Here is a 72,089-nt window from a genome sequence, read left to right on the forward strand (position 1 = left end):
TCCGCACCATGGCGTCGTCAGAGCTTTGATCGCGTCTTGGATATCGGAAAAAATGTTAATATCTCCCTCGCTTCCACGTTCCCTAAGAATTTTTGCATGCTTGCAGAATTGGAGTTATAAAAATTTTGTAGATTATCAATTTATTACCAGGTGAAAGTCGCGAGTCGTTTCGTCAGTAGTCAGTAGAGTTGTCTGAATCTGATTTTGACTTCATTTCTGTTTAGGTACTGTATAATATTTAATGACTTTATTATTTATAGTAAATATTTGTGCATCAAAGATTCTATTTGTGTTCATTACTTGGACAGCTTTATCTGTGTTCATTTCGATGACCTATGTATTGAACCAGGCCAGCGTTGAGTTAAGTAGCTGATTTAGTTTATTTGTGGCAACATTCATGTTGTGGTTAGATGTCTTTTAAACGGTGCCATCAGCAAATGAGTTGATTGTGCTTTTGGTTAAGTGGAAGTGTAAATAAGCAAAATTGTTGTTATTGGCCACCTAAAGGAGAGAACTCACTATTAAAACAGCCACTCCAGTGGCATAATTGGTCCAAATTTTTTGAAAATTGTCGAGGGAAAGCAATTTCTTTGGACTATGTCTCTCATCGGCGTATACTGAATGATTATTTTCTGCCAATAATGAGAAATTAGTGAACATTAATCCTTCATAACGCATACCTGGTTTCAGCAAGATGCCGCACAGTAGTCTCAAACGGGGTTGCGAGGGACATATCTAATTTCCGCCTCTTAGAGAAGAGCTACGGATATGTTTGATATATCATTTGAAAGGTAATTAAATGTACTTTTATGGAAAATTATAGAATTTTTTGTTTCTAATAAAGAAACAGTTAAAAAATTCTCCCAAAGTGACGATTTATTAGCCCTTTTTTCTTTTTTTAAGAAAAGTATTAGTGAAATGGAAGTTCTGGAAAAAAATGATGACTTTTTCTTAAAGTTCAGTTAAAAAGCTTTAATTTGATAGTTTTTTCATGTCTGTAGGTGCTACAGACCCAAAGTTATGATACTTTAAAGATGTCGATTTTTTCATTTTTAATTTGTTTTTCGTTATTATCCAAAACTGAACCACAACGCTTAATATGCGATCAAAATATCAACAAAATTCTTATAAATACTTCAAAATTTTTGTTATGACTAATCTTCTAAATCCCCTATATTGCTGGTACTACTGAAAAAAATATTAAAAATATACATAAAATTGAATTTTCTCTCAAAACTATCTTATATAATTCTTTAGAAGTTATAATCTTTGAAAAAATTACATTCTTAAGCTTAGGTATGTTACCTTAAAATGTACTCCTCCAGATCATTAGGGATTTCCATTAACTTCTGAAATTTTAATCGATTATTGAAGAACGTTAGCGATATTTTTGGGTCAGAATAGTATATTGCGTAATTAAAGACATCGGTAATTCTGTTTACGCAGCTGCTTTGTCGAGCATGATCTCGCATGTTTCTACGGTTGTGTTTATGCCACGCCTCGCTTGAATCCTCCGAATAATATGAAATAGGAAGACTAAATTGACGGGCAATTTCACATCCATGCCTTAAAAGTTTATGTACTGTTGGACTTAGTCTGGCCTATGGATATATTGTGTAGTGGTCTTCATACGTTTTAAAACAAAGTTTTTCTAATTTATCCAAGTCAATTTTTTTTTTGGTTTTAAAGCACAGTAAAATACTTGTTAATTTTTTGACATATTCTCCACCGAGCTCCAAACATTTCCCAAATTTTTCGGGTTGTCTTAGACATTTTCGAGCAACATTTCCTGTATTGCTTGTACCGTGACCTTGCAGACACAGATCGATTTTTACTCCGAAATTATCGAAAAGAGTACTTTGAATTTTTTGTTTTCTTAAATTAAATTCATCTATTAAAGTTAAAATGTAAATAAAATTATATTTCCAAGGAATGTAAAGCTCTTTAAAACAAAAGACTGAAAAAAGAAGTGAAACTCAAAAACAAAAGAATGGAAACTCTTTATACTTTTAAGTCAGTAAAGAACAGTAGTGGCAACGCGCACCGAGTATAAGGTAGTTTAAAATAAAAATGAAAGTGTCAACTTGAAAAGCACAGTCAAGATAGTTAAATAGTTATCAAGAGAGATTTCTTCGTTAAAACGCTAGAATCAGCAATTAGTATACGGTTTTTTTTCTTTGTGTGGTTTATTAGTTTTTCATATATTTATTATTCTACCACTTGGTTAGAATTTCGGTGAGTTTTTTTATAGTACTTACAAAAACAATATTAGCTGCGTTCTATGATTACCGAGTTTGTTGAAGAACTCTCTGTGAGTTAGTCAAATACATGCGAATCAACAACACACCTTGGCTCAACACGTTCTTTTCACAAGTTTGTGTTGTTGCTTTGCATGTATTTGGCTATCTAAACGAGTGTTCTTTTGCAACTCAACAAAAGAATTTAACTATTGTTTAAATAAAGCACACCAGAACTTAATTAATTAATTTGAATTGAAATTTTTAATTCAGAAATAAAACATTTGTTATGGGTGGCGAAAGGAAAAGGATAAAGCGTTGTTCAAGTGGAAGGCCTTGTAAATTAAAAAGGAATGCTTCTATTAGTAACAATATGAAAGGCCGAACTCGTAAAACTGTTTCCTGTCAAGATGTTACAGAAAAAACATTTAGAAGAAGAGCAATTGAAAAAGCAAATAATTGCAAATAATTGTTAGAATTAGCACTAAAATATGCTAAAAAAGCAGCAAATGCACCTTTTGCTGCTGATCAAAGTATTGAACCTACTTGTGACACATTGCAACATACAAAGGATTCAGGACTAGCATTTTATTTAGAAAATAATTTTACTAAATATCAATACTGCGGATTAAGAGCAGATGCAATGCTACGCAATTGTTTTATTTATCCACCTTATAAGGTTATCGATCATGCAAAAAAGGATTGCTTGGTAGAGTTTTCAGTAATATCAAATAAAGAGATACAAGTATCCTTGCAAACAATTTTAAATAAAACTCGCGAACGTTTATGCGATGTAATCACATATGATTGGAACGAAAACAGTTTAGAAATGGAAGTATCTATCGGATTTGATAGCTCTTCTGGCCATTTGAGTCCACACCAAAACTCTGAAAATGGAGATGTCGATTTTACTTGTGCCCAGCAGTCATTGTTCACAAGCTGTTTTAATATAATTCAAGTTAAAAGTAGTTCAGACGAAAATTGTACGTGGATCAATCCTACACCTCAAAGTGTTCGATTTACTAGACCTTTACGAATGTGTTTTGAAAAAGAGGATGATGCAGCTATACATAAAGAATATGAGCGCTTACGAAATGAAATTAAGAACTTAAAAATACACAAATTTAAATTGAATAATAGAAAGCGCGTTTGTGTAAAATACCAAGTTCATTTAACATTATTTGATGGCAAATGCGTGAACAGTATTGTGGATAATCCAGCCTCCTCCAGATGTCCAATATGTTTGTGTACAGCACACCAATTTGAAAATCTTCAAAACGATTTTACTCCAAACGAAACATCCTTATCTTTCGGCCTAGGCTTGCTACATGCCGAAATCAAATTATTTGAATTTTTAAAAAACTTAAGTTATCGCATGCCATTTAAACAGTGGGATATTACTTCTAATTTACGAGGTTAGTGTTAATACTAAGATAAATTAATTTTCACACTATTCGTGAATGAATTAAATAATGAATTACAAACTCGATATTGATTATGATATAAATATTCTATCTATAAATGGTATAAAACGCGTATAAATATTTACTTCTTATACAATATTATATGAAATATAATTTTATTTACATTTTAACTTTAATAGATGAATTTAATTTAAGAAAACAAAAAATTCAAAGTACTCTTTTCGATAATTTCGGAGTAAAAATCGATCTGTGTCTGCAAGGTCACGGTACAAGCAATACAGGAAATGTTGCTCGAAAATGTCTAAGACAACCCGAAAAATTTGGGAAATGTTTGGAGCTCGGTGGAGAATATGTCAAAAAATTAACAAGTATTTTACTGTGCTTTAAAACCAAAAAAAAAAATTGACTTGGATAAATTAGAAAAACTTTGTTTTAAAACGTATGAAGACCACTACACAATATATCCATGGGCCAGACTAAGTCCAACAGTACATAAACTTTTAAGGCATGGATGTGAAATTGCCCGTCAATTTAGTCTTCCTATTTCATATTATTCGGAGGATTCAAGCGAGGCGTGGTATAAACACAACCGTAGAAACATGCGAGATCATGCTCGACAAAGCAGCTGCGTAAACAGAATTACCGATGTCTTTAATTACGCAATATACTATTCTGACCCAAAAATATCGCTAACGTTCTTCAATAATCGATTAAAATTTCAGAAGTTAATGGAAATCCCTAATGATCTGGAGGAGTACATTTTAAGGTAACATACCTAAGCTTAAGAATGTAATTTTTTCAAAGATTATAACTTCTAAAGAATTATATAAGATAGTTTTGAGAGAAAATTCAATTTTATGTATATTTTTAATATTTTTTTCAGTAGTACCAGCAATATAGGGGATTTAGAAGATTAGTCATAACAAAAATTTTGAAGTATTTATAAGAATTTTGTTGATATTTTGATCGCATATTAAGCGTTGTGGTTCAGTTTTGGATAATAACGAAAAACAAATTAAAAATGAAAAAATCGACATCTTTAAAGTATCATAACTTTGGGTCTGTAGCACCTACAGACATGAAAAAACTATCAAATTAAAGCTTTTTAACTGAACTTTAAGAAAAAGTCATCATTTTTTCCCAGAACTTCCATTTCACTAATACTTTTCTTAAAAAAAGAAAAAAAGGGCTAATAAATCGTCACTTTGGGAGAATTTTTTAACTGTTTCTTTATTAGAAACAAAAAATTCTATAATTTTCCATAAAAGTACATTTAATTACCTTTCAAATGATATATCAAACATATCCGTAGCTCTTCTCTAAGAGGCGGAAATTAGATATGTCCCTCGCAACCCCGTTTGAGACTACTGTGTGCCGCACACGGCCAGAAAGACTGTAGCAATACTGCATGATTTCTTTCCTAACAAACTGATAAGCCGTTTCGGTGACATATCCTGGCCTCTCCGGCCGCCCGATCTTATTATGGACTATGAAGACTATGAAGTAAACCCAGCGACCATTTCAGCACTAAAAGAAAATATCGCTCGCGCGGTTAATGACTCCCTGTCATTACTTCTCCAGCGAGTGACACGAGGTATGGAGACCAAATTCCATGAGCGATTTCATGTAGAAACAGTTGCAAAAAAGTAGCTAAAAATTTTTTATTTTCCAAAAAACAAAAAGTGCGAAACAGGTTTTTTACTCAAAAATTCATTACTCAAAAACAACTCATTTTAGCTACTGGGCATTCAGCTTAATTGAAGTTTGAGGTGTCCTCTTGATTTGAAAATAGTTATAAAAATAAAAAAAATATACTTTTTGAAATATTGAATTTCAAAAAATTTCAATTTTTTTTCTTTTTTGCTAAATAAAAAATGTTCAACTACTTTTTTGCAATTGTTTCTACATGAAGTCGCTCGTGTAACTAATTACGATAATTTTGAACACAGAATTATTAAAATCGGTTCATTTTTGACTAAGTTATGGGCATTTAAGACAAATTTTTTCTTATATAATTAAAAAAAATCGAGTTTGAGCCGAAAAACAAAATTGCCGATAACTCTTGAAAAAAATTTTTTTCGGGCGATCAAAAAAATACGTGTCTCATTATTTTGACCAGAGATCAACATATTTGAGTTACATCGAAATCGAAGAACATGACCCGGGCTAGAATTGAAATGGAAAGCATCTAAAGCATTGGGACTTGACTATGTGCGGAATATTCTCTTTGAAGAGAGAATTTCTCGACAGAAATTGTTTAGACGGTTGTAGAGTCAATAAAGAGTGATCTCTGTTAATATGCCAAGGCTTCTTCTATTCGCCACTTCTCTGCTCGCTATCTCTCGGCTATCTTGATGAAAAAATTCGCATGTGAAAGCAACAACATAATTATTGAGCAAGATTTGTCACTACTTCATAAATCTGGTATAACTCACTATTTTACCAACAAATGTAATTTTAGGTAGCACTGAAATAGCTGCCAATATATATTTATTTAAACCAGTTGCTTCATTTATTCCCCACTTTATACCTACAACTCAAAAACCCTCTTAGAATGCCACAAGGCACTCAATAATCTAGCATCCAAAAACAATGTTTCATTAATTTGGGTACCGGGACATGAGCGATATGACGACAACGAAAAGGCAGACTTTCAAGCCAAAAAAGGGGCAGATGAAAACTTCATCGGACCTAGTCCTATGTTCGGATTCAACAAAAAATATCTAAAACAAAAACTCTATTAAATCAGCATTGGAACAATGTAGAGGGTCTTCCAAAAAGTTCCTAAGTTTCAACGCTAAAAGAGCATGGCCCTCATGGCATTCGCACTCTCACAGGCGCCCTCACGGGTCACTTCACCTGCAACAAACACTTACATAAATTAGGCATAACTAACACCAGCACCTGCAGATTCTGCTGCGAAGATGAGGAGTCTATAGAACATCTCATTATCGAATGTCCGGGGTTGACGCATAGAAGGAAAAGGTTTTTAAACAAGTTCATGCTTACAGATGAAGACCTTCAATCACTCCCTCAGAAGGAGCTGGTACAATTCATAAGCATACTTAACAGTCAATAGACAGCATAGGGTGCACAATAGATCAATATGGTCGCAGTGCTAAAGGGCCACACCTTAACCCTTTACACATTAACCATTAACCATTATTCCCCACTTGCTAACGATTGGCGAAAAGAGGAGGCCTACAAAGGTTTTAGGTAACTAAAACTGACTATAGATTTTGTAGATCTATGCTTTGGATTTCAACGGCAAGAACTAAACCTTTTAAGGCGATATTATGAAAATAAGCAAAAAATACGATTTACAAGTTTCTCAATTCAGCTCATCTTATCAGCTCGTAAATAATTAATAGAAAATTCCCTTAAAATATTATTTGCATTCATTCACTCATTTCATTAAATGTGGCTAAGAATTCTGCTGTCTTTCATTTCAAAATCATGTAATATGTTTTCTTGCTGTTAATTCAATTTGTTTTCTTGTTGTCATATTGGCCCTGACAGCTGTCAAAACTTCTAAAGTTAATACCAGGCCACCCAATAACTTAGCCCATTTGCGGGAATTAGTCTAGAATATGCCAAACATATTCCAACCTCTATAATAGACTAAGAAAAAGTTCGTTTATCGAGTGAGTGCCAAGGCCTTTAGTGTGACGCTTGGTTCGTGAGTCGTGTTGGCAATGCCATTTCTGCTGTCATAAATCTGTCACCAAGCATTGCCATTAGTTGGCTTAACGCTTAGTAATTTTAATGTTTTTTCTGCAGCTTATTTAATTTTATTATATTTTTATCGTGCCTCTATTCCGCTGGTTGGCGTGTTGGTCGTAATTAGTTTTGTGTGTGCATGCAAATAAAAAATATAGAATGTCTCAATTACAACAACAAAAGCATGCATATATTTATTCAGCTGTCCGTCACAATTTGCCATAATAGAAAATTTTCACATGCCATGAGTAAAGTGTATTAATTTTCGTGCGTTGCATTGTTCGAATGAATAAATTTATTTTGTTTTAGTTGTTTTTCGTTTTGGGTTTTGCAAAAATTAGTTCCCTTCCTTTAATTTATATACTTACACATGCATGTCATAGTTAGTGCGGTTGCGCTCTTTCTATTGTTGTTGTCGTTGTTGACGTGCGCGTAAATAACAAATAATTCATATTCAAAATTTTTTCCTTCTTTACTGCAACTTTGTTAACACCTTGCACGCAACTGACGGAAATTCTTGAGCAGCAACAAATCTGTAGTGGTATGAATCGAGCCGTGGAGGCAGCGCAAGTCACGGCGAAAAGCCAACTCACTTCGCCTGTCAGACAGTCTGCTAGGCAAGCGGCTGTAGTTAGCTTCGTATGCCCCTAACTAACTAGCTCAGGAGTAAGTATGTCTAAAATGTCTGTCTGTACTTACATATATTTGTATGTTTGTATGCACTATGAATGCATGCATGCATGCCACTGAGCTGGTTTACTTTCAGCCAACCTTCTTGCCTATCTTTGCATAACAACGCTCCACCTCTTCTATGTTTTTGTTGTTACCTTCTGTTATTATTTTATTTGTATTATTATTGCATTATACCTCTTTTTTCACTATGCATTGCATTTTTAATTTATTGCTACCTTTATCCACCTTCAACTCATTGTGTGCAACTGCAACTGCATTGTGCTTAAAATTTATTATTATTTATCGTCGGTTTTCGTGTTTGGCGCAGGCGGAAAATATATGGGCGCATGCACACGTATACAAAACTAATATGCACACACATACACACACGCACACTGCAGCGCACTGCCGCCATACAAACATCTATAAACAACGCCATAAATAATTTTGAATGTATGTACATAATTTAAAGTTTTCACCAAATGCAAGCGTTTGTATGCTATCGTTTTTAAATTATGAGCCTCTGTTTAAAAATGAAAAAATAAAATTATGAAGTATGCAATAAACATAAAATAGAATAAAAGGAAATTAAAACGATCGTGCCACACAAATGTAATTAAAAATGTAAATATTTTGTTTGAAAACTCAAATTCCATGAAATTTTTTATTACACACCTGTATATACATATATATACTAAATATACATGTCTACATATATACATGTATACTATTTAGTTGAAACCAAATATTGTAATGCTCAAGCCCATTTTAACTTCTCATAAATCCGCGGCACAATAAAGCGAGTATAAATCGTGCGAATGCTGGAATAAAGTTGTAATTTTTTTTAATTTAATTTAATTTTTTTTAAGATTTATTTGTGAAAACCATCATCATTACTGTTTAAAATGAATTTGATTGCATTCATTATTTTATTCATTCAAATTATAAAACATACTTTGTTTAGGTTTGTTACTCAGATGGGTCAACACTCGAAATTCTAGCCGACATGATAGCTTCGTCAGATGACACTCAGGTGCGAAATAAATAGTATTCGGGCTATATCGTCATTATCATCATTCACAACGTTACAACGCGTGATGCTTTAAGGGGACAGATACCTGTAAACGGCCATATTTTCCCTGATTTTCGTTAAAATTATTTAAAATGAAGAAGTCAATATATTTTTTTCCAAATTGGCATCCAGTTTATTTATACATTTTTTTTTATTTTAATCATTTAAAAAAGCGGATGTATACTCAGTGCAGGAAGGTCGCACCGGGGCTTCACAATCGGCGGGCATTGTAGAATACAAAAAACCAAACATTTTTTTTGTTTATTAATGTCATAATTAAAAAAAATGGAATTTTGGTGCAAATTTTCCTACTATTTTTGGTTCGAAAAAATTATTTTTTCGAAAAATTTTCGAAAACGTGTAAATTGACATAGAATATATATATATATACACTTCGCCTGAAGTAGAAACAGGTTGACCTAAAATGCCAATAAAAACTGAAAGCGGCGATTTGTTGTCCATTAATAGTACATTAAAAATCCGCTTGAATTAAAATCCTAGCTGATCCTTTTTTCGAGATAAGTGGATTTTAGCATTTTCGAAAATTTTTTCATAATTAAGCGATATCTTTCCTCACCATCTAACGATATAATATCCTGGCGCGTTTTTTTTTTCATGTGGTATCCCCTGTAGGCCTAATCCACTTCAAAATTACTAACTTCTCACTATAAAATTGATGTAGGAATGAAATTAATAATAACTTGGGCATGTTTCTATAAATGCTGTGAAGAAAAAGTAACAACCGCTTTTTTTAAACGGCTGGAATATGAAGAATCATTTATTAAATTTATTTTGAATCTTTCCCGAAATTTTAAAAATTCTCTGTGAACAGATTCACCAGCCTGTTCTGACCACAAACCCAGACTATCGTTGTTTAATAATGACATGCCCTCTTTCAAGTGATCAAAAATAATATGCAGTTTTAGAGTCTGAGATGTTCCTGTACTTTCTAGATCTTTGCGAAGTTGTTTTAAGTTCTCATCTAAATCGGTAATATTTGCACGTTGCGTGGAGAAGGATTTGTAAATCCTTGTAAAAGATGAAGTTCAGACAAAACACATTTCTGAAGAACGGACATGTTGATGTCATCTTCTTCTTCATCAATAAGGACATCTTCATTCTCCGATTCTTTTTCATAAAAAGAGAGAGGCATATTTATTGTACTGTGGCACTCCTTAGCATACTTTTTATCTTTGCCAAAACATTTAAATGTATTGTAATCATCATTTAAATTTTTGAATGTTTTCAAAATTTTATTATCTAAGTCAAATTCCATCAATTCTTCTTTATCGGCACCACCACGCAATTTTCCACAACTTTGCAGTTCACTCAAAGTGATGAAACAGTAAGGGCAAGGATACGTTGCTGAAGCAGTTGGTAGTTTTTCTACTAAACTCAAGGCGTTTTCACGAGCACGAGATGAAGCAGGACCTGCGCCACATGAATGACGCACACCTTTGCCTTTTTTTAAAACATTTACTGCAAATGTTCATGGACGCTCTCTTTTCAGCAGTACTATGTCCACTTGTAGAGCGAAGTTGAGCATTTGAAGCAGCTTCATAAAGACCACAACTTTCATCTATTATAGTATGAAAAGTGCGTACATGACCATTGCCCTTAAATATTTTAGAGTGACCTTTGTATCGTGCCGTTAGACATATAAAACAATTACAATTTAGAATTGGAGTCGTCAAAATTATCGTTGACATGCTTTTTAATTAAACCAGCAAGATTTTCAGTAATTCTATCTGTGGCCCATATATATATATATATTTAATTGGCACGTACAACCTTTTTGGGTGTTTGCCCGAGCTCCTCCTCCTATTTGTGGTGTGCGTCTTGATGTTGTTCCACAAATGGAGGGACCTACAGTTTCAAGCCGACTCCGAACGGCAGATATTTTTATGAGGAGCTTTTTCATGGCAGAAATACACCCGGCGGTTTGCCATTGCCTGCAGAGCGCCGACCGCTATTAGAAAAAAGTTTTTCTTAATTTTGGTGTTTCACCTAGATTGGAACCTACGTTCTCTCTGTGAATTCCGAATGGTAGTCACGCACCAACCCATTCGGCTACGGCGGCCGCCATAGAAAGTAATATCATAAAAAAGATGTATGGAACATTTTAGGGAGATCGGTCAATAACTTTTCGAGTTATCGTGTGCGCCAATTCGAAAAATATAGTTTTGAGAAAAACGCGTCTAAAGCTTGAATACAACGTAACTATACCTCTCCCAGCGCTCGAGCGCAAAGAATAGAGTAGTCACGGTTGACGATCTATAATATTATATAAGAAATACTTAAATTTACGTTCTAAAATTTTTTTGACATATTCGTAAGATTTATGAAAAAAAAAACTTTTCGAAATTTTACAGGTATCTGTCCCCTTAAGAGGTTGGGGGTAGTCAGAATTTTCAAAAAATTAGATTTTTTTGCATTGATGAAAAATTAGATTTCATTGCATTGTGTGGATGTTTGAAATCAATCCGACAAATACTTTTCGAGTTATTCAACAATTAAGAAAGGGCGCTCGGGCGCTCCGGAGCGTTCGAGAACAAGTAGCTAGCAGCAGCTGCAAGCAACCGACTTCCCGGGATTTATTATCATGAATGTCAACTTTGATATATGTATATATAAGTATACCTAAATATATGTATATATTCCCTATATATACCCTACTATATATATTTACAAGATCTCAGCAATGCAAATTTACTTTCAAGATGTGTAGATGGATTCAATCAAAATAATAATGAAAGCTTTAATCAACTAGAATGGAAAATATGCCAAAAAACGGTAAATACTAGTTATAATTACTATAGTACAAATTGCTGCATAAATAGCTACTTGTACATTCAATGAAGGTATAAATTCATTATTGGTTATAGGGAAAATACAATGGGACTTAATTGTGGGCCTAATGATCATCGGTATGCTGAAAAAATGGATGCCGCACGTATGAAAGTGACAGATAAGGTCGCTAACAATAACACTTGAGAAGGTAGAATGCTACGTAGGCAACATCAAATCGATGCTTGGAAGCTTCTATGACGGCTGAAGAACTATTATATGGCCCAGGAATAGATGACACAGTGTAAGTAATTAAATAATTCGTATAACCCTACATAAATCTATAGTTTTTTTTTCGAAAATCTGAAAAATATTTGCTGAGACCACCAAATTGTTAATTTTGAAAAGAAAAAAAAACAGCTTAGATCAGTCACAAGATTATCTATTAATAAAACTAATTTCTCTTGTCTGATTGATTTTAGATGAATCTCTATAGCGGTCGTAGTTACAAATTTGTTTCGTAGTTACAAGTTCCCAAATCTTTGAGCTCATTTTCTACCTCGGTCTGCTTTCGACCTGCATCCCCATTAGCTTCCCTGTATGTCACGGTGGCCTTCTCAACAAAATAAAAGAGCTTTTACCAACTCATATTTCGATATTTAAAATTCTGATCGCTTCTTTCGAATTAAATACGACGACTCGAAAGAAATAAAACCTGGTGTCCCACCGGGTAGCGTTTTGGGGCCCATCCTTTACCTAATTTTCACAAGCGATGTGCCTACCCATCAGAACTGCGTCACAGCAACGTTTACAAACGACACCGCTATCTTGTCAGTTGGAAATACACATATTGAGTCGATTACGAATCTTCAAAAACATTTAAACAGAATCTGCGAGTGGACAGCTACTTGGCGCATAAAATTAAACAAAAGAACATCCGTTCATATTGACTTCACGTAGAATATAATGAGATATGATCCACTACATATATATATGAATGGAGTGCAAATTACGTATCATAATACGGCTAAATACCTGGGTAAGACTCTTGAAACCAAACTCAGATGGAGTGTTCAGGTAAAGAAGAAAAACGAAAATCTTGATATTCCATTCAGAAACATGTATTGTCTTATGGGTAAGCCATCCTCTTTATCCACTTAGAATAAAATACTTCTCCACAATCAAATGCTTAAACCAATTTGGACGTATGGGACCATCAATATACTTCAAATCTAAAGGATCCAAAATAAGGTCTTGCGATGTGCTACTAATGCGGCCTGATATATGCGCGTTAGTGATCCAGTTGCTGTCGTGTTTCGAAAAAATGCCGTATCTCACATGAGCAGGCTATCTCATTATGTCAACAGCGAACCGTCAGCCCACACCGACCAACACAAATGCTTTGAAAGGTTGAAACGGAAAAACGTTAATCATATTATTCAAAATCCAAGAAAATGTTCGTTAGTTTATTTATTGTTAACTGGTTCTAATGCAAATGAAATAAAATTAAAAATAAAAATGTGCGTGTAGCGTAGTACACATAACAGAAGTGAAACTTTCAAGGCAGACAAAGAAAGAGGGAGAGAGAGAGAGAGAAAAAGAATATATATATGTAAATTAATTCACAACATTTGCAGAGAATACAAATAGACAAAATTTACAAAAAAACGGAGAATGGTCGACCGGTGTAGGTAAACGCCGGACATAAACCGTGGCAACAACGCGCACTACTCCGAGCGTTTATCACCCGCACAAACGCAGCGATTCCATGACCGCAGCAATGGCACAAATTACCGCAAGGCAATACCAATAACTCCGACGCCGGAATGGATAGCACTTTATAGTACGCACAAGCACTAGTCAGGAAACGGAAATAAGGGCCAAAAAGTAGGCACCAAAAAAATTTGGACCAAAAAACGCCCCAAAAAGTAGGCACCAAGGAAATATAACGCCAAAAAGTAGGCACCAAAAATATATTTCCTACAAGTTTGCACCAACAAACAAGCGCCAAAAAGTAGGCAGAGTTATTTCTCACTAAAAATTAGCAACCATAAGGAAAAACTCAGGAAAAATAGTCTAAAGTGTATCTAAGATATACATATTATATATAAGGTATAGCTCTCTCTCTCTCCTTTTCCTCTACGTTATATATTTTTTCTCTCTCGCGGAACGAAAATGCCCAAAACGTTGCATGGCCTTGAAATTTTACTCTGCATTCTCGCTCGTCCATCGACGCTTAAGAAGTTTCAACTCAAAAAAATGGTCTTCTTCACTGAGGTGACCTAGCCATATTCCATTAAAATCGTTCATATACCTCTAAATAATAGTGAAGTCATCAACGTAGGCACATATTTGGGTTGTTTTAGGTAATTAATAAGGTACCGCCTTCGTGGTCTTCCTTTAGAATGAAGTGCAGCATCAAATTTTATATGACAGTGAATGGGGCATCACTTTGTTTCACAGCTGTTTCAATAGAAAATGACTATGTGAGCTTTCCATGAATGGTCACTTTTGATGTTGTATGTTTGAGCGTTGCGTTAATGAGCCTTATTAGTTTGCCTGGTATTCCAAGGATAAGGAATACATGGTGAATCCTATCTTTGTTAACACTGTCGAATTCTTGTTTGAAATCAAGGAAACGGCAGTGAACATCTTTCAAAAATTTGGTTAGGAGTAAAGCCTGGGACGATTATGGGCTTTCCTCTACGACATCCACTGTATCGTGCACAAGGCGAAACAGTTTTTCAAAATAATGGTTTTTGTTTTTTGTTGTTGTAGAAGTGCCACAAACTACTTGCCTTTCAGCTCATCGCGCTAAAAATCCGCCGCTGATCCGTTTCAGTGGAACTATCGTTAGGTATTATTTATGGGAACTGGAACGCTCCACATAGACCACGTCACTGTTGGCAGCTATGATTTCGAGGTTGTAAAAGACTTCGTATATAATATTTAGGAACCAGCATTAACACCGATAACGATGTCAATTGGCGCTGGTTAGCACGAGAAAGAAACGACTGGCGCGGCCAATATCGCGTAAGCGGTTAACGCGCCAATTAGGAAGAAAAAGAAGATTCCCAAGTTTCTGAAAGGCTACAACATTTCAGTTTAATCTCGACTTGGCAATTTACCTGACATAATATGAACTCCAATCAAAGGGAGATCACGGCTTAAATACCCATACCCCCAATACAAGGCTAATGGAAAAGCTAAGTAATATTTGGCACCACCTCAATCTCAAAATATGATAAAAGAAAATGTGTAGAGAGCAAGTCCAGGCGCATACAAGCTATCATAAAAGCGAAAGGGAATGTAACTACCATAAGTTCTGATTTGTACAAATTTAAATTTTTTATAAAACTCTGTTGATTTATTATTTCTCTCCGAATTTGTATGACTGCGAAATGAAGTTCTCAATTTGTCTCAATTTCTGTAATCTTTATTACACATTTATTCTGCTTTCACGTTGAGCAGACCAATAAAAGTATTGGTATTAATATTTTATGAGCACCAATAGCCATGTAAGTAGCCGGTTCCTGTTATCGTACGGGTGCCGGACCCTGTACTTGAATCGATTTAGTCTCATTCACTTTAATTAGCCATTTTGTAGCCTTTGGATAATGTCATCGAGACATTTTTGCAATTTTAGAGATGACTTGTTTGCGACATTATCAATAGGCTGAAGCAGGCATATCATGCGTGAATAACAGGTGTAATATGGGCCCAGGACGGAGCCTTAAGGCACACCAGTAATCATTTTGTGGAGATTGGTTACTTCATCGGCCAAAAATTGTCTATCCAACTTGCAGGCAGATTTGTTAGTGCGTTTCTTTCTATATCACTATGACCAGAGTCCCATATGAAGTGGGATCTGCTCTATGATTCTCATCATCTGTAAATACCGCAGCCAGTTCTGCGTAAAGCGAAATGAAAAAATCTAAATCTTTGTATTTCACATTTATTTTCTCTTTAGCTACAAAAATCAAAATAAGATGTTTGAGATATGAGGTCATAAAACCATGAGCGGAATCGTGATCCACATCCCTATTGTACGTAAATCAAATACGATTTTTAGTACGCTCCTAATACTCGTATTTACGTTTGTGCAAATATAATTAACTGTGAGCAGACTAATTAATCATCCATTTATTGAAATTGAGAATTCGTTTCTCAAAATTGCTTTCAGGAAATGGCATCGAAGCACAACAACCTGTGTGATGAAATAAATTTTATTTAAATTAAAATTGTATTTATATTTATTATTACCATATTTCAAGTTCTGTGACTCGAACACTAAGTCATCCAGATTTAATCGCACAGATCATTATTAAAACATTTGTTTACAAGCAACACTCACACGCACTAATAATGCAAAAAGAAACCCCAATGACACTTAGCTGTTTAAACAGGATCAAGTAGGTATGCGTAATGGTTTATTAAAACCAAATACATATAGAAATCTATCTACTTCAAAGAAAACCGCAGCTAATTTATGGCGAATGTTTAGTTTAGTACTTTATAAGCTGTTAACAGAAATGTCAAAAATTATGACAAATGTCAAATTAGCATAAATCGTAGCATTATTATCAATTTTACGGAATGGAAACCAACAAAACAAAAGGCAAGAAACAGAAGTAGTAATAAAATCTAAATATTAATAGCAAAATATATATAAGCTCATATGTGTGTATGTAGGTATGTATGTTAAGAGCTGCAAAATCACAGAGTGGGGCACGTGTGTTTTAAATCTTATACTTTATGGCAATACCTACGCAAATCCGAGAATAACATAAAGGCTCATAAATACTAAATTAGCTTATGAATAGAAAACAAGAATTCCTCAAGTGTATAAATAAGAATCAAAATACTATTTAGTAATACACCACTAATTCCCCAAGTGACAAATGGCTTACAGTTATGTTATTTTTTAAACAAATGTGGTGCTGCACATAAAATTTTACCAACCAATAAATTAAAATCAAATTTAAATTATGACCAGGCGGCGATATCTCGAAAAATAAGGGAAACCAGAAATTTAAAAGTATACATACATACATACATACATATCTAGTTGTTATGGACCAGAGATGCCAATATTAGAGCTCATTATCAATTTCGAGATTTGGTGATGTTTCGCATGTGATCCCGAAAACCTGGCATTGCACTATAGATCAAATGACTACTTTTTCAGTGCAAAATTAATTACAGCTAGAAAATCAGAATGTTCAAACCAAAACTAGTCAGCGATTTACTAGTAAGAATAAATATAAAAAAATGTAATTTAACCCATTAACGACCATAAATCAAAATTAACCCTTTTGTAACAATTAATGTAAAGGTGACAATTCATTTATTGTTTTTTTTAACATTATTAAATACTTCAATCTAATTCATTTTGTAAATTCAAATTAAATATGACAACTTCACTTTCATCGACATGGTTGTTAAGATTAAATTCTTCGCAACATAATAGTTCAATTACTTCTGAAGGAAGTATAGTGTGGAAGAATAGTGTGGAAATAAATGGATCTGAAGTATCGACAGCCCTATTAAATACGTCTAACGTCTACGCGGTTGTTTCTGCGAACGTAACGCAATCTGTCAGCGTTGTAAAGGGTGTTTTTTTAGAGGTTAGGTTTTCCAGTTGGCACTACTTTTTTCGTAGATGGTCTTTTTGACAGCTGTCACTTGATTTATGCTCAGTTTGGTTTGCCATTTCATAATGAATAGACGAACGACCATCAAGCGCGTCGCACGTTCGTTGAATGGGCCCAAAACGAGATGGCCACCGATCCCGATTTTCACAAAAAAATTTTGTTCAGCGATGAAGCTCACTTTTGGTTGGAGTGAACATAATCCACAAGCCATTGCTGAGACGCCGTTACATCCTCAAAAAGTCACTGTTTGGTGTGCTCTATGAGCAGAGGGAATCATTGGTCCATATTTCTTTAAAAATTAAGCCGGCCATAATGTTACAGTCAATTGAGAGCGCCTGAATTGGACGATGTAGATGTGGACGACCTTTGGTTCCAACAAGACGGTGCTACATGCCATACAGCCAACGCAACAATCGATTTATTGAAGGAAACTTTTGGTGAGCGCATTATCTCGCGCCGTGGACCTCTGGCGTGGCCTCCAAGATCGTGCGATATAACACCGCTGGACTTTTTCTTGTGGGGCTATGTGAAGTCGCTTGTCTACGCAGATAAGCCCGAGACGATTGACGTCTTGGAAGAGAATATTCGGCGCGTTATTGCTGACATACGGCCCCAATTGCTGCAAAAAGTGGTCGAAAATTGGGCCTCTCGGCTGGAATTTATTCGAGCCAGCCGCGGCAGCCACTTGCCAGAAATCATTTTTAAAACATAATGGCAAACCCTTATCTTTATAATAAAGCTAAATTCTTGGCCATAACATTAAATTATATACGTTTTATTTCATCTTGAAAACCTAACCTCTAAAAAAAACACCCTTTATATTTTATGGCGCGATTCAGCAGCATCTTCTTTGAGTGTTATTCGCATTAATTTTGAACTGGCAGTATAAACAAATCAAAATTATTTTGAAACGAAACATAAGATCTTGGTCAACATCAGTTATTTCAGAAAAAATAGCATGTTCTGTAAAAGCTCCACGAGCAGTGCTCCCGTCATTTGTGCCACCGAAGCCGATAAAATCTTATAGATTGCGGTGAGCGATTGTTCCAAATTGGTTTTCCCGACAAGAGCAGTAACCTTAATGGAAATAGGTACTGTAGTAGCGAAAAGAGAGGCATCACTGCTATTCGACGAACCTGGTTTATCAAACGTTTCTTTAAATTGATCTTGGCCAGCGCTACTATCAAACCCATAGCTTAACAATAATTCACAGCTTAAAAAATCCGTGCTTTCTTCTTGCATTACTGCTTGAAAACCTTCTCTTTGCATCTCAACAATTCTTTCACCCGTATGCTGTAAAATAGATTGCAACGAAACTTTTACAAGGGTCTCATTTGCTTCTATACCCTGAGGATAAATGTATCAGTTTCTTGAGTTATTTTCGCAGCGTATTGTGTTGAACTGCTCATTTGAAAAATTATATTGAAGAATATAAGCTAAAGCCTAATCGGTATCCCGATATAGCTACTGCACGAATAAGAAGATTAGATTTTCAGTTGAAAGGTCTGCGGCTTCTTTTCTTTTGCCAAATTCTGATTTTTCGCTGAATGCCATATGCTCCGAATTCAGACACATAATTTTGATCCTTAAAGACGTTTATCTTTCTGTGGCATTTTTCCACTTTTACAGTGAAAAAATGTATTTTTTGCATTAAATCCTTCTTCATTTCATCAGAAATATTAATGTCCTTAATTTTTCCAAGAACCTTTTTGTCAACGTTCTTTTCGCCATATTTCAAACATATCGTTTTTTATACCGAGGATGCCTAAAGAAAAGAGGAATTACTCTTAAAACGCAAAAAATCGCAATTTGAAATAAATTGTAAGTAACCCATTAAATACCGTTCCATCTGTTTTCTCTAGTTTGAAAGAGGTGAAATTGTATAGTCAATGTGAAAGATAAGTTGTATCATTTCAAGGTTACGTTAGCTAATAAGTTATTTACAAATATAGCAACATAAAAATAAAGGGTTTTAATTAAATGCACATATATACTTACATGTTTCTTTATTTTCCATTTTACACTAATGAATTATTTTCAACACAATTCGAGAAACGCGGACTCAAAGTTCACCAAGCACTGCTGAACTCGCAAACAAATTTATACGAAAAATTACGTCGATTGTCTTTGACGCGTGCCTGTGTAAAGGTACTTTTTATTAAGAGAAAATAAAATTCACGCACCTTTGTTTTGAAGTATTTCTAATTACAAAACAACACCAACAAAAGTAAAACGACACTTTCATTCTTATCATTTTTGCACAGCAAAAACGGTCATTTGACCTAAAGTGCATTGGTATGAAGATTCAATTTGAAACTCAACATCAATTTAGCAAATAGTGCGTAATATAACTACAATATAAAAATAATAAACTCTTTCATATACAGGGTGAACGATATGAAATGTTACCAACTTCACACTGCTTGTATCTGTAAAACAGCTCATGACATAAACGTCAAAATTGTTCTAACGACAGTTCAATATATTGTTTATAAGCCATCAAAAGCATTTGCGTCTCAGTTTTTTTGATTTTTTTTTTCTGTGATGGAAGTCAAACGTAATAGTGTGATTGCGTTATATTTGGCTGGAAATTCACAACCAGCCATTGTTCGTGAGCTCAGTCACCTCAAAGTGAATAAAATGTTTGTGTATCGCACTATAAAATGTTACAATGATACTGGTAGCATTGCAAAACGCTATGGACGTGAACCAAAAAAAAACCGCAACAACGCCAGAAATGAAAGTGAAGGCTCGACTTGAACGAAATTCACGTCGAAGTGGAAGAAAAATGGCCAAAGAACTGAAAATATCGCAAGACAGCATTCGACGCATATTGAAAAATGCGCTCAAGGTCAAGGCGTACAGTTCCAAAAAGCACACGATCTTTCACCCCAGCAAAAAAAAAATTCGGTGCGAAAGAGCAAGGGAGTTGTTGCGCTTGCAGGAACGTGGAGAATTTCCTAACATTGTGTTTTCTGATAAAAAAAATTCCCAATTGAGCAGTTCATAAACTCAAAACGATCGTGTTTACTTGACCGAACGCTCATACGAGAATTTGAGCCTACATATGGTCACTCGAAGTAATTTCCCATCGCAAGTATTGGTTTAGACCGCACTGATGGACGCTCTCCAATCGTTTTTATCGAGCCTGGTGTCAAAGTGAATGTGACTTATTATCGGGAAAATATTTTAGAAGCTGCTTTAGAGCCGTGGACACGCAAACATTTCGGTCGTAGACCATGGACGTTCCAACATGACTCGGCACCGTCTCATAAAGCTCGCGTGAACCAAGAATGGTTAAAATCAAATCAAAAATTCTTAATCATTTGAGGCTATCCACTGATCAAGCCATTATCTGATGTCTTCATATAAATGGAACTGCTGGTCAGCTAGACCATGTGCCATCAATCCTTCACACGGACGGTCGTCAACATTAAAATCACCGTCTTTGAAGCGACGAAGCCAACCTCGGCACGTTGTTTCATTTAAAGCAGCATATCCATGAACTTTTTGTAGCTCTCGCTGTTTTTGTTCGAATGAAAGAAGAAAATCAACACTACCCGCAAATTACGTTTATTCGGCACAAAATCAGACATTTTCACAAAACCAAAAGTATGTGATACGAAAACAAAATCATGTGTCGAAGCAGTTGGTTTACCATATGTCTAAGCTTCGTTTAGGACGTTTAGGTCATGTTAGAATCGACTAGCACACACTGCTGGCGGAATCTATTGACAAACAGCGGGAGCTTAGTCGCGGTCCTAATATAATATAGATGTAGTTATTTATCCAGTTGGAAGTTTTTCCTAGAAATCTACACCCCAGGATGCTTTTCACAGTTCCCACATCCTACTTATTTACGCTTATAATAATTGTAGACCGTACAGTTAGCGCGAGGCTTTAGCGAAAGATATATAATTAACGAGCTTATACATGTGCACACTGAGAGTTGAGATCAGCTTCATCAGAACAAACATCCTTGATTTTTCAGAGCGATTAAGAAAGCAGAACCATTGATTGGGAAAAAACTTGAAAGTTATTGAAACAGATTTATTATGGGAAAAATGGTGTATAGTCTCAATCCCCTCTCAGCTGCCTGTGTGCAGAAGACAACAATCTCTGCTGATATAAGATCACTGGTTAGTAAGAGAAGTCTTGCTAGTTTATCAGCCCCGCAGCTCCCCTCGATGTCGCAATGGCCAGCAGCCCATGTGTTTTTTTGGTGAAATAACTCAGTCATCTTCTTAAGAGATGTGCGGCATTTCAGGGCTACTTTAGAGGTTGTCGACTGAGGGATTCTATTCTTCTAGCATCACACTGTATTTGTGTCATGGCCAAGGAACAATAATCTTAAGCATAAACCTACCCATAATAAGATAATTTTGTGGTGTGCTTTGGATTGCAAAAATGAGACTTAACGACGTCTCTACCATACAGAGCCTTTCTCTGTAACATTGCAAGGTTATATTGTTACAGAACCATCAATAAACTGGGAGGAGTCTCAGTATGCAAGCAAAGAGATCCATAACTTCGTTTCGTTGAATATCTAAACCCCTTCTGAAACTCGACAGGGAGAGTCTAAGATCTCTTAATATTTACCTGACGGAATACAGCAGGTTGATATACGATCTTGGTGAGATGGGATTTACTGGGGAAACGCCTGAACATAAATGTGTGAATATCCACTTCTGATTACATAGGTCGTAATGCCATAATTTGGAGGTAGATTAAAGTGTTAAATTTTATAAATAACTTAGGGTTGAAGTATTCCTTCAGCATTTTTGGGACTCAACACTCTCCTAATATCGAGCAGTCAAATTTGTTTGTGCACTTTGTGCACTCTGTGCACTCAAACACTGTACAATAACTTATGGTTGTGTGTATGATTAATAAATAGGAAATAAATGAATAAATAGTGATTTTCTGTATTTCTCTTTAATCAGGCTTTAGCTTAGTTCCTTAAAACTTAGAAAAACATATTCATAATTCGGGATTCACATCGCTCATGATTTTCTAGTTCTTAAGAAACACATATATACATATGTACATATGCATATATTTGAATATGAATGTTGTAGCTTTTGGCACGCATTTGTTTTTGAAGATGTCTTTAATGGATCACAAAAATTTTGAGATGATAACTTTTGGAAAGTGAAAAAAAAAACAAAAATAGAAATATATTTTATAAGAAAACATTTGGCGTACATTTTTCACCTACTTGGACAGGTTAATTAGTCGGAATTTGTGGCGTGAAATGAAAAATAAATTGGAAATATTGTTGTGCCAGAGGTCGTTTAGTCCGTCAAATGATGGCAATGTATTTTGTGGCGCCGGCTGCTGCGACGACAAACATTTTCAAATTAAAAATATACACACACTCATGCATTAGATCATTATAGGTCAAATAAAAAGTTTTGAACATGTTTTGGCTATATTTCGGCAATGAAATTAACAAATATTACGAGTATAGGCTTTAGATCAAATACGTGGTAACATTTGTTATCTTACCTAATGGTTCGAAAGAAGGTTCCACTTTGAAAGTAATTTTATAATTCCGCTAAGTCCTCCAGCCTATTGGCAAAAATTTCATCAGCTCACAAGCCTCTCCAGTTTTGTAACATCAATACATTTTTGGCAATATGAAACAGAACTTCCCATCCAGCTCTCAGAGCTTCCTGCGCGTTGTGAAAGGTATATGTGGTCAGAAATTGCCTCGATGGAACACATCACCCTGCTTTAATCTGCTTAGAGATCCAAATAAGGAGGTTAGCCCGACGCCATTAATTTGGGCTTGGATACCAAACTCAGAGTGATGTGACCTAATTACCAACCGCTTAGAAAATGCGTCAACTTCGTTACATTTCAGCAAAGAATCGTGGGCGCTAATTCGGTCCATAGGTCTGTTCAAGGCTGGCATTGAGATTCTTAAAAATTTCGGCTTCATGCACATGGTTTCAAGCGATTACTAAATCGTCAGTTTCTGGGCAATGGAATAAGTGCTCACATTCCGATCCGGCGCCAAGTCTTCCATGACTTCGACGACATTTTCGACGATTGTTCTACGGCCATGCCCGACATCTATTACCATATCAAAATAATTGGAACTTTCGCTTTGCTTTTATATTCGCTGTTGCATTGGATCATCAATTGCACACTTTTCTCTCCAGCTTGCACCTACTTTTCACCCTTTTTTCTTTTACCTCGTTACCCGAAGGTGCCGACTTGTAGTCGATTCTCCAGTGTGTTTGTGAAGGCACATAGTTAAAACTAGAGGGGATTTGTAACCGAGTTTCCAGTTCATTACTTTGTGGTCATGAACCTATGTTGGTAAGTGAGCAGTAATCGTGATCGAACTTGGCGAGCATCGGCGATGTCTGGGAGGGCCTGAATCTCAACCTTACTCTGGCCAGTGAAATCCTCATGCGTGAAGACTGCAAGAGCGACACATACATCCGTGGCATTTCAATGAATGAAGGGCTGAGTTGTGCAGCCTTCATTTTCTATATGTAATTAGTGAGGAGAGAATAAAGTGTAGAGTAGTAGACGCGAATGATGGAGAGCACAATGATGCCAACAAGCTTCTAGAAGGTAGGCAATTCATCGTATGGGTTATGAGAAGGTATGCAACTCATGAAACTCATTAATCTCAGATTTTTTGAATGGAATAACCTTTCCTCGTAGTTGAATGCCGAGCTTAAAGGGCTGAAAACTATACTCGAATGCCCGGATGGTGGCCTAGGCTTTGTGTTGCCCATAATCCCATTAGTTTCAGCCAAACGATGAAATTCTTGATTGAGTGAAGGTACCTTTAATCTTTCGAAAAACTCTTAAAATTTTGTTTACGAGAAATCGGTAGTCATATTATATTAGGAAGGAAGGCAGACGTTGTGGTATTCTTAGAATCTACTAAGGGTTCATCGAAGATTGGTAAAAAGATGCCGAAGGATCTGATGCATGTCTTCATTAATCATTCTTCTTCTTCTTGGTTGGCACTTCAACCGCTTAGCGATTTTGCCTAGTCTAACAAAGTGCGCCAATTATTTCTTTCTCGTGCTAATCGGCGCCAGTTGGGCACACCAATTGAAGCCAAGTCCTTCTTCACCTGATACTTCCAACGCAGAGGAGGCCTTCCTATTCCTTTGCTGCCATTCGTTGGTACCGCCTCGAATACTTTCAGAGCCGGATCGTTTGTATCCATTCGGACGACAACGAATACGCTGGATCTTTATTCGCTGTGCTATGTCTATGTCGCCGTAAAGCTCTTAGAGCTCATCGTTCCATCGGCTGCGATATTCGCCGTCACCAACATGTAAAGGTCCAAAAATCTTCCGCAGAATCTTTCTCTCAAACTCTTCAAGGGACGCCTCATCGGATGTGCTCATCGTTCACGCTTCTGCGCTATACGTTAGGACGGACATGATGAGAGCCTCGAGAGAGCACTTTACTACTCAATTGCCTACTTAATCAAAAATTGGCAAAAGAGATTCTCCGTTGGATTTTAAGGCTGATATTGTTATCGGTGTCAATACAGGTTCCTAGGTAAACGAAGACTCTTACAACCTCGAAATAATAACTGTCAACAGTGACATGGGTGCCGATACGCGAGTGCGCTGACTGTTTGTTTGATGACTGGAGGTACTTGGTTTTATCCTCGCTCATCACCAGACTCATTCGCCTTGCTTTTTGTTCAATTTTGAAAAGGCAGAACTAACAGTGTGGCTGCTAAGACCTATGATGTCAATATTCATGATTTATTGACTTTCGACTATTAGTTGTGTGAGAATTCCTGCTCTGATAAATATTCTTTTGAGAAAGGAGAAATTCATATTATGATATTATTAAAATACCATGCCTGAACTACATTCACGCGAAAAAAAAGAGTGTGTACTCTCTATATTAGTCCTAGACAGCATGATTTTGTAGTTCCAAGATCTACGTTATCTAACTTATCCGTTTTTTCTGAAGATTGCCACGCAGGCTTCCAGAATGGTTTCCAAACTGACACTATATACACAGATTTCTCTAAAGCCTTTGATAAAGTAACTAAACTGGCATGTCTCGATTTTCATTCAACTTTCTTTGATTGTATTCGATCCTATTTAATAAAGAGATGCAGTACTGTAGTTATCGATGGAGTTTCTTCGAAACAGTACATCGCCATCTCTGATGTACCTCAGGGTAATATTTTAGGACCTTTGTTATTTGATTTGTTCATTAATGATATGTTTTCGTATTTTTCCTTTGCTTATTTTCTTCTCCACGCTGATGATCTAAAACTACATTCACTCAATTTCTCAGACCCGAAACCATCATACGAATCACGCTGCCTTTCGATTAGTCTCTTTCCATTAAGGGCGGAGCCTCAAAATCGGTAATTTTTTAAACATATTTTTAAAGGTGATAAAATAATTATATTATTTTGAAGCTTTAACACAACATTATTTAACCTTTCGAGAGTACAAAAAAATTGTGTTTTCAAAATGGCTTTTCAGGATTATTTCTTGTCGGCTGCCTACGGCGCGAGGTCCCAAACTGCTCTATTTATTACTCTTTATCTATCGATCTGAAACAAAAAAATGAAATTGGTTGTTTTTTTATAACATAATAACGGAAAGGATTAACCTATAAAATTAAAAAACAAGTATAAAATTAATTATAAAATAAGCCTTTGAAAAAAAAGTCAGAATTTAGGGCTATTTTATTGACATTTTTAACCCCCAAAAAGTAATTTATCAACGCGAAATATCTGAAATTTTAGGTTTATCCTTCCGATAGTAATGTACAGAAGGGCCTCACCAAACTTCAAACAAATCGGTCTATAACTTTTTGAGTTACAACACGAGCAGTTTTTAAAAAAGTCGTTTCGAGATAAATGAGTTTAAAGTTTGAGATACAGGAGCGCGTGGACCGCTTTCTACCTAGTTAATGGGACTATAATATTGAGAATTTCGGCATGAAAATTTCACAGTATATTCTTAAGATACTATTTTTGATGCTTATATGTACATGAGGCTCCCCTCTTAAGTGACAGAGGTACTTTTCAGGCAGTATCATTTATCTTTGACCTCATTAATGGCAAAATTGACTGCCCGGTCCTTCTAGAAAGAATACAGTTTAATGTTCCTTGCAGAAATTTTCGCCGTTGCAAGATTTTTCGCGTTGGTTTTAGTAGGACATTTTATAGTGCCAATGCGCCACTCGTTAGACCTTTTTGGATCTTTCTAAGGCCAAACAAGTATTTCTAGTGCAATTAAAAAATTACTTTCTATGTTAGAAATCATAATAATACGTTGTATATATTTGTTATTTGAGTTTGATAGTTATTAATTTCATTAAAATTCAATTGTAGGTAGGTAAAATTGTTCTCTTGCCAAGCAAACTTCAAGTAGCACTTAGGTGCCGTTTTGAAACCATAATGTGGACCACTACCTGTGCAAAGAAAAATTTTTGGGAAGAGAAAACCTTCTACAGCCATCCAGTGCTGTTGAACGTTAAGGAATCTCAAGCGCCTAGCCGCCAGAGCCGCAAATTTGCAGAGAAAGTAATTGTAACTTGTATATATTTTTAGCAATTTAATGGTTTCTTATGTTGATAATCTAATTTTTCAACACTTTTTAATATTAAATATTGTTTATTGTATTGTTCTGAATTGATATCTTAAATGTCTGTTCTGAATTTTGTTAGTCACTTATGAAAAATAAAAAAGAAAATTTAAAAAAAATATTAGTATGAGATCGCAAAATCGTCCAGAAAAGTGTCGTCTACAAAAGTGAAAGCGTTAAACATTTTTAGGTATGGAAGATCTATTGCTCTAATATAATATTTTGCTTCCTCTTCAAGTTCACACGACTCAGTCTCGGTGCTACAGTAGATATTGAATTAAGCACAAAGACCTTACAAAATGCTGTACTCTATAGTTGAAAAAGTATTCGCATATAATAATTACTTATAGAAACAAATTATTATAATTTTACTATTTTTATTTTTTTTCTATACGAGCTCGCCGCTACCGCCCCAAATTGTGTAATGCGGCACACTTAGCATCGGCCGCAATATGTATAAATATTAACACAGTCATTATAATAAATTAAAAAATAAATTTAACTTTTACGTAGATGATAAGTATACATACGCATGTACATATGCAACAAATATATTTCGTATGTGAAGCGTGTAGGTGGGCAATTAATTTTTCATTTTGAATTTTGAATAAAAACATACTTTTAGTTGCTCGTTCAAACATACACACATACACACAAATGCAGTTGCGAATTTTCGTCTCAAGACTATTTATTATTTTTTCGTTTTCCTTTATTTTTTCTTTCTGCGATGGCTAATTTCACACAAGACAGTTTTAGATTTTTAATTTTAATTTATTAGGCGAGTGCTTGACTGTCGTGTCTTCTGTGTTGTTTTGCTGACACTTTTCACCCATTTCTCATCGGATTTGCTTGTGAAATGTGCGACACATTCCACTGTGGATGAGCTGAAGAAATATTGGAATTTCACGTTGAACAGCCGCCTCACTCGTAAATTTATTAGGCATCTTAATGCAAATTAACAGTAGCGATTTTTCTTGGCGGACACTTGAAGATATGTATTTTAATCTTATGTAGCAGAGTTTGGATGGCAGCGGTTCTTAAATGCAAATAAAAAGTGAATTTATTTGACGTTTATTTAAAAAAAATGTTATATCAACTTTGTGATAGTTGAAACAACTTTGATATGTATATGCAGGCGAATGTTATAATTATGACGAACATATTATGTAAATAGAGAGTACCAGTTAAATAAAAAAGTTAATTTGAGATGTATTCGCCCTTTATTGGCAGCAAAGCCTTTACGAAAGTTAGTAATCAAAGAGTTAATTTCCACCTCATAGTTGTTATTTATATGGTTTCGTTCTCGAAAATCAGAGGAGTTTTCCAATAGGGGCGGATAAGATAAGCAGGCAATAAGCGAATCTCTTTGCTGAACGTTTGGGAAAAACCTTTAGCTCTAAGGAAGGCACTGATGAAGTAGAATATATTGGGAACTACCCTGAGTACTATGAATATTTTATTCCAGGTACACCAGAAGAAGTTGTTAAGGAAATAAACAAAATGAAGCTTAAAAAGTTATCTGGATTTGATTTAATCACGGCTGAAGTCCTTCGTAAACTGTCACAACATTGCATTTTACCAGTTTATTTAACAAGTGCATCAGCTTTAATGGAAATTTGCCGAAGTTCCCATGATACCTAAGCCTGATAAACCACTCAAAGAAATGCTCTCTTACAGGGCAAGGTTTCTGTTACCAGTAATGTTCAAACTTTTTAGAAAAATGATTTTAAAACGGCTATAGTCAGCTATTGAAAATAAATGTCTGATATTCTTTCACCAATTTGGTTTCAGAAAACATCATTGAGCGCTTGATCAAATACATAGAGTCCCAAGCACCATAGAAAAGACTATGGAAATGAAAAAAGTATGTTCAGCCATTTTTCTTGATGTATCTCAAGCTTTCGACAAAGTATGCTACGAAGGGCTCCTCCAAAAGCTCAAGTTTATGCTGCCAATACAATACTGCGAGGGGTTCTCGTCATATCTTAATGAGCGGTACTTTTGTCTCTAAAAACTATAATCGGGAATCATTTTGGGTCCTCTGCTATGCATCCTGTACACCCATGACTTACCATCGGCAAATCCGCAACTAACTGCAACATTTGCAAATGACACTGCCATACTTGCAGACGATGACACTATCAAAAACGCAACGAATAAGCTACAAGAAGCTCTTAATCTTATTGCTACATGGGCTAAGAAATGGAATGACTAAACAAAAGCAAGTCAGCACATACATACAGGGTTGTTAATATTCGACGGACCCATTTGGCAACCCTGTATCTTTTGACACAGACGTCAAATCGCTTAATGACATACCGCGTTGGAAGCTGGGGTCCAAGCAGATTTTTACCATACCTCTTGTACGAGGCAGTGTTGAGACGTCGCCAAGGACATCCCAAAATCGCCGTTCTCAGCAGTTGGGCATTGCTCGGACCACTTTACAACGAATTATCCACATTAATTTGCATTTATTCCCGTATAAGATTCAATTGACGCAAAGATTGTTGCCTGCGGACAAGCCTCGTCGATTGGAATCTGTCAAAAGATACAGGGTTGCCAGATGGGTCCGTCGAATATGGACAACCCTGTACATGTAGTGTTTTCATAAAAAACTCTACTTGCATGTCCCTCGTACATGGGCTCGACGATACTTCGAAATTTGTGGGCATAACATTTGAAGCCAAATTGCGCTCATGCAAAGAAAAAACGAGAAGAGCTTCACTTGAAATTAAATAAGCTATATTATCTCATTGGCAGGCGCTCCGGTTTATGTACTGTAACAAATTACAGGTACTGATTGATCAACGAACACTAATACAGTTTTGAACGTACGGCATACAATTATGGAAAACAAAATCCTGCGGAGCATTGTGAACGCGCCATATTATATAAGGAACAGCGATTTCAGCGTGATCTTGGCATACCAACTGTGACTGAAGTACCGAAGCAATTTGCCATAGCTCTCAAATAGAGACTAAAAAATTATGTCATCGATGAAACATCCAACTTACTACGGCTGAATTCTTATCAAAGGCGATTAGAACGCACAAGGGTACCAGACCGATTGTATTGTAAAATGCTTCTTAAAACAAGTTAAATTATCAAATAAAAATTGCTTAATGGTATCCATTTAAATATTTATTATACAGGTGCAATTTTGCAACGCTTCTAAAAATGAATAAGAATCGTTAATAATAGTCAATTCCCGCCACGATTACTCGGCTTTAAGCAGATTCTTATTTGGCGAATTTTAGTATTATATAATATCGATTGAATTCTCTTCGGAAGTCCGTCCAATTTTGGCTAAACAAATCTAATCAATCCCCACGAGCTGGTTGTGCGATTTGACCCCTCTTAACCTTTTCTAGTGTAGTTTACTAAGGTCGGTACTCTATGTCAATACGACATAATCTCTGCATTTTGTTTAAATTCAGCCGATTCTATGCAGCAGAGCCATTAAAAATTTAACCTACCACCGAACAAAACAGTCATGGACCATCCGCAGTGGGATACTTGGGCCTTTTAAATAAAAGGAATAATTTAGTAATAAAAAGTATTGTGAAGGTAAATATTGTGTTTACACTATAATTGGCACCTATAGTACATCTTAGTTGCTTGATTGGCTTAGCTCCTCCTCCTATTTGTGGCGTGCGTCTTGTGTTGTTCCACAAATGAAGGGACCTACAGTTTCAAGCCGACTCCGAAAGGCAGATGATTTTTTATGAGAAGGTTTTACATGGAAAAAATATACGAGAAGGCTTGCCATTGCCTGCTATGCCTCAACTAGGAAAACATTTCGTGCCCACAGCGGGGTTCGAATTCAGGCACTACCGACTATTAGGCACGCAAGAACTCATTCACCTATCACTGGAGGTAAACATTAGGGCACCTTACACGAGATTGGTTATATTAGTCATTGAAAATTTGTCTCACAGTGTTGCCACCTCAGGTGCTATATTAAACTGACGCTTACGAGCAATCACGAAAATATGTGAAAAATTGTAAAAAGTGCATGTCTCTCATTAAATACTTTGTTTGCCCGAAAAACTATAACGCAAACCAAACAAAAGCATAAAAAGTATTATGGATATGCTTTTTAATTGATAAGCCATTGCACTGCATTCGGGTTCCATTTTTAATTTTCTTTAAATCTAATATACCCAACCTCCGAAGAAATCTGAGTAGATCTTATGGGACCAAGGAGTCAAGGTGGTCGCTTCTTAACACATCAGTGCCAAAGACCTCAAGCCTGATTCGAGCAAAGGCGGGACAGACGCACAGAAAGTGGTCCGCCGTCTCATCCTCTTCTTCACAAGCTGGGCAGAGTGCACTGTCTGAGATGCCCATCTGTTTCATGTGCTTTGTCCACGACAGTCAGTCGGACATGGCAGGTGGGTTAGAGTAACTCGTTTGCTAAACGTGACTTTGATGGCTGCAGAAGGGCGTGGCAGAACGGACTCCGGGCAAGGAAGTTGGCCTCAGCGAGTACCGCAAATATCTCAGATTGCCCAATTGGGGTGGCTACACCAGAAGGTGCGCCAAGTTAAAAAGACTAGTCATGATCAGTGATTTTAGTTGTCCATAAATATTTCGCTACGAAAAATGTATCCACGAGATGGATCCTCATCTGCTCACAATTGACAATAAGTCATTCACCTCGTTTGTCTTGAAAAGGGTAGACGTATGACCGACGCTTATTGTACAAAGGTTTCGGATCCCATTTTGCGAAAAATTAAATTTTGACTGACACACGAACTCGTTGAGGTAATTATAAAATTGCATGAATTGGGTCACAAATCGCGTTCATATTATCCAGATCTTAACCTTATTGCTAATTCCAAATATGAAGAAATACATTTGGACCCAATAAATACATTTGGAACGAATAGGGGAATTGTCGATCAAATAATCGCCTATTTTGAGAACCCTGGTGGTGGTGATATGCTGAATGATGCGCATTGAGATGAAAGGAGACTATGTTAAAAACTGAAACCGTTTTTTTAGAATGGAGAACTTCGTATCTAATTGGAAATGTTTTAATTTATAACGCAAAAGTGAAGATAGAAATTAAAAAAATGCTTGAGATCGTTGTTTTGTTGTGAATTCCAAGGTCGGCTGGTTCATTCAAATATCTTCTCATATCTCTCGGTATGAATGCTTTTTGTTAAATTTTGTTCATCAAATTTGCATTCTAATTAGCGGTAAACACAAATAAAAGACTAAATCCAGAATTTTTTGTGAGAACTTTTAAATTTATTGATCTAAAAATGTATCTTTTAACTGTATTTTAAAACTTGGTTGGTTGGTTGGTTTAAGTGGTGATTCTTCCAGAATCCAACTAGCGCTTCCGCACCATTTTGTTGCCATTTTAAGACTTAGTATTAGTAAACATATTTATTTGGAAAGGAGCTACAGCTGATCTCCGGGAGCTTTTCTCAAAAAAGACGTTTTGCGGTGACCACTATATCTCTGAACGGGATCCTCTGAAATTAAAAAACCAAACAGATTACGTTAAAGTAATGTTAAATCTAGTAATTAATCGAAGGAATAAGCAAAATAAGTATTTTTCACAAAATGGCGATTTCTCAAAAAGAAAAATTTCAGCCTTAAATTGTTTATAAAAAAAAATTTATCGGTGAGAAAAAATCTTCTATTAATTACTAAACAATATATTTAAGAAGTTTGTGTTAAAATTTGAGACTAATCGGTTTAGCCGTTTTCGAGTAATGTTGGTCACCGACTTTGAAAACAGCATTTTGAGAAAAACGCGCTGCCACTCCGGCCTTGTACTTTCAACTTCGAAAATATTCACCGGAACGATATTAAATTTTCTGTGTGTATTCTTAAATATAAAATAAAAAAATCGATTTTTGAACATTCTAACTGTATATAACCCCTTAACTGGATGCTTTACAGTTCGTTGAAATTGTTAATATTGTGCTTGTCCAATTCCGTTCGGAATCTGCCTTAGCCCATGCAAGTCTTTTTTCAATGTGTTATAATATGAGCATCGGATTTTTCAAAATACTCCGGAATTTGAGGTTTTCTGCACGTAACCGTCCTCGAACTGTGCCTTTGGACACATGAGCGCCACTTTTTCTTAAAAGTGTTTCAGCTTCACGGAACGATAAGCTCGGCTTTGTGACAAACCATTCAATAATCTTCTGATCTTGCTTGGAGAGGTGTTTTTGTTTTGGGTCACATCAGCGGAAGTCGTCACCGTTTTTAGCTTATATATACTGTCGCATCCATTTATTAATGAACGTCTCCGACTTCTTGAAATTTTTTGCTGCAGATGCACGTGACATTTTTGGTCCTTTAGGGTGTGCACATCAGAACACTGCTGCAAATCGTTTTTAAAAATCAAATATATTGGTTAAACCACACAAATATACAAATTGTTTATTTTCATGTTGTCTAATAAGCGTACGTCAAATATTTATGGTATTCCACTTTGTTTAACACACTTTGAATTATACGATGTGTGACCATGTAACAACATTTTCAGCAACATTTGCATTTACCAAGTAGCCTTGTGTTTTCGGAAAATTATATGGCACATTAGTAAAATTTAATGTTGATATTTTAATTAGTCTAAGGAAAATTTTCTACAATAAAATTGAAATGATTTGAAAAGTGCTTAAGTTGAGTAGATTTATTGTTACGTGTTATTGTGTAATCGTTCACAAAGATTTTACGACTGCGAAAAGCGCAAGAACTTGGGTGAGATTTTTGTTGGAGTTTAATAATAAATTTGTTAGTTAAGTATGTATGAATATATAGCTACGATTAATAAAATTTGTATTCACTTACATATGTACACGTATGGTAATAAATATATGTGTATAGAAATACACATTCACGTATACAGGTATGGGATATTTTCTTTTTAAATTTTTAAATTGCTTAGTTTCCGGACGTACTCTTTTGCCTTTTTGATTCTTGTCATAGGACATGTTTATTGAAAAGTTAGGTATTTTTTAGTAAAACTTGTTTTAGTGAGTTGGGAAATTCATATCGCCTAAAAGATGGATTAACTCCTGAAATTTTTCGTGCGATCATTTACAATATTATGATTTTCGACGTGGATTATCGAGACAAGACTGCATTGATGAACTTACTTCGTCTTTTGTCGTTGAAGCACCACACTTCGCCACTGTGAAAGCTGATACAACGAGCTCCAACGTATCCGTCGATCCTTGCCGGATGAATTCGGTGAAGACCGTCCAATAAAGGTTGTTGTGCTAGAAACAATCGGTGCTAGCGCGCAGTCTTCATGTGACTAATCACGAGATAGAGGCATTCTTAGATAAAACAACAATCGAAAGAATGGGTGCTTAAAGTCGAGCTTAATTCAAGAAAAGTTGTTCGGGGAAAAAGCTCCTCAAAGCAAATGGTCGGCGCTGCGTTTTTCGGAAAATTTGGTCATCTTCCAGTTCGTCTAGAACTAAAATCAGTAAATTCTAAGTGGTACACAATTATTTGTTTGCCAGAAGTTTTCGGAGTATTAAAGAGAACTAACCGCCGAAAACGAAGCAGCCTTGACCAAGACAATGTGAGTTCCCACGTATCTGTACACAACTCACACAACAACAGCCTTTAAGCAGCTCCTTATGGAGGTATACGCTTCTGAGTGGCAAAGGAGCTTTAAGATCCATGGTTTACACGAAAGCGAAATGTATTGACTTCTAAGGACAATATTTTGAAAAACACTGAAACTATTTTCATTATTATTTTACTGTGTTTCCATTTTTGGGCGCAAAACATAAAACGCAACCTTCTTATGGGTATTTTGTAACCAAATTGAAATTTGAAAGGTCGAGCCCAGAAGCACCGAAAATTTGATAACTCCTAAAGCACTCAGGATAAAAAGCCAATTGTATTTAAAGTGAAAGGGTAGATAGTCAAGGTGGAAAAGAGATAAGTAACAGATAGAAAAAATAGGAGAGAATAGAAGAATAGAGGTAGTTAGACCTGTGAGAATTTTCGAGATTCTTTGATAAATCTGAAAATATCCGCCAGTTTGAGAGACCGAATTTTACTCATCCTCATGATATCGGAACCTAAAATTCATAGCCTTGTTCTAGCAAATGTGGTTTACTCACAGAGAAAATGCTCAGTGCCTTCCGCCTCTTCTAAGCAAAACAGACAAATCGGGTCCACAATGACTTCCATTGTGGTCATATGCTTATGTCGTGTCCTGTAATAATACCGACCATCAACCGAACGTCTTTTCTTCCAAGTTTTAGAAGAATGTCCGACAGTTTTCTGTTCGGGCTTGTCAAAAAAAACCAAACTTTAAATTATATTAAGTGAATTCAATGAATTCAATGAATGTTCGCTACTAGATGTCTTTGGTGACCCCAGATCATGTTAGTTGCTTATGGTATTTGCACACGTAAATTTCTTATTGCAAAAGACGCCATTGTTTTAATTGGAGCACAAGCAGTTCCGAGTTTTCTTAAGTCAGAGGCATATCGCATAAAAAATAATTGAGCTGCTCCTTATGTACGAACAAAAGAGTTTTGCCATCTCATTGAAGTTCATAATAGTATCAAGGCACCACGGTAGGAGATGAAGATGGTTCCTTACCTTTGGTAGCTGATAGTTTTTCGGAATAGAGAATGTGCTTGCCATACAACTTGCCTAAGGAAACGTGGTATGTGGATTTTCGACAAATGATTGGCTGTACAAATCGTATCGCAGAAACAGTAACAGGGTTGCCAATATTTTTAGTTTCCATCTCGAAACAATCTCTGTGTCCCTTTTTGAAGTATGACAAAATCCTTTTTTATTCGTCGTCGTATAAATTTACTTAAATAATTGACCACGTGTTTTATTACTTTGCAACAATAAAACTTGTCAAGCACCTCGCTATCATATATTTCCGCACCATAACTCTACCGCAGTCAAATCGCAAAGTGGGTGTATCGTGTAGTGCCTCTATAGCGGCTCCTGATTTTCGAAAAGTTCACTCCATTTCATCTGCCCCAATCCGATTAAACATTAAGAGAAATAGCTCTATGGGACAATCAAATTTCATAATTTTTCTCTTAACCCTGACCAAATTAGATGTGACCTTCTGCTATTATTAAGAAGAGAAGAATTTAGCAAATTTTGAGTGAAGATTCAAATTTAAAATATCAAAATAGACTAGACTTGAACCCGTCTATAAACATAAGTTCTGGGAAGATGAATGGTAGTCCATAATTTTTAGCTATGAAAAAAAAATGTAATCTCAACGGGCTTGATAGTTGCCAGAAGTACGCGAGCTACTACAAACACGTCACATCCGAAACTGCCACGGTGGCTCTCTTATGAACTGGGGTGTTTTAGCTACCATGGCAATACCCCAATTTATTTAATTTCGCATGAAATGAACGTAGAAAATTATATAAAAGTCATGAACATGGATGGTTTTATTGAAGTTTGTCGAAGGAGAGAGTACTGGACGTATCAACATGACGGGACTCCAATTCACAGCGCTAAGCATACAAAAGTAGTTTTTCGTGTCAAACAATTTTCCTGTAATGAAGTGCACCGCAGTTAGTTCAAACATAAGCCTAATGGGAAACCTCTTGAGCATTATTAGCAAGCAAGTTTATAAAGGCAGGTGCAAGCCTATTGCACCTTAAAAAAGCTATTCAATAGGAATGGGCAAAAATCGCTCTCAGTGTCCTTCAGTCACTCAGTAAATTCGATGCCACGACAACTAGTATCAGTTACAATGAATAATAGAGGACATAGTACAAGCTATTAAATATTATTTTGTATCGTTACTTTAAGGTTTTTTATTTTCTTACGTTTAATATGAATTTTGTCCCATATACTTATTTCTTTTTACGCCCTTGAAAATTATTAAATTTTTACAAGAAAAGGCTGAAATAAATACTTTTAACATACTTTACTTTTACTTTTGTTTTCTTCCCTTATGCCGAAAAGTAAAAAGATTTAACCTCTAATTTATTTATTACAAAAAAAGTTGTCAGTGTTCCATATAACTTTGTGGATCTCACACCTAACCTAACCTATTTTACACAACTGTAGTATATTTTTTAATAGTATTGCCAACGAGGGTACAGGCATTCGCTAATTTAATTATTTAATTTAAGTAGGACTTTTCTGCTTTCTAAAGGACAGTTCCTTGCAAACTTTTGATTTCTTTTGCATGAATTTCATTGTAAAATTTCCAATATTTCGTGGGAAGTGAATTATTTTCACAAAATGCACAAATAAAGTTTTGACACTGTAGCCCTCTCGGTGAAATATTCACTGCTACGTTTAATTTATAATAATAAAGTGATCTCCAACTGAAAGACAGCTGAAATAATACTCTTAATCTTCTTTTAATTTGTTTTGCTGGTGCTCTCCTTGTTGCACGTGCAATTATAGCTGAAAGTAAGTTTATATTTCACTTAGTAATGTACAAGTGTATCGTTCAACTGTTAAAAGTAGGCAAAAAGATCTGGACAATAGACTGTGAGTCAAAACTCAACAGGTAAATTATTAATTAAGACTTGATTAGCAACAAGTTTCCATGCTTTTCATGCTGAGGATGTGCGAGCCCTTTCGTTATGGAATAACCTTAGCTGATTTGCTGATTGGCCGGTGGTTGCGACCCTCGCTACTTTTATCTTTTGTTTTGTGTGATATTTTTCTGTCTCTGTTCCTGTTGTTGTTTCAGCGACTGTGTTATTATAATCACATAAAGAAACGAGCAGAATCATCCGACATTTTAATGGCCAACATAAATTGTAATATTAAATCGAGCTGTCAAGTCGAGTCGAGAGGGGTAGGTCGGTGTTAGTTGATACCTCTTAGACTCGTTAAGAAAAATTACTTTAGTTGTGGCATAACTACTCCTTGTTTTTGTGGCTGTGCTTGCAGTGGCCGTAAATTTTGTTAAAGACAAAGCGCCAGTGTCGCTGGTATAATCAAAAAGGCGCTGAAGTTTGGCAGCTGCATATGTATGTTGCACCACATGCTACCGCTTCTGCCTTTGCTGCTTTTGATTCTATGGCTTTTCATGTTTTTTAGTTACTCTTCGGATGCCGTTTGGTTGGCGGATACAAAGCTTTTCGTTTGAATTTGAAGCGGTTAAACCATTATGTCGCGGCGTCGCTTTTGTTGTCTCACCAACGCCTTTGTCGGCTCATTTAAAAAGGAAATTAATGCAAGAAGCGAGATTTCGTCGGAGGTGAACATTCATACTTATGTACATATATATATAGTGGGCGATGTTATGCACAGTGGGGACCGTACATATATACATATATTTTACCGCTTAAGAGTGTGAATGCGTATGAAAAAAGGTGATATGATAAGAGAAAATATGTGGTTTATTATGTTAAACGAGGAAACTACAGCGATGTAGTCCTACACTTAATCATTCAATGATTTGAAAAATGTAGGTCCCTCAAAAACTGTGAAAGTAGCAAAAAATTTATTCGATCTGATATACAATTACACTGTTGAAAATAAGTAAATTATTGAAAATAATAAATTATTAGTAAATTTGTTCGAAAATTATAGCTAAGATGATGAGCATGTAGCTATAGTAAAAGTAAATTTTTAGCAAAGGTATACCTAAAATGGGAAGTGACAATAAATAAGTGACTAAGTTCGGTCGAAGTGAAATTTATGTATCCGTACGTTAAACACGTTGGTTTCGCACCAATGATAGTCACGCACGAACACATTCGGCTTTGGAGACCGAAGTAGTATTTCTGAGACAAAACAAGTCGAGTGTACCCACCTAGAACTTCCAAGCTTGGATTTTGATCAAATGTGGTGAAGAAGCCCTTCTACAAGGTGGCGCAAAAGTAACCTTGCAATGTTTTTTGGCTGTAATTTAAAAAAAATGAAAAACTTTGATTCTTCTTGTGGATCATTTCTATTTGGTCTTTTAATTTTTTTTACATCAAGTCGAGAATATGATGTCATGTAAATGACCGCCGCCACAGTTGATCGCCATTTGAGCCCTTTTTATCACTTAGGTCAAAACTTCCGGCGATAGGTCCTCACATTCTTGATGGATATTGTCTTTAAGAGCTGCAAGAGTCTGAGGCTTGTTGACATAAACCCGCGACTTTAAAAAGCCCCACAAAAAGAAGTCTGGAGCGGTCAAATCAGGCGATCTTGCTGGCCAGCGCAAATCGCCTAAACGGGAGATTAGTCGCCCGGGAAATACACCCTTCAGCATATCGGTTGTGGCACGTGCAGTGTGTGCCGTTGCACCGTCTTGTTGGAACCACATGTTTTCCAATCCCAATTCATCAAGTTGCGGCAAAAAGAACTCGTTGATCATTGCTCTGTAGCGCTCACCATTCACAGTAACCGTTTGGCCCACGACGTATTCGAAGAAAAAAGGTCCGATGACTCCTCCAGCGAAAACAGCACACCATACAGTGTCTTTGAGCGGGTGTAATGGCTCTTCGTGGGTTACACGCGGATTTTCAGTGCCCCAGAAGAGTAAATTTTGCTTATTTACGTACCCGCTAAGATGGAAATGGGCCTCATCACTCATTATTATTTTTGATGAAAACTCATCTTCCTCTTGGTGGTGATTAAGGATGGCTTGAGCGTATGTTAGACGCGATTGGCGGTCAGCAGCTAACAGCTGATGCACCGTCTGGACTTTGTACGGAAACATCTTCAAATCTTGTATTAAAACTCGCTGTAAAGACCGTCGACTGATACCCATTTTCGTGGCACGTCGTCTGGTCGATGTCGACGGCGCTTCCATGACATCCTCAGCTACAGCAGCAATAATCTCTGCAGAACGGCTACTTCGGGGTGTGCCACGCCTGGCAGCATCTCGTGTTATGCCAGTCTCTTCGAGGCGAGCGGTTAAACGTCGCAGTATTTCACCAGTAGGCGTTGGACGGCGAGGAAATCTGCGACGAAATTCACGTTGTGCCAAAGTCACCGACCGATTATTGGTCAAATAAATAGTGAGCAATATTCCGCGTTCTGGAGCAGTGTAGCGTAGCATTGTTTATTGGCGTGTATTTCGCATGTGTTTACTAGACAAATGTGAAAACAAAACTGACATTAGGGGCCAATCGCAAAATTTATAGCATTTTCTGATAGGAAGATTACTTTTGCGCCACCTGTTACTAGGTTGTTCAGTAAATTCTGCGGTTCCATAAGAGCGGGCGTTGCATATGAACGTATGTGAAGTTTCATTTAAATATGTCAAATTAATTCTTTGCTTACAAGCCATTTAGTATATATTTAAACGTGGCCGTGCAAGCCTTGAGACGATTCACGTCAAGGACGTCCAAAAACAACAACACCAGAAACAGCAAAAATACAGGATATCGTATCGGAAAATCATCGAGTGACTGAAAGAGATTTAGGAGAAGCCCTAGGCATCTCATTGGGCAGTGTAAGCAATATGTTGTCTGAAGTTTGGGCTTGAGAAAGTTGTGTGCACAATGGATGCCGCCTTCGCTAAAAATGGAACAAAAACACATTCGAATGCGATTTTCTCAGCAACATTTAGAGCGTTTCCGAAAGGATAAAGTAGATTTTGTGCGTCGATTCGTCAATATGGATAAGACTTGGGTCTATCAGCATGATCTTAAATCCAAACAAGAAGCTAAAGAGTGGTGTGGACTTGGTTCTTCGCCTACGAAACGAGTTCGTGTCCAGAAATCGGCCAAGAAGGTTTCAGTTTTTTCAGATGGAAAAGGAATTTTGTTTGTAGATTACTTGAGAACCGATGAAACAATAAAATCTGAATATTATTGTAACTTTCAGAACAGCTGAAGGAAAAACTTCGTGAAAAAACCAGTTAGCAAAAGAAGAAAATTTTTTGACAGTGGTTAAAATCCATGCAGTAAAGCTCGAATTGTTGGAGTATCCACCGTATTCACCAGATTTGGCCACTAACGGCTTCCATCTGTTTACAGACTTAAAAAACTTCATGCGCGGAAAGCGTTTTTCAACAAATGATGGGGTCATAATGATGAAATAAGCGTATTTTGCAGCCCTTCCAGATTCTCACTTCAGGGATGGAATTCATAAATTGGAATCTCTTTGAAACAAGTGTATTCTTGCTCAAGGAGACCAGACTGAATAATTAAGTGTATTTCAAAACTTAAAATTGTGTTTTTTATCGAACTGCAAAACTTGTTGAACAACCTAGTATATATTTATATAATAATTATGTATGTATAAAAGTTGCATATGGTAGCTGAGGGCATGCATATACTTATGTGGCTATAACTTTCCGAAACCAATATTTTGTTATCTGTTTTTCAGATAAGATATGAAGGACTATAACCTAACTCAAGAAAGGGAGAGACATGAAAATCATACCAATTTAGAAACCTCTAATTTTCTTAAGTGCGCTCGTTCATACCTTCTTAAGGTTCGTCGTGAATAGGAAGCATCAGGTGGCGATGCAGAATCTATTACAAAACTAAAAAAAAAACGACTACTGATACTGATACTCTCCGATCTGCAGAATTTATTCACCAAGTGCAAGCAATCAATGACGAAGACCCTCCGAAATTCAAGAGGGTCCTTGCGAGGGAGTTTAATGTTTCTAAAGGTCTTATCCATTGAGTTGTGCATGAAGATCTCCATTATAAATCATATGTTAAGCACAGAAGGCAATTTGTGTCGTAGCAAACACGAAAACAGCGAGTTATCTGATCAAAACACCTTCTAAACAAAATAAAACACAATGAAGCGCCTGAGATAATATGTTTTTTTCTGACAAAGACCGAAATTTTGACCAAGACCAAAGAAAACACCGCAGAAATGACAGATAAATATTCCAAATCCAACAGAGGCTCCTGCTGTCATGCACACGAAGTTTCCAGCCACTGTTATAGTTTTGGGTGTTGTGAGCAACAAAGGATATGCCATGCCAGCACACTTCTTTACTCAAGTGAGTGCATTCGAGTCATGATGGAAAGAATAATGAGATGGCGCCTATCGTGGTACCGTTACTTTGCTCTCAGCGAATTTGACAATGAGTTACGTCGTTTTAGCACCAGTATGGCCAGATTACCATTTTCGTAACTTGATTTAGCATTTTTTTGTTTTTGTTATTTAGTCTCGGAGTTTTAGTTCTTTCTTTATAACATTTTTCTAGCCTGTTCTAATTAAAATGTAATGTTTATAATTTTGTAAAATATACATTTTTTAATAATTAGTTAAATAATTCACTCAGTTTTATTTAGCTTTACTTTTTTTAACATCTGGTGGCATTGCCCGCGATTGCAGGTGTTGTTGGCGTTCTTCTGGTTTAGGCAGTCAAATCTCTCTCTCTCGCTACTGCAGTGTTGCCTAGCTTTGGATATAAAAACGCACTAAAATTCCCATTTAAAGAAAATAAAACACCAAATTTTTATTGAATTACTTAAAGAACTTTATATGGGTGATAAATTGGAGCAAGAACTTAAATTTGCACTATCAAAATATCAAATTTTGTAAGAATCGACACATTTGCATTAGCACTAAAATCTTCTTAGAGTGATCTTTTTTAACATTATTTTGTTAAATAATAAAGTTTTTCTTTAACTTATAGATTCGGTAGCTTTAAATTAAAAAAAAGAAACACCAAACTCAAGAATTTTCGTATTTTGGGTATAAAAAAGCAGTGAATTTATTGTGAATAGCAAAAGGTAGGCAACACTGCACAACTTGGCAAACGTGATGTCACGCACTCTCTGATGGGCGCAATCTTGCTTCTATTATTCTTGCATTCGAGTGAATTCTGCTGCATATATCGAGTTCCTAGAGACACTAGTGAAACCCTGGATTTACATATAGCGTACGTCGTGACAGCCCATACATGTTTTAGCCAGACTCTGCTACTTCGCACAAAACGGTGACGATACAAGATTGAATAGCTGACAATTTCCAAATGGAGAGATCTACAGTTTTATACAGCTTCTGAATGGCGAATAGTTTCTTTTGAGAAGCTTTTTCATGGCAAAAACAATCAAAATGGAATGATTAATTTCATCATCATAACGGGACTTTATAAGTTTTACAAAATAAAAAAAGTTATTTGACTGATGAACATCTTTATTTTACCGTTACGCGCCCAAACGTTTGTCTGTATATATATTGTAGCTGTCTGGTTGACAAGCGCCAAATATGATTGACGTACGACGCCATTTGTAAATAGTATAAATCTTTCGATAAGGGATTACTTTTGCACCACCTTGTACCATGACTCCGAATTCAACCAAATATGAGAGTGAACCTACTGTGTTGATGAGCACGCCATCGCTTCTTTAAATATAACACATAATATAACCAATTTATTTATCCCCCGTAGGCCTTACCAAATAAAAGCTCTAAAGCTACTCGATCACGCACATAAACATTAAAAGCCCATCAACCAAAAATCAATCTTAAAGCCATTTCCGTTCCACATAAACATGATAAAGTACCAGTAAAAACATAAACAATATAAATTTATTACTTTGCTGTCTGCGGCACAATAATTCATTTCTTAGTTATGACAGACACATACGCGCGTACACACAAATCAACTTAACGAAAGGTCAACAGGCGAACAGAAGTTTCTCATTTTTGCCAATGCTACAGTTGAAGTAGACAGGCAGCTAGTCAGTGACTCAAACAGAAGCATACAACACACATACATACATGCATACGTACACACACAATTTATGTCTGTCTGTTGGCCAACAACATTTAATCCCTTTATGAACTTATCGACATGGCAAATGATTAATGTCAACAAATTTAGCATCGTTAGCAGTGCCCAAAGCAGCAGCAGTGTATTGGAAGGCAAAGGCGGCCGAAGAGATGAAGCAGAAATAAAAATGCTTGACAAAACGTCGTAGCAGCAACAGTAGTCGCAACAGTAACACCGGAGGCAGTTGCTAGCGAAAATTGGAATAAGAAAAAATAAAAAGTAAAAAAATCAAAAAAAAAAAAATGCAAAAAGAAGTGCAAAAAGATACGGTGGAACAAATATTAAATAATATTAAAAAAAAATAAGGGTACGGCGCTACAAACTACTAAAGAAATGGAAAGAAATTTTCAAGAATACCAGATAAAATGGAAAATACCATGCTTTTGGAGCAACTTAGCTAATCAAATATTAGAGAATCACGCATGAAATATGTACGTCACAAAATTTTGCTCAAGCGACTATTCGAAATCATTGCGAAATTTTAGTATCTAAAAATTGAAACTTAAGAAACTAGTATGTGAAAGATAAGAAAAGTCGTCATAAGCCTTACAATTTAATTAATATTAGAAACCAAAAATGTTTCTATGTCTATTAAATATACACATGGACATATGTAGGTATTTGAGAAACGCAGATAAACACATTTATAGCCTTCTTCTTTCCCTTTGGATCTCAGAGTCTTGGCAACACGGATCAAATAAGTTATAAAACCATCTTCATTCTCCTTATATCTTTGTTCGTTTCATTTATTTGTGTTTTTGGTTTTGTTTCATTTTTTCGGCTACCGTTTTACCCTTCTTCGTGCACAATAGCAGCAAGGTAAACCGGCAAAAAGGCGATGCCATATTTTATCTAAAGATTAATGTCTGTCCTCATTTCCTATTGTCTTTGTGGGTTATTTATTATGGCCACGTTAAGCATAAGTTATGAGTTATACAGCCACATACAGACGAAGACAAACAACTTTGGCCTCTGACTGTTAACTCTAATGGCTACCACCGCCATCACCTATCGAAATACACATATGCACATATACATACTTATATATATGTTATATATATATATAGAAATGCATGTGTACACACATTAACTGGTAAGCACAAATCAAAACGTTTAACCTATTGTCAGCCATTGTGTGTTTCAAATTGAACATACTGAAGGGCAGAAAAAGGTCTACGCCGAAAAGGAAAAGGAAAGAGAAAATGAACAGAAGAAAACAACAAAGTATTGGATTCATAAGTACTTTGTCAGAAGCCGAAGAGGCGCTAAGGTCCTAGTTAACTGGCCAATATAAAATTCCTACATACATATCTCAAGCAGATACTAACGGTGGGTGAGCAGTACGGATTGGTGTGAATATTTGCCTGTAGATATTGTAGATATAAATTTAAACAATTTGTGTCACAAAAAATGTGTACCTGCGGATTATGTTACTCTTCGTTGTAAGTACAAAATAATCTCTGTAACCCGGACAATTAGTAACCGGAAGGTTGTCAAGATGCAATATAAAAAAATTTGATGAATTTCTTCAGCTTAAAAAAAAGTGATTTGCAGTGTAGGTAGGTGAAATGGTTGAAGTGCCAGCATGGCACTAAGGTAGCATTAAAGCGTCGTTTTGGTACCATTATGAGACCTCCAACAGACGGGTATATACAGCCAACCAGATCTGTTGCAATAATGGAGAATATTGATGGGATTTCGGTTGACGCACTGCTCCAGGTGGTCTAAGAAAGGAGCGCCCAGTGACCTTAGTCGTCTAGCTACCAAACCCGGACATTTGCAGAGAAAGTGCTCAACATTCTTCTTCTCTGAGAGGTCCCCACAGCTTCTGAAATGGGAGTTAAATGGTAACCCTTTTGCTTTTTCGCGTGTTTACCGATCTTCCAGTGACCGGTAAACACAGCTACGAGTTTGGAAATTGAAGGGCGAGGAGTCCAAAGGGCTTTCTGAGTCCTTCGTATATTGTACTGGGGCCAACGGGTTTTCGAAATAGCATATGAAGAAATGAAGCTCCATCTTTTCTGCGCTTTCTTGAGAAATATTTTGTGCAGTTCCCCTTAAACAACTGCCAGGGGGATGCCGATGACCGGGATGGAGGTCTCTGAGGCCAATTCAGTCCCCTCATGCTCCTTTAGAATTTCATTTCGCTCTATGTTCCTATGTCCTGGAACCCAGATCAGAGAAATGTTATTTGCACACCCAAAAGATTTGATCTCCTCCTTACAGGAGTTTACTAATTTCGTTCTGCTCCATGGCGTCCTCAGAGCCTTGATCGCTGACTATCGGAAAAAATGTTAATATTTCTCCCGCTTCCGTGTTGCCTAAGCATTTGCGCTGTAAGTCAGTCAGTAATGCCATAATATAAGGGTTTTTTAATTCTTGTAAATATCATACTACCGTGATCTTTTTGGCTCAGATATGCAGATAATCAGTTTTAAAGGATTTGATCAATTTAAGGTTTGTTATGTTAACGCAGCGTGAATTTCGACGATGGTTTTCAGAAAGTTCAGCTGAACGTATCGTGCAAATTGGATCCGTTAGATAAGGCATAGGAAGTGGTACTGCTCCTTCGCTCCAACTTGCTCGTGGAAACCGGCGCTCGGGAAGCTTCATGATGTTTGCTAAGTTGAGCTTGATATAGCTGTTGAGCTTATATTAACATTGAACCCCACAAAAGTGGATAGTATGTCCATTTTTCCAACCAGATGGTACCGAAAATACTTACATTCGGGGCGTTGCTTTTGAGCATGCTGCTCCTTTGGCCGTAAATATTGCTGTTGTGGTTTTATGAAATGATTTTTACAGGCAGTTTTAATGCATTACAAAAATTAAATGCCGTCAGTTCCACTAATACTCTGCTACTATGAGGGAGTTATATAAGTAAATCTAATAGAAAAAATACTTGGTATGGCCTATGAGGTCCTAACTTTAATAGGAATGCAAGCAGGCTATGTCAAGTACCCATATTATTCTTGCGAGTGGGATAGTCGAGCGTTGAATAAGTACTAAGGCAAAGTGTGAATTTTCAAATCCCTGATCACTATAATACAAAAAAATTTGGTAAAAATATACTATTTTCCTTACACTTAAGGACGTAGTCTGGTCGAATACTCATTTCATATAGATATTTTTTTAGGAATTTTTTTTTAAGAAAATAAAATGCGATCATTTTGATTTTATAGTAAGTTATTATTGACATCAAATAGTATCCAAAATCAATTTTGTTTGATATATTTTTTTGGAGTAGGGTGGCACCAAAGTAAACCTTTTAAAAAAAGATAGGTGGCTTGATAGATTATTATTCTGTAGGCTTGTCATTCTGGCAGGTGTGACAAAACATACCTTTTTTTCAAAAGTACGCCATTTTTTTTTTTGTTAATTTTCCCATTGTCATATATATAGGCAACTCATTTTCGTGCTGTCGAGTACAGTTTTCAAATCGAAAAAAAGATGTGTGTGTCGACTATCCTTTCATGGCTCTTTTCCAGGTCTAAAGCCACACTGATAAGGTCCAATCAGTTGGTTGATGGTGGGCTTCAGCCTTTCACAGAATACGCTCGCTAGAACCTTATAGGCGACATTTAGAAGTCTGATCCCGCGATAATAGGCACAGATAGCTGGATGACTCTTCTTATGGATTGAGCAGAGCGCACTTAAATTCCAATCGGCAGGCATGCTTTCATCCGGCGGTATTTTGCAGAGAAGCTATGCATGCACCTTACCAGTTCCTCAGCCGGCAGTCCGTTGGCTCCCGCGGCTTCATAGTTCTTTAGCCGCGTTACCGCTATTCTCACCTCGTCGCGGTCGGGTAGCGGAACAACAGTTCCGTCCCCAACTATTGGTGTGCCGGCATCTTCACATTCTCTGTGCCATGCGCAGCTGTCATCATTTAACAAGTGCTATCGCTATTTTAAGTAACCTCTGGATATCAGTCATCAGATCTCCGTGTTTGTTTTCACAGCAAAACGGTTCGGCCTTGAAACCTTCTGGTATGATTTTAGGGCGCTATTTCTATTGACCATCATCTCAAGCTCCTCGTGCTCACGTATTTCGGCCTAGTTTACTCTAGACAACTAAAATGAGAAAGAGGTAATAAATGGCCCGTGGTCTTTAAAGTCCACTGTCAATCATATCAATTTTGACTTTCAGCTTTGTAAATCTGCTATTGAATATACGCGGTTTTCCAATAACAAGTGTTATCTATCGCTATCGAGAGATGATTAACGATTTTTTATGACCAGAATTGGACGGTATTGATGTGGGCAACGTTTATTTTCAACAAAACGGCGCTACGTGTCCCAAAGGCAACGAAACCATTGATCTTTTACGAGAAAAGTTTTTGGACCGTGTTATCTCTCGAAGAGGTGCTCACAATTGGTCACCGAGATCTTGTGATTTAACACCTTGAGACTTTTTTCTTTGGGGCGATGTGAAAGAGAAGGTATCCGCCAACAGTCCAAGGTCGATACAAGACCTCAAAGATGGAATTCGTGAGGCTATCAAGGACATAAGGACTTTACAACTCGGTTATGGAACATTTCATGAAAAGGATATTGTCCTGTAAGCGTGGTCGTGGTGGTCATTTCCCTGATGTTATTTTCCACTATTAACGGCATACCTTCTCTTTGTAATGAAATAAACGTCCGATCACTTATATTAAAAAATAGCATTTTTCTTTGAATATCAAAATAACACCTCTTATTAGATAACCCTATACATTTCAACTCATACGTCTTTGGCTGTTCCTGCAGGGGTGCTTAACTCATTTGTAATGTGAGCGTTGACTTGATATTTTAAATTAATTAAAAAAAAATCCGAAATAAACTGAGTAAACGACAATTCTGAAAATGCGGATAATAAATCCGATTTAACACAATCGGCAGGCATGTCGTGTGAAATAATTAAGCAGATAATATCAATACGGATACTTTACACTGCTGACAATTTGAATTATTAGCAAGAAACTGCTAAGAAAAAAATTGTTTAAGTAGAATTTTTTTTGTTATCTTGACTGAAAATTAATAACATATCATTTAAAGGTAAATATGTAAAATAGGCAAATACAACATTTCAAATTGCAAGCACGACAATAGTGAATATTGAGTGCCTGCCACATCTACATAAATATGTAGTTATGTGCGAATGGATACAAGTTGAGTAGACTTTCTTATGATCATTTGCATCTTTATCGCCGACACTAATCTTGTTAATGCGTCTAAGTAAGCGATGTATAAAGTTACAAAAGTACTTTGTGGGTATTTTAAATTCGTATTAGCGGAACGAAACGTGATTACCAATCACCATTTATTGAGAGATCTAGTGGGCTTACTGAGTGGGTTGAATGCACAATTCGCTCGTGAACGCTCATTTCCATATGAACGTATCGTATTTTAAATTACTAGTATTTAGTGTGACTTTCCTAAATGGTCGCGTAAATTATAGTGCTAAAATGCCATAAATAAAAATTTTATTTTTTGAAGAAATTAAATGTGCATTGAGTTTAATAACACTGCACAATACCAAAAAAGGAAAGAGGTTGTGATAAATTATGGTAAAGGGGTAGGTAGGTTAGATTCGGTTTGATGGCTGGCCCCAAGAAGAAGAGGGGCAGACGGTGATGTGAATGTGAATTTCGATTTCGCCGTTTTGGTACCACCGAGGTAGGGAGAGACGGATGATTATAGTTGATATCCGAACGATGACTGGTTAAGTAGGTGAGAAATCCTTTGCCCTGATGATAATATTATTCAGTTGAATCTTAAAATAGTAGTAAGTGATATCAATTACTCAGACAGCTACTGCAAAGGGGGCGTGTATTTGTAATAAGACCCGTCTCATAGATGCGTAGAGCTTTTAATTAAATAGAGTACCTAACATAATTTGGACGTTTTTAGCTCTAAAAGCTCTTTTCAACCATTGTGAAAATAACGCTAACCGGATCTCAGTGAATTTGAAATAATCAGTTAGTTGGCTGACGTCACCGGGGTTATGACAGCATCTTTATATAAAGGGTGGTTAAGTTTCAAGGGCCGATGTCGAATGGAAACCACACCTAAGCCTCAAGTCTTATTCTGCATTTCATTTGATATTTTTCAATTTCCGACTAACTCAATTTGAACTGTGGAAAGATACATAATCGAGCAACGCGTTAAAGTTATTCAGGCTTGTTATGAAAAGGGGCGTTCAAATTTTGAAGAAAATCATCTTCAGTGATGAGACACATTTTCACCTCATGGGATTCGTCAATAAGCAGAATAGTCGATTTTCGCGAATGGTAATCCAAGAGTAATTGCCAAAAAACCAATGCACCCACAAAGAGTGACTTTGCCGAGTGCCGTTTATGAGCCGGCGGCATCATTGGGCCGTATTTTTTCCAAAATGAGGCCGGTCAGGCAGTTACTGTGAATAGTGTTCGCTATCGTTAGATGATAACGAACTTTTTATGGCCCGAATTGGAAGATATGGATGTGGAAGATATGGGGTTTCAACAGGACGGTGCCACTTGTGACACAGCTAACGAAACAATGGCTCTTTTGCGCGAAAGATTTGATGGCCGAATAATCTCACGTCGCGGCGATGCCAATTGGGCGCTAAGATCATGTGATTTGACACCGTTGGACTTCTTTCTTTGGGGTTATTTGAAAGAAAAGGTGTACGTCGATAAGCCAGCAACAACTCAAGAGCTAAAGGATGAGATAATTCGGCACATTAACGGCATAGAACCTCAATTATGCCTCAGCGTCATCGAAAATTTGGACCATCGGATGGAGGTGTGCCGCCGAGGCCGCGGCGGCTATTTGGCCGATATTTTGTTCCATACGTAATTGAGTTCCATACGAAAAAGAGAATTGACAGAAATTTCCTGAAAAAATTGTATTTTATTCAAAATCAACACAGGCCCTTGAAACTTAACTATCCTTTATAATACAAAACAGAAATAGTGTTTTAATGATTTTTTTAATATCATCTGGTAAATAATTGCATGGCATTTGTCCCCCGTAGCCACGAGCTATTCGATCAGTCCAAATTTAAATTATATTAAATAAAAATTAATCCACAGGCGGTAAATCGCCCGAACGAGGGGGCCCGTGAACAGGTGAACTTCTGGAAAGAGACTTGTTACCAAATTGATTTTGCTATAAATTTATTGTTAAGCGCGCTGTATGGCAAGTGCTCTATGAACTAAGCAAACAGACTGTTGTTTTTTAAGTAAATTTCCATAATTTGGAAGCGTTGTTCTGGCGTTAAACGATTGATGATGACTTGCCACACCTTACTGAACAGAAATGTCAACACAGTTTTTCCATTCTCAGGTGTCAAACCATAGTTAGCCATATCGATAGTTCTCATGCAGCTAAAAACCACCCGATACATATGAATATGCAGTTTGCACTCAATTAATTGCTTACTTCGAACGATACAGTGCTCACATTAAATAAATAGTTAACAACTATTATCACCTAGGAGTCAACATTAAAATAAGTTATTTGTTAGACACCTAAGGTACTATAGGTTTAGGTTTATTACCCCTCGATAAGTATTTATAAACATTTCCTTGTAAAAAAACACTCACACGAATGACCCACACCCATTTCGCATTTAATTATATTTTATTAGGCGACTAGCAAATAAAGAGTATTCCGTATGCGGTAAAAATGAAAGAACTAGAAATTATGAAAAATTATTATTAATATTAAGAATGTGTGTATATGTACGTATGCACAGTAAATTATTAGGAAAATGAATACGATGAGTATTTTAGCGGTAATAACAATGAATCGCGATTTGTTTTATTACTTACTTGTTTAAAAGTTTTTGGTTTATTTCCATTTGTTTGCTTCGTGGCCTGCCGACGGAGCCGTGGCCTGAAGCACGTTGGACATATATTTACCTAATTTATGAGCTGTAATCAATTTTTATTGGAATTTAATAAGCCGCATACTTTCGTACACTTATGTACTCATAAAGTCATATTATCATTTGCATAATAATTTGCTTTGATTTATGATTATGATTATGACATTTCCACATTATTACTCATTTCATTTGAAAAAGTTGAAGTGAGGCACTGCAATTTAGTTCTGAATTGGCATGCAATGGAACACACCCATAATTTATTTACCAATAATTATCAGAGCTATGTAAATATGTATGTACAAACGCGTATAATTACATTACCGCCTTATTTCCTAAGGGTCACATGTCAGAATCTTCGTTTTTTATCTTTTTTTCTTTTCTTATAGAGTGCAACGTAAGTTAAGAAATGATAGCCCATTTATGTTTTGATGTGCATTCCTCATTTTGCCATGCCAGTTTATACATTGATTCCGTGTATGCTTTTAAAATTACATAAATTTGTTTTTTTATTGAATCTTTTCGATCCTCAGTTGTGCCTTTTAAGAGTTTAGCATGCAAAATGTTGACTGTACACTGTGGGGGTACACCTCTACTTCGCCGAGCTGAGGTGCAGTGCTGTAATTACCTTTTTTTACGTTTGAATGCAGTGTTCAATGAGCCAATAAATATATTCTCTTATTGATTTGTGTATGCGGCACGCAATTATTCCAGCCATAATCAAATAAAGAATTGTGAGGATGGTTATTATTATTATTAACAATTCCAGTGCGGTAAATTATTAATTGCAGTATTGTATGTGAATATTTGTTTGCGTGTATGTATTAATTATTTGCATGCGGGCGAGCTAAGAAATTACGGTTTCAAAATGTACTTAGGCACCAGAAAAGAAAAGTATATGCAAATAAAGGGTGATTTTTTAAGATCTATAGGAAAGTTTTTCAAAAAAACACACGTAAAATTCAGAAAAATGCATGACATTTTTATTTAAATCGATAGTACAGTCCATATAATTTAATGTTTGAAGATTATTTCATGCAAATGTTGACCGCGACGGCGCTTCAAATGGTCCATCCGCTTAGTCCGCTTAGTTAGCTTCTTAATTGAAGCAGACTTGTCTGAATAGACATGAGCTTTAACATAGCCCCACAAACAATAATCTTAAGGCGTTATATCGCACGATCTGGGTGGCCAATTGACAGGTCCCGAAATGTGAAATAAAATGTTCACCGAACTCGCCTCTCAACAAGTCCATTGTTACGCGTGCTGTGTGCCATGTGGCACCGTCTTGCTGAAACCACATGTCATGCAAGTCAAGCTCTTGCATTTTGGGCAAAGAAAAGTTGGATATCATTTCACGGTAGCGCTCACCATTCACAGTTACGTTACGATTTGCAGCATCTTTGAAGAAGTACGGTCCAATGATACCCCCAGCCCATAAGCCGCACCAAACTGTGATCTATTTTGTATACATTGGTAGCTCTTGCAATTCTTCTGGCTGATCTTCACTCCCAAATCGACAATTCTGCTTATTTATGTACCCATTGATCCAAAAATGAGCTTCGTCGCTGAACACAATTTTTCGATAAAAAAATGGATCTTCGGCCAACTTTCCAGGAGCCCATTCACCAAAAATTGTGCGTTGCTGTATTTTGAAAGGCTTCACACATTTCCATGTTGTTGAGTAACAGAGGCCCAACAATTGCTGCGAACGGCGACGAATCGATTATTAATGGTCATCATTAGCACTGGCCGATACAGCTGCGATATTTTCTTCAGTTCGCACTCTACGTAAGCGTGTTGGTGGTTTGATGTCCAATAATGTAAATTTGGTTCTAAATTTAGTCACAATAGCTCGATTAGCCGCTTCAGTGGGTCGATTAAACTGACCATAAAATGGAAGAAGCGCGCGATAGACTTTCTTAACAGAACACGCATTTTTATAATAAAATTCAATGGTTTGCAAGCGTTGGTCGTTTGTAAGACGATTCTTGGTTAAATTATAGACCAAACTGAAGATGTTTGAAAGTGAAACAAAACACGAAACGTGCGTCAGCTGTTTAAACCAACTGTTTAAAAAGTTAATAGCTAAAAAATCACCCGTTATTTGGCTGGAAAATCACAACCTGCCATTGTTCGTGAGCTCAGTCACCTCAAAGTGAATAAAATGTTTGTGTATCGCACTATAAAACGTTACAATGATACTGGTAGCATTGCAAAACGCTATGGAGGTGGACCAAAAAAGCCGCAACAACGCCAGAAATTGTTCGGAAAGTGAAGGCTCGATTTGAACGAAATCCACGTCGAAGTTTAAGAAAAATGGCAAAGAGCTGAAAATATCGCAAGACAGCATTCGACGCATATTGAAAAATGAGCTCAAGGTCAAGGCTTACAAGTTCCAGAAAGCACACGATCTTTCACCCCAGCAAGAAAAGTTCGGTGCGAAAGAGCAAAGGAGTTGTTGCGCTTGCACGAACATGGCGAATTTCCTAACATTGTGTTTTCTGATGAAAAAAAATTCCCAATTGAGCAGTTCATAAGCACTCAAAACGATCGTGTTTACTTGACCGAACGCTCATACGAGAATTTGAGCCTACGTATGGCCACTCGAAGCAATTTCCCATCGCAAGTAATGGTTTGGGCCGCAGTGACCGTTGATGGAGGCTCTCCAATCGTTTTTATCGAGCCTGGTGTCAAAGTGAATGCGACTTATCGAATTATCAAGAAAATGTTCGTGTGGACCAAGAATGGTTAAAAAATCATGTCCCACACTTCATTTCGTCCACACAATGGCTTTCGAATTCGCCAGACGCAAATCCGATGGACTATTCCATCTGGACCATTTTGGAGAGCAAGGTGAGGACAAAAAAATATGCCAGTATGGATGCGCTGAAAAAAGCGATAATACGAGAATGGGCCAAAATACCTCAAGATCGCATTCGTGCAGCATGCAACCCATTTTTTGACCGTTTGAAGGCTATAGTCAAGGCAAAAGGTGATCATATCGAGGTAAAGTGAATATATGTTAAAAGAGTAATCATTTTTGAACAATTTTATCTTTGAAATCAATAAAAACTATTTTCACACAAAATAGTTATGGTGTTTTGAATAGGTAACACTTCATATCGTTCATCCTGTATTGTACTATATAATATATATATAATTGGCTATATACAACAGCTGAAAATGAAATTCGATAGGAAATAAGGAAAAACTGGAAAATGTTCTTCAAAAAAAGCACAAGAAAATAACACCAACAGTAACTAAAAGCTTTGTGAAATCAATGCCTTCACGTGTTAAACCTATCATATAATATTATTAAGCCCAATGGAAATCCAGCCAAATACGAGTACTAGGATTTTATCTTAAGAATACGAGTAAATTTTATTGTACTTAACAAGTTTATCATATATTTTATTGCACACTTATTTTTCTGATATGAATTTGTGTTAAATTTTGTTTAAGATGCTATAATTTTGTTCCTTCTTAACATTTTGTTAATTTTCTGTATTGAATATAATTTCTATGTCATGCTATAAGAAGTATGAAAGACAATGGGGATTTTGGGAAAAGTCACATGATGGAATTTTGTCGTGTTTAAGGAAATTTGTAACTTTTTACGTCTTGTTTACTCCTTTTCACTGCAAATCAATTAAGTGGGCAGACATAGTTTTTCAAAACAAAATTAAACAATTTCGTTTCTTATAAATGGATAGAGTTACAAAATTAGCGAAGAACCACGATTTTTCTTTAATAAGAATTCACGAAGGTTTTGAGTGAGCAAAAAATGTGTATATTTTAAATTTATTTTCATTATCAACCTTCAAATGGAGTGCTCTGATCAACGTCATAGGAAATATATCTTGATCATCTGAACCTGTACACCTATCGTGTGGTTCTTAAAATTCTTCTCACAAAACAATGTTTTCTCATAAAACTATTCCAGTGTGGAAGGGCCATTATAATCTGAGGAGGATCCTTCATTTTTGATATATGATACGATAAATTGTTTCATTTACGTTGGTGGGTATGTTTTGTTCGGTATGTATTTCCATATACTTGTATGTGTTCCTGCAAAATTTGCTTTAAAATAATTAAGTAATTTAAAGTCTAATACGAAATAAATTTTCATGGAAGTAGTAGCTGACAAGGTGCAGTATCAGGATACGAGTATATGCACATGCATGTCCGAGTATGTAACTTAAGTAAGTATTTATGTATGCTTTTACTAAATTAGGACTAAGTATAGACTGTATCGTATTAACGTAAATAGTAATGAAATAATAATAGATACTCAGATGGATGCCAAGTTTACAAATTCAAACTAGCAACTATATGCCCACATGTACATGGATTTCCTTATAAAATATGTATGTATTCGTATACGTTGCAACTCGGTAGCAGTCTTATTTGCTTGGTAAATAAAACATTATTTGCCTCTATTTCTCTGAAATAATGTGAAGTTAGTTGGTTGTATTAAGCTAATTGGATTGAAAAATTTAATTATAGAAAGAAAATAAATAAACATTTTAAGTACTATAGGATTTTTCAGTAAGAGCGCTTCAACTTTTGAACTTTTTTGAATAAAACACAAACGGTTTGACTTTTTTAACTAATTTTTTTTTTATTATCGAGTTTGAACATATACATTTAAGTATGAAATTCGATTTCTTTTGCATGACCACCGCGGGCACGTTTTACGAAGTCCAATCGTTGAACCCAATTTTCGACCACTCTTTTGCATAAATCGTATACCTCATCAAAGCCGCACTCCAAGAACTCGAATGGAAGATATCACCGTATTCTCCGGACCTTGCACCGACCGATTACCATCTGATATAATTATTGTTTTTTGTTTAAATAAAAGTATTCGGTAAAACGCTGTGACCTTATTCTCCAACCCAATATCATGTATGACCCCGTAAATATCGAAGATGTGATGAAAAATGTAAAAATTTTACTATTTCTTTACTTTAAACTTAGAGGTGTATGGCGAACTTTTTGTTTTTTCCTATATATACGAGGGCGGTTCAATAAGTCCGTGACTTTTTGTATTTCTGACCTCTTTACTGAAAAAAAATACTGCTCCTGTCAACAGGCATCTGTCAGTTGACTCCTGTCAAAACTTGAACGTGCTGCGTCAGTTAGTTTGTGTTTTACAGCTACCTTTATCAGACTACCCAGTAATTTGACGAGAAAATGGAAAAAACTGAATTTCGTGTGCTTATTAAGCCGATTCACCCTTAGAAACCCACTGTTTCGACTGTTGTTTGGTCTCTGGTGTGTGGTGATGGATCCATGTTTCGTCCACGGTTACAAAACAGCGCAAAAACTCCTCCATATTGCGATTAAACAACGCCAAACCTTCCTGTGAAGTTGTTAGACCCCTGATATAAATATCACGTCGGAATAATTAAATTTCGGTTACTCATACGACAAGGGGGCAATGATGAACTAAATTTTTCTTCAGGCTATCTTTTCCCGACGATAAGTTTATTTCACTTAGCAGATGCCTTTTTATCTCTAATTTTCTTTATGACAAAGCTTAGTTAAAATCTTTGAAAAAGATTGTGAAAAGATGGAAAAGATCGAGCGAGCCGCAGAACTTAATCGCTCAGGCACAATTTTTTATGAGAGCGTACAATTATTGGCCTATGCTGATGATGTAGCCTTTTCCAACTTTATAAAGTAGCAAAGCGAATGGGCCTGTCATTAAACAAACAGCTGGTGCACTCGCGTATCGGCACTCACGTCACTCTTGATATTTATCAATTCGGGGTTGTAAAGGACTTCGTTTATTTAGGAACCAGTATTAATACCGATAACAATGTCAGCTTTGAACTAAATAGGCAATTGAGTAGTAAAGTCCTCTCTCGACGAACAAAAGCAAAGGTGAAATCAAATATTGTCCGAGTCTTTGTATATTTTCATAAAAAACATTTATTAAGAAATGGTGTTTCTAGTGGCATTTTCAAAGAGAAACGGGCCATCGCTCCATCCTTTCTGATGATGCATGACCGTTTTGATGATTCGCTATGATCACCAGATGCAGCGGTTTTACTCGGTAACAAAGCCACTGAAGCCACATGAAAATGCGATTCGCCAGAAAATATGATTTGTCGAGCAAAATCAAAAACTGAAAAGCAATAATGGTCAACTCTTAATTTCTGTGCCAACTGCGCCTTGTTAGCGAAAAATGCGAAGCAAAAATTCGTACCTGCCAGGTAGCTGAAATGTTAAGTTGAAGGAATATATGGCGAGCCGATATTCCAGGACTGAGTAACCATATTCTCGTCAGTGTGCACCGTACTAGCATAACTTTCTCACGAATTTTTTGTACAGCAGGCGTGGTGTGTACTTCATTTCGGCAAACACTTTTTTTCAGCAAACGCACTTTTTGGGCTATACAAAATTAACTTTGAAAAAAGAATGCAATATTTGCCAACGATGTCCAAGCGTAAATCGATTAGTTAATATATAATACACGAAAATACTTTATGTCAAGATTTCCAGTGGGAAAGAGCTCTAACTGTCAAAAAACCATGTATAGGTATAATTATCGTAGTAGAAAAATTAATGGCGACGGCTCCGAAGAAGGTGCAGGGATAGGAGTTTGCAGACCGGGGAAAATATACTCGAAAGCGCCAGACAAGAACACAAATATATTGCAAGCGGAAGTCTACGCAATAGAAAAAAACTTTAATTTATTACAACAACAGCGGCATGCTATCCTTACTGATAGCTAGGCAGCAATCAAGGCTCTCAACTCTTTCCAGGGTTCATCAAAACTGGTGTTGGAATGTCTCGATAAGCGAAATATCTTAGGCCAGAATAACTAGGTACGCATGCATACTATGGGTTCTAGGGCATATACGAATTACTGGGAATGAAATGGCAGTTAAATTAGCAAAGAAAAGGGTGGTCTTCAAATTTATAGAACCAGAACCTTTTTGTGGGCTATGAAAGGGTACCCTTTCTTCTCTTATTCAAGTAATAGAAGAAAGATAAAGAATATCATCAATCCACCGGGCTTCACGCAATCAAAATCAATTATAGGTAGCTTTAGCCTAAGCCAATTTAAATATTTTATGGAATTAAATAAAAGATGTAGTACCAAAAATCGACGCAAACCTCCAAATAGGGAAATGGAAATTGGAGGACTGGGTCATCCCATGGCCAGAGTTCACCAATTGTCCGCTGCGATCAAATGACTTGACAACCCTCGATTATTTTCTTTGGGACCATGGCAAGTTCTTCTACGCTAACAAGCCTATGACTTCGGACGCATTTGAGCCCGACATTCGAGAAGTTACTGCCAGACCGCTGGAAGCACTTGCCGGTGATGTCGAGAAGCATCTAGAACGATGTGCTATGAGTTCATGACGAAAGCAGCTTCAAAATAAGGCCAAACTCAATATATTTTTGTTTTATTTCAATTGTTGTTATTTTTTTTAAGCGGACAAATACCTGTAAACGGCCATATTTTCAGTGACCTGAATACAAAAACCAAAAAACTTTTTGTTTATTAATGTCATAATTTCTATATGAAGTAAAAAAATGGAATTTTGGGGCAAATTTTCCTACTATTTTTGCTTCGAAAAATTTTTTTTTTCGAAAAATTTTCGAATTGTAAAATCACATAGAAAGTAATATCATAAAAAAGTTGTGTGAAAAATTTCAGGGAGAACGGTCAATAACTTTTCGAGTTATCGTGTACGCCAATTCGAAAAATATAGTTTTGAGAAAAGCGCGTCTAAAGTTTGAATACGTAACTATACCTCTCCCAGCGCTCGAACGCAAAGCAGAGTCGTCACGGTTGGCGATCTGTATATAAGAAATACTTAAATGTACGTTCTAAAAATTTTGTGACATATTCTTAAAGAATTGTATTAACATTTTATGAAAAAAAAAAATTTTTTTTGAAATTTTACAGGTATCTGTCCCCTTAAATTTATTTTCCCATCGTTTTTATCTGGCCACACTACAAACAGAATTGTCGATAGCATATCTTTCTGTGTACGACAGAATTGACAAATATCCTTTTCAAAAGCTGTGTAAACTTCAGGATTACCTTTTATATTGTAAAGAAATTACTCATTAATAAAAATTCAGTTTCATGCAGTCTAATTTTTGATACTAGACAGAGACTCAATTGAAATTATATCTCGCTTACATCTTTAGTGTATGCCACTCAACAGATTGCATTTCAAAACTTACTCATCTATTTGCGTATTTGTACTTTTGTATTGGAAGATGTGATAAACAATATACGGAGAGACAATGCCTCATTTGTATATATCTGAATATGTATATATATGCACATACATACGCACTGACTTATTTATGATATTTGTAAATGCCAAAAACGTATTAAAATGTACGAGATATGCAGAAGACGAATATAGCTCGTTGTGCCTCCCACATCGCAAATTTCGAAGGAATACAATTATAATTGAGTATTCATTTCCATTTTCAAGACTGCCTCACATTATGAACACACTAATGCATTTGGCAATGCACGCAATAAATATTATATGCCTATAAAATATGCATTTATGCTTCCGCCCGTTAGTCATTACAAAGCTCTACTGCCCCTTTATCTCCTTACCACTCCTACGCCCTAAGTTTTCATAGTCACAACAGCAAATTTACAATAAATGGTAACCATTTGACCACTCCACACTTTCTAACTGTCAAACACAAAATTTTGACTTACTGCCTACATTCTCTGATACGACAGCTTCCTCATGACCGCACTACCTATTTTGACTATTCGTCCTCAGTTGTTTTTCATCTCATCCTGCCTGTTGCTTGCACCTTTTACGTTCACCCTAAATAACATACATAGTTACATACCTCTCAACCATTTATGTTTACTGTAGCAGTCTTCAAGTCCATTCATCTCGATTCCCCTGCTACTAAACTCTTTGCACAACGCCTTGCTATGAAAGTACATAGAATACTGACAAACAGACTGGCTGAGTGATTGCTTGATCTGTCAGTACTGCCACTAGACATATCATATGTCAGTAACCAAATTTATGTAATAAAATCTTCACAGTCAGTGCTCAGATTCCAGCCAACTAACCTACCGACTAAGAGAAATCAGTCACCGGGCGCCTCCTTGGAAGGAGAAGTAGCAATATTGTGAGGTATATATACGTGTGCATATGAGGTGGAGGAATTAAGCCCACAACCCAGCCAAATGTGTGCACTTAGCACAAGTTTTTGTTTATAAATTAAGATTGCATTGCATTGCATTGAAAATAAGTGAGTCTGGGTGTGTTTCGTTGTATGGACTTTTGATGAATTTCGGCCACATGCATCATAATTGCATCATAGTTGGTTGCGTATACAGTCTTAACGATGTTAAACCATTGCATTCTGGTGTGATACATAAGTACATACATACAACGGTTATTAGGATATTCAATCCTCAGTTAAATAAAGCAAACATTAGTACATATGTATGAATATCAGATGTCCGCTGATATTACTTTGTCAACGTCATTCTAATTAGGCATATCCATCAGAAACTTTCTGACGATCAAATTTTGTAGGCGTTCTCTTATTAATACTTATCGTATCACACTATATCACGTCACATACCACCTGAGACCTACCAAAAACGCCAAGACCTTGTAGTGGACACTTTCCTCGACGTTGAGGATGCTTTTGATAACGTTCCTCCGGATTCAATCACTAAATCCCTTGCTGAAATGGGGGCCGAAACCGATCTTAGCAAGTTTATTCATCAAATGCGTACCGACGGAACAGCCCTACCTGAGTGAGGAAGCAACTTCGAAATGTGGTGTTTTGTCATTATTATTTTCGGTTGTTATAGTTACTGAATTCCTGCAGGAAGAAGCTGTCCGGAAAGCTTCAGGTACTCTGAACGCGGTGACAGGCACATTTAAGCTTAGTTGTGCAGTGGACCGCTGACTATGGCATATCTGGTGATCCTCTTAAGACGAATATTGTCTCATTTACGAGCTAGAGATACCCGGAGCCCAATCCATCAATAATCAGTGCTCCGCTGATGCTTCCTGATAGGGTGAAGTATAGTGAGTGTGACAGAAGATTTTCAAAAAAGTTTCATATTGCGGAGAGCATAAATAGGGCATACGTTACGTTGTAAGGCTTCAGGGATGCCAAGTGGAAAAAGTACAATACATATGAACTCTCGTCTAGAGTATCCTGTGGGCTCTATAATACTATTACAAAACCGATTATATAACATGGAGTCTTCATATGGCGAAACTTCTTTAAGAAGACGATTTGGGTTACGCAGCTGGAAAGAGTTTAAAGGATTGCCCTCATATCAAGTAGTTAGATACTGCTTAGAACAACGTTAAATTTATTACCTCTGAACATCACAGACAAAATCGCTGTTGTTCATTTCACAGTCAAGCTGAGAGGCACGAGATACAAGCTTGACTTAAGCTACGAGCTTTCAAAGCTGCTCAAAAGCTCTTCGGTAACTGACTGATACGCTGAGTACGAGCGGCATTTTATTCATCTACTGGAGGCGGGAATGGGTAGGGTATGTCATCTGTAGACACGGCTCCTTGCATCACTGCACGAAGGGTTTGAAAGGGTTAGTCTAACCTATTCTTTAGTTATGTTGGCAGCTTCTGCAGATGGAATTGAAAGGAAGGTTGAGTCTGGCTGCATGATCCCCTACCTTCCAGTGACCTGTAAGGGTTGCAGTAATACCTGAAATGTTTGAGTGAGAGCATCCTAACAGGTAATTCATGCTCTGTATGTTGTACGACGCTTACGGTTTTGATGTAGTACGTGTAGTTAATTGCTTCCACCTTATTTCGGCTAAAGCATAGTACTGTGACGCAATGGATGTTTTTATTGTCTTGAATGTGGTAGCGACTGCAATCGCCTCTGTTATGTCTTCTGTCGAGCCTTTTCTTGTTAGCTCGTCTGCTTTCTCATTACCCTCTATATTCCTGTGTCCGAGAACCCATATCAGAGAAATTTAAAGCCAGTGACTAAGCAATTCTAGTTCCTCTCTACCTTGTGAAACTAGTTTCAATGAAATGGAGTTGAAGTCTAAGGCTTTGATAGCTGCTTGACTGTCTGAAAAGATAGCTCCACCAATTTCTTTGTAGTATTTCAGTGATTTGCAAGCTTCCCTGATTGCTAATAGTTCTGTTTAGAACACGCTGGCATATTCAGAAAGTCGATTTGATTTTGATAAGCTGAGCGGTTCCGAATAAAGACCAGCTCCCATACCACAGAACCGTCAGTGGAGATTTCAAAATGAAATCTTCCAATAACTTTCTCTGCCCTCCATTCGTTTCTCGGTGGAAAACGTACCGTAAAGTATTTCTTGAAGTTGAGGTCATGGATTATGTAGTCTGATTTGTTTTTGAGTAGTGGGGGTCCATACCTGGTGCAAATGAGGAATTCAATAAAGAAATATGATGTAAGTAAAATTTTGAGAGACATTTTGCTTAAATGCGAGTATCTCGTTAACAACTTGACAAAACTCGCTGCACACCGCCCCATCATTGTAGATCCTACCGCTCGCCCATTTTTTTATATATGTTAGATCCGTTATGTTTTTTGTTGGTCTGTTTGATATCATATATCTCTGATATTCGCACCGACCTCTCCATCCGCAAATTGTGCTTTGAGGGTTGTGCTAGGGCTATCTTTCCGAGCAGGCAAGACTGGAAAGAGGGGAGAGTTGGTGCGGATATAGATGCCTCTGTTTTCACCGACGGATCCAAAATGAAGTCCGGAGTGGGAGCGGGGGTCTACTCTAAATCAGCCAGCATCTCGGTCTCCTTTAAACTGCCGGAGACAAGCAGCGTCTTTCAAGCAGAGGTCTTCGCGATCCTGCAGGCGTGCAAAATGCTTCGGGATTGCTGTTGGGAGGGAGACATTAATATTTTTTCCGATAGCCAAGCTGCAATCAAGGCACTGTCGTCGCCGTATTGCAGCTCTCTTCTAGTGAACTCCTGTAAAGAGGAACTTAAATGTCTCGAACGTGCAGGAAACATTTGCCTCATCTGGGTTCCTGGGCACAGGAATATAGAGGGAAATGAAATTGCCGATGAGCTTGTCAGGATGGGGGCGGCAGAACCGGTTTCAGCTGCCCCTTTCTCAGACATCGGTATCCCCTTGGCCGTCGTTAAAGGGAAACTACACAACTTCTTTCTAAGAAAAGCGCAAGACAGATAGAGGTCTGTCTCATCGTGTGCCACTTCAAAAGCACTGTGGCCTCAATACGATATAAAGAGAACGCTTAAGGTGATGGGAACCCCCGTTATTCAATTTCCAAACTCATTGCGGTGATCACTGGTCACTGGGTGATCGGAACTCAAGCGGAGAAGCTTGGAATTCCGTACAACCCCCATTGCAGAAGCTGTGGGGATCCTGCAGAGAAAGATATTGTGGAACACTTTCTCTGCAAATGTCCGGCTCTGGCGGCTAGACGCTTGAGATTCCTCAGCGTCCCCTTTGGGGATGACTTGAAGAAATTCTCCAGCCTAGATCCCTTTTCTCTCCTCCGCTACATCAACAGCACTGGATGGCTGTAGACGGTTTTATCTCCTCCCTTAATCCTTTCACAGGTAGTGGTCCACATTATGGTATCAAAACGTCACGTAAGTGCTACTTGTAGTGTACCTGGGGTACTCTTGCCATTTTACCTACATACCTACCTACCTTGATATTACAAGGTTTAACTTTCATTGTTTATGACTTTGTTGTCCGAAAACTAACAGTCGTACCAGGTAAAAGTTTACTAAAATGTGCGCGGGTAAATAAAGTTCGGTCCGGAATTTAGGCTTCCCCACTTATTTTATTTCTGATTTTGTTTGAAAAATTTGAAAAATAATGAATTTCGGAATCAGGTTTATTTCCAATTGTATCACAAATATCATATGTATATAAAAAGTTCCGAAACCGCCCTCTAGACCTCACTCAAATCAAATCAAAACACCAACTCCTAACCTGGAATAGACCTTTAGCTGCTATCCATCATCCTCTAGGCAACGCCAACGCACCCATTTTGTAGTCGTTAACAGTTTGTATGTATGTATGTATTTAATTATTAACATGTGTACGGTTGATGACTAGTATGAGTGCAGGATTAGAATGAGCAGATGGTTTTGGTGAAGTAGAAAGAGGAAGAGCTAGTGGTGTAAGCGGGCGCAGTTTGGTTTGTGAAAGAGGCTGAAGGTGAGAGGCTGGAGTTGAGTATGGCGAACGCATTGAAATTGCATGCAGTTTGTTTGCATTTTGATAATAAATCAAAAACAGTGCATATAAATTGGGGAATGTGTACCAGAAGCAAAGCCAACACATGCAACAATACCAACAACAGTTAGAGTGGCAGTGGCAGTGGCAGTGGCAGCATCAACATTTGCCGAGTACATTTATGCATGGCTGCATATTTCATTTGGGTTATATACGTTTGCAATATGTGCCGAATAAACATACACACACAGGGATAGAAGGAGGCTAGATGCCACAGCACAAATAGCAAATGCAATAACAACAACTATGAAAGATGAGTTAGCAGCCACAACAGCCGACACGCACATATTCCCATAGAATTTATGTGCTTTTCGAACTGGATACCATTCACTACTGCATCCGCCGTCTCTGGGAAATGGCACAACTGGTGGTCCAGGGCACACTCACACTCACACATGCTAACAAATTTACATACTCACTCAATCACTTATTCAACTCTATGCGCCTATAATTCTAAAATACATACATACATATGTGTATGTGTGTGCAATCTGGTGCCCGTATGTGTAGACTATGGTGTAGATACGATATTTGTTTATTAAAAATTTAAATTAATAAATATGAACCCACAACAAGCAGCCATTGAATGTGAAGAGGATGCGTGGTGGTCTAGCTTGGAAAATCGAAGCTTAGGAAATCCTTTGGGAACAAGTACGTACGCACACACTCGTTTTATATGCGTAAATTTGAGTGCATAACATTTTGCGGTAACTCCTTTCGCTTCACCAACTCGTATTCACTTATGTATGCATATATGCATTTATGCACATACATAAGTGCACACAAACCAATAAAAATGTAAGCGAGAGAGTCGCAGTATTAACATCAAGAATAATTTAGAGGCATATATGCGTGCATTCTTTTTTCCTTTATGAAAAATTACTGTCACATTTATTTTTCAATCATTTTTAAAAACGTTCAGATTTATTTTGATTTTTTGATTGGTAATTTTAAATTACCTTGGTTTCGCTACTTGGTTCGAGAAGCTGCCAGCTTTCAACGGTAAGTTGCCATTTTGTATTCGTTAAACAAAGTTTACGTGGAATTCAACCACAGTCGGTGAGATACAAAATAAACATTTCTCTCAGAAGATGATTTTGATTTCATGTCACTGACGCGGTTAAAATAAAAGTATGATCTTTCTTTAGGGGCTTTCATAGAACATTTTTATATCCACGCCCTTTTGTACCAGGCATACACTTTGATTTTTGCTTGTTTTGCGAAATATCCTTTCTAGTAAACAAATTTAACATTTATAGATACCTCTCAGATGAGCTGAATTGGTGTTACGTTTTTCAAAGTTAAAAACGACACGCAATGGTGATAGGTGAGTAGAGGCCAGTTCATTTGGATGTGACTGAAGACGGAAATACCTTCCCGGTTAAGTTTTTTATTTCCTCTTTTATAATTTTTTTTTCAAAGGTTTTATTATTTTTAGGTTCCGATGAATTTGGGATCATCATGTGCGTTTAACAGTGAGCGTAGTGTCTTGGACTGAAAACGTTGATGCTGTGCGCCACAATCGGATTCCATAAGTCCAGTTTGGTTTGAGCACAGATTTGTAAAGAATAAGCTTGTTGTCCAAATGAGAGGGGGCATTTACGGTTTAACAGCCAATAAATGTTTCGAAATATTAATTCTAGGGCTTTTCTTTTGGTAAAGATATGCATTATCTACGTAACAGGTTTAGCAAAATGAATGCCTAGGCAGTATCACATTGCGGAATTGATTTTTGTTTTTTTTTTTTCAATCCATTTTGAGTTCATTGTTGACTTCCTCTTTAGTCTGTTAAAGGAGATGGGATTGAGAGTTATTTATGTGATTAAAGGATTTGTAGGTATGTGATAGAAGTCTTTTATTGTGAGATGTGTCAAGCTTTTTTATTTCTTCAGCTAATGTGAGAAGTTTGAGTTCACCATGCATTTGGCCATTTGTGATATAATATGGCGCGTTTGTAATCATTCTTAGAGTTTTCGGCTGGAATCTTTGTAGTACTTCGATGTTAGAGTTAGCTGAAGTGCCCCATACTTGCATGCCAAAGATCCATGTGGGCTTTAAAATAGCTGAGTAGATTTAGAGGTTGCTTATGAGAAAAACCCAAGAATTTCGATTAAGTTCCCAGTATAGGTTTCGGATTTTAATTTTAAGTGCTTTGCGTTTGGTGAAAATATGCGTTTTCCATGTAAGCTTGCTGTCCAGGTGCATGCCTAGATATTTTGTAACATTATTTTGGGGAATGATTACATTATTGAGTTTAACGGGCGGGTAAGTGTTTCGTTTGAGTGTAAAGGTAACTTGAGCAGATTTTGTCTTGTTAGCTTTTATTTTCTAGTCTTTCAGCCATTGAGCTATTTTATCAAGTCGTTTCTGGAGTTTGAAGGAAGCCACTTCAGGGTGGGAGTCTATAGCGAGTAGGGCGATGTCATCTGCGAGTTTTTTTGTAAGGCAAGTAAGACATTGCCTTGGGATACGCCGGGTAAACTTTCATAGAGTGCGCACTGTTCTTCGTTGTTTAACAAAAAAGTGTCGGTTCTTGAGGTAGGACTTGATAAAAGTATACTAGATAACTCGTAGAGTGACTTTTATTTTGCAAAGTAAGCCGTCATGCTAAACGCGGTCGGAGGCTTGAAATATGCCAAGAAATGCAGCATTCTTTTGAGAAAAATGAATTCCATAACTTTATAGGCAATGGGCAATAAGCTGATGGGGCGATAACATTCCACTTTTTCGGCGTTTTTTTCCTGGGTTAAGGATAATTTTTATTTGTGTTACTTTCCATTGGGTAGGAACAAATAAGGTGTAAGTTAATTTGTGGGCAGGTAGTTCACCTTGGAGTAAAGGTTACATGTGAAGATTTATTTTCGTTCACTTTCAAGCGCCTGCATTTGGAGATTTCATTCATGCCGATCTGCCGATCTGCTGCTATCATCATAGTAATCGTGTTATCGGCAAAAGAACCGGTTAGATCACTATTTGTGGTTGGTAGATTGTGTGTAAAAATTAGGTACATGGTTGGACCTAATATGTTACCTTGTTGGACCTCAGCTTTAATTCATTCGAAATTATAGAGTTGACTTTCGTAATATACATAGAGCAGTCGTAGGTTCAGAAACGATATAAAGAGCAAATGGGCATCTAGCGGTAATTTTTATTTTTTTTTTATTTTAAGGAGTAGGCCTTGGTATTGGAGCTGGTATATATTCTCATAGACTTGGAATTGAAATTCTGCGCGTCTCCCTAATACCAGCAGCATCTTCCAGGCGACAGTACTGACAATTGGGGAAGCTTGTAGGCTACTAATCACAGATTTCTCTTTTAAAGGCAATATCGCAATTCTTTCGGATAGCCAAGCTGCAATCCAGGCACGGGATTCGGCTACAACAACCTCTAAAGTGGTGGAACAAAGTAGGAATAGCCTTATCACCTTGAATGAAAACCATAAAGTAACCTTAATTTGGGTCCCGGGACATCGGAACATTGAAGGTAACGAAAAAGCCGATGAACTGGCAAGAGGGGGATCTGCCATGTAGAACGTTTTTGCAGTACCGGTATTCACCCCATTAGGTGCAGTCAAGAATACAATTTCCTTAAAATACCTTCGAATCGCAGATTGTAGATGGAGAACCCAGAAAAAATGCAAAATCAGCAGGACGTTATGGCCCACCTACAACATCAAGCAATCGTCGACAACGGCAGTCATAACTAGGTTTTGGTTTATTGGAGAACAAGCAGCCAAAATGGGCATCCCTCACAACACATACTGTCATAGTTGTAAACAACCGGAGAAAAAGGAAACAATCTTCCATTTCTTCTGTGAATGCCCTGCCGTATGGAAGGACAGAATATTAATCCTGTGCAAACCGCGGTTCGAGAGTCTCGAACAACTGCCTGGCTTAAACGTTAACAGCCTAATAAAGTTCCTAAACCGCATAGACTGGATATAGTCTTGCTGTAAATAACTGCTAAACAAGTTGGTAACGAAGCGCTAGTTGGATTCTGGATGAATCACCACTCTAACCAACCAAGGCCTTGGTGCCACACTCGGTCGAAAGAAAACTGCTGGGTAAAATTTGGTTTTGGTCGAGTGCTCTTTGTATTTTTTCGACGAGTCCTTTTTGCTTTTAATTTAATACCTAAAAATTGTTCCATGTTTCGGTTGTATGTTACAGCATGAAAGAGTCGAGATAGATATAGGCACATACATACCAAAAAGCTCAGAATGGTGAGAGGCATGCAAGGTCTGTCCGTGCGCACGATATCTTGAGTAAAAAGCAATTTATTACAATAAACTAAATATGCATAATACCCTTTGTCCAATGCAGTTTGTTATAGAAAATGGGTGATATCGATCAATAACCAACTCTACTTTCCATATAAAGGAAAATCTCAGAATAGGCTACAGAATGAATAAGCTATCCGGTTAACAGCGAGATGGATGATACATTTTTTCGAAATTTAAAATTGTTTGGCGATGTGTAATCACAATCCGAACGAATTCGATACCGGACAAATAATACTGCAGATACTAAAGAATAATTGATACGGTGGATTTCTCGTGGAGAACCGAAGATAAATAAGAGATGAAATTTGAATTCAAATGGATTTTTCATAGAGTTTAGTTAAATATTTTACAGGTAAAATCTGTCAAACAGTGAATTCATGAATGCTTAATTGTTGAGAACGTCGAGCACTTTAAACTACAGCAGCAACATTCTCAACAGAACGTCAAATTTTTGGTCTACCAGTCATTTATCTGTCCTCAACAGAACCAGTTTATTGAAATTTTTTCATCAACTGCCCACTCATTCAGAGGATTATTTCCACCAAAAAACTTGCAATTATTGTGTTATGTTGTTCTTCAAGGTCGAACATTTTTTATAATAAATTTCAATAATTTTAACCAGTTGTTTTATAGCGCCGTATTGTAAATACATTTGTCTAACTGGCAAATTTCAAAGATGGCATAAAAAGGGTATCGTGTATGAATTATTCACTACAGTCGCCGTTTATATATGAGTGCGCATGTACTATATGTATATATTCATGCGTATTATCCGTACCCACAACAGGAAATTGAGTATTTATTCATCACCTCCAAATGATGGTTTTTATGAGAATCTTTTTTCATAACATGAATAAACTCGGAGACGTGCCATTGCCTCCAAGCGGCTGCTATTAGAGAAGTGTTTTGACACATTATATTCATAACGGATATCCAACCGACGGTGATTTTTTAAGAGATTGCAAACTTAAAATGATAATAAAAAAAAAAAAATAAATAACTGGCGCGTACACTTCTGTTAGGTGTTTGTATTATCTTTCGAAAGCAGTTGGTTTAAACAGCTGACGCACGTTTTGTCTTTTGTTTCACTGTCAAACATCTTCAGTTTGGTCTATAATTTAACCATGAATCATCTTACAAACGAACAACGCTTGCAAATCATAGAATTTTATTATAAAAATCCGTGTTCTGTTAAGAAAGTCTATCGCGCGCTTCTTCCATTTTATGGTCAGTTTAATCCACCCACTGAGCTATTCGAGCTATTGTGACTAAATTTAGAACCAAATTTACATTATTGGACAAAAAACCACCAACACGCCTACGTAAAGTGCGAACTGAATGGACCATTTGAAGCGCAGTCGCGGTCAACATTTGCATGAAATAATCTTGAAACATTAAATTTTATGGACTGTACTATCGATTTAAATAAAAATTTCATGCATTTTTCTGAATTCTACGGGTGTTTTTTTGAAAAACTTTCCTAAAGCTCTTAAAAAATCCCTTTTATTTGTGGCCTGCGTCTTGACATTGTTCCACAAATGGAGGAGCCTACAGTAATAAGCGGACACATGAACGGCAAATTATTTTTTATGAGCAGCTTTTTTTTTAATGATAATACAAAATAGAAATATTGTTGGTAGAAAACTTCAAGGTATTTATTTTTTGATAATATCCGGCTTATGTCCGCCGCGGCTACGAGTTGCATGGTCCATTCAATCTGTCCATTTTTTGACTTTTTCTGAAAATTAATTAATAAATCTAATCGATATCTATAGATCTCATGCAGCTAAAATAAACCCAAAATAATCAGTACAGTAATTGGAGGACCTTGACCGCCGACATTTGTACTCTGGCTATTTTTTTATTGTGAAATCCCATACCAATTTTATAAAACGCTTTCACATATTCAGCGCTTTTGATTTTATGCCTTATACACTTACTTACTGATAAATCTTCTGAAATTGTCGCATTTCGAAAGCATTTTATGCCTGGTATGGAGATCGACACTCAGATCTGTGAAAAGAAATGCTAAGCCACACCGAAAACAATAAAGTTAAATAATTACTAGTCGTGACTCGGAAATTCACACAAAATCAAACCATTGATTCACACATAGTGATATCGTTTGCGAGATATAGTACATGCAACATACATAAATTTACACATCCATCGGGAGTTACCCATACAAAAATATTTAAAAATATGTAGGTGTATACATGCATTCCTTGCTGCAGTTTCTGCTGCCGAACACAAAATGAGTGCGCTATGATCGGTAGCTGAAAATAAAGTAATTGAGTTGAATATCTATCTGGAAGAATTTCAACAATTTTGAGTAAATGGCAATGATTTGAGTGTGCAGCATATCAAGGAAAAATCAGATATTTGAAATTTTTGATAATTGGAATGTGAATTAATATTGTATGTATTATATAATATTAATAGTTCTGAGCCAAATTCAGCACACTTTTTATTTTTTGATTCATTATATTTTGAGTTTTAAGTTAAGATTTCGAGGTTGTAAAATACTTCGTTTATTTAGGAACCAGCATTAACACCGATAACAATGTCAGCCTTGAAATCCAACGTATAATCTCTTTAGCCAACAAGTGCTACTTTGGACTAAGTAGGCAATTGAGTAGTAGAGTCCTCTCTCGACGAACAAAACTAACACTCTACAAGGCTCTCATCACGCCCGTCCTATCGTATGGCGCAGAAGCGTGGACGATGACAACATTCGATGAGGCGCCCCTTGGATCTTTAGGAAGAGGAAGGCATCCACTGCGTTAGAAATATCAGGTAGAGAAGGACTTGGCT

The sequence above is a fragment of the Anastrepha obliqua genome, chromosome 5 (genome assembly GCF_027943255.1).
Source record: "Anastrepha obliqua isolate idAnaObli1 chromosome 5, idAnaObli1_1.0, whole genome shotgun sequence".
Taxonomy (NCBI): Eukaryota; Metazoa; Arthropoda; class Insecta; order Diptera; family Tephritidae; genus Anastrepha; species Anastrepha obliqua.